The sequence below is a fragment of the Heloderma suspectum genome, chromosome 2 (assembly GCF_057233095.1).
Source record: "Heloderma suspectum isolate Gila_16-S chromosome 2, 16-S_ref, whole genome shotgun sequence".
Lineage (NCBI taxonomy): Eukaryota > Metazoa > Chordata > Lepidosauria > Squamata > Helodermatidae > Heloderma > Heloderma suspectum.
In genome coordinates this window covers 355,349,429-355,421,517 of record NC_139459.1, presented here as the reverse complement: position 1 = coordinate 355,421,517, position 72,089 = coordinate 355,349,429, and the positions used below count along the sequence as shown (strand labels likewise).

The following is a 72,089-nucleotide window of genomic DNA, read 5'->3' as shown; positions in this document are numbered from 1 at the left end:
CCTGGAAAACCAGCTGCCTGTAGGGATGTACGAAAGTCACTTACCTTTTCGCAGCTTTGATTCACGGTGGGGGGGAGGAGCTCCATCCCTCCCCCCAGAATCCTCCCTGGCTGGCTCTGCTAAGTATTTACGTAGCCTATCACAGCAAAGAGCAGGGACACAAACGGTCGCCACCTCCGCCCCAGTTAAGTTTCGTTCCGGGGGGATTCCGCGGGGTGGCGGGGGGTGGGAGGCCATGCCGCCACGGGTTTCGGGGGGCCGAATGCCAGTGCATTAAGCCTCACTGAAATCTGTGGCAGAATTCTCTGTCATCCGTAGCTGTCTGTGGGAAGGTCAAAAGACACTCTGCTCTCATGTTCCCAAGTAACACATATACAGAGGCATCCTGCCCCAAATGGCTACAGTGGCAGCCAGTCAGAAGACCAGCCGCTGCAGCCACCGCCGCCGCCACCCGGAACATCCGCCCCAGGTAAGTCTTGTCCTGGGGGGGATCTGCGGGGGGTGGGGGTGGGGGTTGGCAGGCTGTTCTGCCACAGATTTCAGGGGCCAAATGCACTGGTATTCGGCCTCACCAAGATCCGTGGCGGAATTCTCTGACATCCCTAGTAGGGATGGGGGAGAATTTCTCCCCGAATCTTCAGGGGGCCGAGCGCCAACGCATTCGGCCCCCCGAAATCGGCGGTGAAATTCTCCGCCTGCCCCCCGCCCCCCCCCCGGGATGGGACTTACCTTTGCCGAATGTCCCTCCAGGCGGCGGGTCCCGGCAGCGGTTTGTCTGTGGCGGGGGCATCAGCCGGTCTTTTGACCGGCTGCCTCCACCACCATTATAAGTAAAAAAAAAAAAACCCATGATAGGCTACGTAATGAACTACGCAGCCTATCACGGCTAGATTTTCAAAGTCAGCCATGATAGGCTACGTAAATCGTTACGTAGCCTATCACGGGTGACTTTGGGGAAAAAAAAAAAGCGCGTACGCAAATGGCGGTGCCCTATGGGCGCCGCCATTTGTGTTCCTCATTTGGTCCCGGTAGTCTACATAAAGATTTACATAGTCTATGGAGTAGTCTACGTAAATCTTTACGTAGACTACCGGGACCAAATAAGGAACGCAAATGGCGGCGCCAATTGGGTGCCGCCATTTGCGGATGCGCTTTTTTTTTTCCAAAGTCACCCGTGATATGCTACGTGATAATTAACATAGCCTATCACGGCTGACTTTGGAAATCTAGCCATGATAGGCTACGTTAATCGTTACGTAGCCTATCACGGGGGTTTTTTGTTTGTTTTTTTAAACTTTTTTTTCGCAGCCGGGGAGACGGGGCGCTTCTCCCTGGCCTGAATTTTGGCCGGGTGAGGCGGGAAGCTTCCCCCCTCGCCTTAACTTCGGGGGGAGAAGCGAAGCGCCTATCCCCCCACCACTAAGCCAAGCTGCGAAAAGGTAAGTGACTTTCGTACATCCCTACATTTGCGGTCTTGTCTTTTTTTTTTTTTTTACACAGACGTGATAGGCTATGTAAGTTTTTACAATTCTTCTCCCTATCCATTTCCTCCACATCATTCATAAACTTGTACACATCTGTCACCTCTGCCCAGAAACACCTTTTATTGTAGGCAAAGCAGTCCCAGATGTTATCTTTCCTTTCGGAGGAGTTAGTTCATCTCCTTTAGTTGTCCTTTTCTGCACATCTTCCAATACCACCACAAAATTTTCTAGGTACCATAGATTTGTAGTAGCACATTATGATATTGGCTGTTGTAGTAACAGTTATTTTTTGTTCTAGTTATGGCCAACAGAGGATTTTCCTTTTTCAAAGCAGATGATGTATGCTAGATCAACATTTTTATCGAGCTGTTCAGCACAACCCCAAGATCTTTTTCTCTGCCAAGCAATGCTTGCTCAAATCTCAACAGCATATGAAGGTGTGGTTTCCCTAGAGTGGAGTGGAGGGTGCAGAAGCTGGTGTCTTGCCTATGTATGTGTTTCTTTAAGCATCATCAACTTTATTTGTTTGCTTTTGGGGAGCAAATATGTGACTTGGTGTTAAGACTCCATCTGTGCCTTGTATGTTTGTAGGACAAGTTATTTTTTCTCTGAGCCAGCTCAGTTTACCTTCTATGAAAAGGGAAGGGATGGTAGAACCAGCAATTTTCGAGCTTGCTGAAATGTGCCCAAATCCACATTAAACCTTGTTCCATTTTCAACCTGTTTTTCAGCTTGCTGAAATGGGAAAATTGAATGTATCAGTGTGTATTTTGAACTTTGTCCAATAGGCTGAAGTGTGAAAATAAATATGATATATATAAACACCCATATATTTCACTCTTTTCTAGGTCAGTTATGGGTCTGTCAGTCAAGTTCTCAGGGATAGACATGAGTTCCCCTTTTTTTACCGGATGGTCCCCAAACCAGAACCTCCTTTCCTGGGGATTGTCCAACTGCTCCTGCATTTCAGGTGGACTTGGATTGGCCTCATGGCTCCAGACAACGATAATGGAGAAAGGTTCATGAGAAGCTTTCCACCTTTGCTCCTAAAAAACGGCATTTGCATTGCCTTCTCAGGAAGCATTCCAGTGCTGGATAGTGGAAAAAAAATGCTGAACATAATTTCCTATTTTATGGACACTCGTGTCAATGTAGTTGTTTTTCCAGTGGACCCTCAGATCATAATCACTCTAGTATTCTTCATTCATAGAGGTGAGCAGATCACAAAATCAACTGTGGGGAAAGTTTTGATTGCAACAGCTCTGCGGGACATCAGCATATAAGCTTGTTGTACAAAATGGCTGATCTCCAACACATTCATGTTTCCTTGTCTTTCATAATCAAGAAAAAACAGAAGGATACAATATGACAATTTTGACTCATTTTTCATTGCTATGAATTAGTTTGGGGACACAGTATTTCACGGTTTATATTCAAGGAATATGTTGTCTGTGAAAGCCTGGAAAAGATGTACAGAAAACAAGAACTGGGAGACATTGTCCCAGGATGTGATTGAAAAGGTCCTGAAGACTCCTACAGCATTTACAGTTCCATCCAAGCTGTGGCATGGACCTTACATGCTGCATACTCATCTTGACTGAACAGGATGAGGTTGGTGGGTGGAGAGAAGCCAGCCCTTCAAAGGTTACATTCGTGGCAGGTATTCCTTCTCCTTCACTGATACTGCCTTCATCTCCGTTTATCCCTCAACTCTCCTCCAGGGAACTCAAACCCATTTTTGTCCTCACACCAATCCTGTACATTAGGTTAAGGTATTGAGCTTCATAGTAAAACCACAGTGGGGATTTGAACCCACCTGGGGGAAGGGATGTGGCAGTGGACATACCGTGGTCTATTGGGTGCCTCAGTCAGAAATAGTTCCATTTTTTAGGTTTTCGTTTGGAAAGGTATCCAGGAGCAAATCGGGATTCCATGGCTTCACCACACAGTCCACTGCCCAGTAATCTGCCAACCTGGGCTATCTGGTGTCAGATGTCGTGTTGGGGTCTCTCAAGATAATTGTGTGGAATCACTTCAACATTCATGCAGAGGCTGCCCTGTTGGGAGTGGCTTAGGGCTTAATGGCTGTATCCAGTGGATGCTGGTGGCTAATCTGACCGGGGGGGGGGGACAAGTCAGCAGAGGTGGAACCAAACAGTCACAGGAGGTGGAACAATCTTTTTATCCCCTACAGGAAGCAACCCATACCACAGCAAGGAAGAACTGTACATGCAAAATAAGATTGTACATGCAAAACAAAGGCTAGGAAAATCACAGCCTCACAAAATCTCTCCTTTGGACCCACATTCTCTTGATCCAAGAACAACTCATGTTCCAAAGAGAATCATTAGTGAATACTGAATGGGGGGATACCCCACAATAACACAAAATCATGATGCTGCCTCTTCAAATGATGATATTCTCAGAGCTGCACAGCCACAGTTAGCTGAAGGCCATGATGGGACCCAGGTGGCCATCTCCAGGAAGCCTCCTATTCTGCCACAATACTGAACTCACACAATGCACACACACATGCATATGCGCACACACACATGCATAGAGTCAACGATGTACAGTAATAATGCAAAACCATTTTTCACTACATATTTTTCTGGAAATTATCTTCCATGCTGTCATGGAAACAAAAGTATTGTATCTCTTCCATGGTAGAAAACTCAGACACAGACACAAGCTCTTCCTTTTACAACATACAGCACACAGACACAGAACACATAAGCATACATCGATGCACTCTCTTGCACACACACGGACATGGACTGACTCTCTGCCTCATTCAGATGCAATGGCCAAACAGGACACACACATAAACAGCCACTGCTGGCCCGGGAGAATTTGCTGCCTGAAGATGACCAGAAAAGAAAAGGTCTCCCAGTTCTCATGTGATGTCCTGGGCCAATAACTATTTCTCAGCCTATCCTATCTGACAGTACTGTGATTGTAAAAATGGGGAGGAAAGGCAGAACATAAATGTAATCATATGAAGTAAATCATTCTATACCAGAAAAACACAATTGTCTTATACTATGTTCTTAGTAAGCCTCCTATAAGCCTTGTAAAATGGCCATCTGTGCATTGCATTACTGTGTGCACATATTTACATGCATATGCACTAGAGAGGAGAAGCATCCTGCACTCCACTTGGGTATTTATCTTATACAGACCCTGGGGAGGGAGCCTGAAGGTTGACTCCAACTTTTACAGCTCACATTAAACATTCAAAATCTGTGAAACCTCTTGCTTCTCCTATGCCCCACCCATCCTCACACAACAAGGCATTTACACAGAGAGACACATCTATCCTCTTTCCTTAAAGATTCACTTCCATGCAAACTTATATGGGAGTGTGAGTCCCACTGCATTCAGTGAGACTCCTTAGAAGACATATAGGATTGTTCTACTTATCCCATTAACCTCTTTTTGTTGTTGTTCAGTTGTTAAGTCATGTCAGACTCTTCATGACCCCATGGACCATAGCACGCCAGGCCTTCACACATAGACACACACACACACACACACACACACACACCAATTTTTCCAGAGTATATAGCAACAGACAGAAAGCAATTTATGGATGAGTCCAGATTTAAGAGAGCAATCATCATATCATCATCATTATCATCTTGAATTATATATTTCCCACCAACACCCTATATTAAAGAAATGATATGCCAGGATTGCACTGAGCTGGTGCCTCACCGTAAACAAAGAAAAAGCAAGTAAGCAAGCGAGCACAAGCACACGCCACACAAAAACACACTCACTCACTCACTCACTCACCTCTCTCATTTTTCCACCTTTTTTTAGCTTAATGATTGGCTGGCTTGGCTCAGCAAATGACGAAGCCAGTACTGCTCCAAAGGGAGACAACCCCATGAGCCAAAAGACCCCCTCCCTTGTTGATGGAAGGGGTCTCCTCCAGTTGGATAGTATGGGCACAGTGCTTGCACTAAGCAAATTTGATATTATTATAATTTTAGATGTACCTCAGGGCAGTGGGCTCACCTAGAGAAGCTGGGCAGCCTTAGAGCACATTTAGTCTCTGAGCAAGCATGAGCATTCTCAGTTGACGAAAGGAAGCCAGTAAGTAGGGAGAGGATGCTCTCAGCGCAGGGCAGGTACAACTGGTGCTGCTGCACCCATTGCCAAAAATAGCTGCAAATGAAAATGTTTCTTTCTAAATAAGGGCAGAAGATTTGGCGGGGCTGGAAGAAAGAGTCTTCCTTTGCTTTGCTTTTTTTGTCTGACCAAACACAGGTAAGAGCCCACTATCAAGCCTACTCTGTGGCAGTGAGGGTGGCAAAGAGACAGTTCTTTTCCACCAGCATTGCATCTTCTCAGTGTCATCCAGTGGAGATTTTCCGAGTGGTTCCTGGTCTGTTACATTCTGGGCCAGAGAGAGAGATGGTGGAACCCTCGGTGGCACGCTGTGATAAGTTTGCACGGCACTTTGAAGATAAAGTTGCTCAGATTCGCCATGAATTGGACACCACGATTAAAGCAGTTCCATTGGTAGAGGTGTTCACAGCACCGTCTGGTCCAGTTTTATTGGATGAGTTTCAGTTACTGAGGCCTGAGGATGCGGACAAGGTGCTTGGCCAAGTCCGATCGACCACTTGTGTGCTTGACCCTTGCCCTTCATGGCTTATTAAATCAAACAAGGAGGGGATGTCTGGCTGGGTCCAAGAGGTTGTAAATTCCTCCTTGAGAGAGGAAGTGGTGCCTGCCGCTTTAAAAGAGGTGGTAATTAGACCACTCCTGAAAAAGCCTAACCTGGACCCAGAGGATGTTAACAATTATAGGCCAGTGGCCAACATCCCCTTCCTGGGCAAGGTACTTGAGCGGGTGGTTACAGGACAGCTCCAGGCACTGTTGAATGAAACAGATTATCTAGATCCATTTCAATCGAGCTTCAGGCCTGGTTTTGGAATGGAAACTGCCTTGGTCACCCTGTGGGATGACCTTTGCCAGGAGAGGGACAGGGGGAGTGTGACCCTGTTGATTCTTCTGGACCTCTCAGCGGCTTTCGATACCATCGACCATGGTATCCTTCTGGATAGGTTGTCTGGGTTGGGAGTTGGAGGCACTGCACTGCAGTGGTTCTGCTCCTACTTGGATGGCCGATTCCAGAAGGTGGTGCAGGGGGATTATTGCTCCTTGTCATGGCAATTGTGTCATGGGGTTCCACAGGGCTCTATTTTATCCCCCATGCTGTTTAACATCTACATGAAACCCCTGGGGGAGGTTATCCAGAGGTGTGGGCTGAGGTGCCATCAATATGCGGATGACACCCAGCTCTACCTCTCTTTCTCATCAAACCCAGGTGAGGCAGAGGCTGTTCTGAATCAGTGCCTGGGCATGGTAATGGACTGGATGAGGGCCAATAAACTGAAACTCAATCCAGACAAGACGGAGGTACTGTTAGTGGGTGGTTCGTCTGCCCGGCTAGGTGATATTCAACCTGTTCTGGAGGGGGTTGCACTCCCCCTAAAGGATCAGGTTTGTAGTTTGGGGGTGCTCTTGGATCCAGAACTGTCACTTGAGGCACAGGTGAACTCAGTGGCATGAAGCATTTTTATCAGCTTAGGCTGGTATACCAACTACGCCCTTATCTGGACAGAGATAGCCTAGCTACAGTGATTCATGCTCTGATAACTTCTCATCTGGATTACTGCAATGCGTTATACATGGGGCTGCCTTTGAAAATGGTCCGGAAACTTCAGCTAGTCCAAAATAGAGCAGCAAGATTGTTGACAGGGACTGGCCTGCAGTTCATATTACGCTGCCAGTACTTTTCCAGCTGCAGTGGCTGCCAGTCCATTTCCGGGCCCGCTTCAAGGTGCTGGTATTAACATTTAAAGCCCTTAATGGCTTGGGGCCAAATTACCTGAAGGATCGCCTCCTCCCATATGTGACTGCCCAGACCTTAAGATCATCGTCAGCAGCCCTTCTCCATGAGCCCGTGCCAAAGAAAGTAAGGCGAGTGGCTACTAGGAGGAGGGCTTTTTCTGCTGTGGCACCCCGGCTCTGGAATGAGCTCCCTAGTGAGGTTCGCCTGGCGCCAACATTGTATTCCTTTCGGCGCCAAGTGAAGACCTTTTTATTTTCCCAGGCATTTTAGCATTTTAGCTTTCTAGACTTTTAGCTTTGCTGTTTTAAATCTGTATTTTAAACTCCTGCACTGCTGCTAGGTTTTACTGTGGTTGTATTGTTATATTGCGGTTTTAATGTTCTATATATTTTAAATTGTTTTATTGTGTGCTGTTTGGTTTTAATTTTTGTGAACCACCCAGAGAGCTTCGGCTATTGGGTGGTATAGAAATGAAATAAATGAAATAAACATTTTTTTTTCATTTTACATGACACCTCAGCAGCAGCCACTGCCAAAGATTCCTGCAAAGGGTACATTTGGCAGAGCTCGAAGGAAGAGCCTTCATTTTCTTTTTACATGACTCCTGGGTGGCCTCTGCCCTTCCCACCCTTAATGACACACCACCCCTGGCTGTATCAGATGATCTCACTCTGGTTTTCAGGTTTCTATAATGGGATGATGGTGATCTGGGTATGGAGGTAAAGATTGTGTATTTGACATGGAGATCTTACAACCTGTTTGGATTTATAGACTCACATGAATTGCCCCCACTTTGCCTTCAACTGCAAGACCTGGAAGCACAATGTATATGTATACACATTCACTGGAATAAAGGGAGAACTCTCCAGGCAACTGGAAATTCCACAGACAGATTAACATACTATGTTGAGGCATAATGCTTGAACAGGGCTCATCGGCCTGGGAGAGTCGTTGAACATTAGAGATTCACCTGTGAGAGCCAAGATGTACAACAGAAATTCCTCTTTACCAAATGGTTGCTTTTTCCTTATCATTCTAGCTTCACCCTTTCCTGAGACATTTCCAGCTTTACAATAGTTCCATGGATGGAGCTTATTTGGATGAGAACGGGGAACTGGCATCCGACTTTTATATCATGAACTGGGTGGTGTTTCCCAACAAGTCTGCTGCTAGAGTGGACATTGGGAGTATTGAGAGACAGACCTCCTTGGAGATCAAGTTCACCATTGATCAGAAGGCCATTGGCTGGCCCAAGTTTTTTAACCAGGTGGGAAAAACTATTAGTTTCCTTTGATGCCTTTTAATATGTCTTCCCATGCAATCCTATGCATATCTAATGCAAAAGTTCCAATTTTTGGAACTCTGAGCCAAAAATTCCTACATGGCTCCCAAAAGGGCAACTGGTAAGAAACCCACACTGCTTGAGGGAGGGTGGGAGGAAGCAGCGAGAGTGAGAGAGCTTTGATTGGGAGGGGGGCAGAGCTTAAGGAAAGTCTGCCTGCCCCTCCCTGCTTGGGGGTGCCACTGGGGCACCCAGAAATGGCTGTTCTGGTGAGTATGGCCATCACAAAACACACATTTCACAGAAGGTAGCAGAGAGAGCAGGGAAGCAGGGTAGTGAAGGGATCAATCCCCCTGCCTCCCAACATGTATGCCAATGTATGGCAATGTTTGGGTCTCCTGTGTAGGTGCAGGACCCAAAATTTGCTTTAAAGCATGGGTGTCCTGTGCGAATGTGGTGGCTCTGTGTGTGTGTGTGTGTGTGTGTGTGTGCGCGCGCGCGCGCGCACGCGCGTCTGAGAGAGGGGGGGAGTATAGAAAGGCAAGCTGACTGAATTCAGACCTCACGCCAGAAGAAGGTCTGTCTGTCTGTCTGTCTGTCTGTCTGTCTGTCTCTCTGTCTGTCTCTGTCTCTGTCTCTCTCATTTTGACAGTGTTGAATACCTTGTAAACTCTTTTTTGGATCCTATGCATGTTGGTCTTTTGTTTTTAACCCCCCTGTCTTTAGTGTATTTTGTAATTTTATTTCTTAAATCCACCCTATAATCCTTCATTATTTTACAACCCCATGAAACCACACTCTCAGCTTTGCAGGTATGCTTTCTCATACTTAATCCTGAGTAATCCAGTCCCTCATACTTGAGAGAAGAAATTTATAAGTGGATGTTTGTACTGTGCAAACTCTCATAGTTACTTTGAGTAGGTATGAAAGGGGGTCCACTGCATCTGATGAAGTGAACGGTGCCCAGAAAACCTAGGCCAGCATGAGTTCATTAGTCTTTAAGGTTCCACAAGGATCCTTATTGTCATTAAAAGAAGTGGAAACTGGATGCTGTCCCAATTTGTTGTTGGGCTGCAAAAACTGCTTTTCTGTGCGGCTCTGAGAATATCAACATCATCACCACCATTATTATCATGATGATGGCTTTGCGGGGCCGTCATTACAGTCACTTCATTCTCTGTGCGATAGGAGTTGCTGTTGGAAGAGGATAATCTGGGCCAAAGCAAAGTAATATTTTTGTGTCGATTGCTTTTGTTGTTTTACAACATACAAAAGGTGGATTAAGGATGCTCTGAGAACTTAATCCTCCTCATTTTCTGTGAGTGTGTAAATTCCCACCCACCCCTTTGTTCAACTTTGTATCTTAAAGTCACTTCAATATCTGTATAATGGCAGTTGTTGCTGAATCAAGAGAACACGAAGCCAGAGGTGTGCTTTTGTGTGGATGTGGGAATCCCCACCGCCCACTTTGCACTCCTGGTCTTAAAGGTCAGATATGCCTCAGATTCCCTTTTCTGTAGAACTGGGTTGCTGGCTTTAATGATTCAAAAGACTGCTCTATATCTCTGATAGTCCCCTGGCTTTGACTTTGGTTTCCCAGCTCCCCACATCTCCCCCAATGTTTGTGGGAGGCACTTGTGGGAAGTGTATTTCGGTGTGACAGATTTTTCCTTTCCTGCAATATGATGTCATAGGAGTTTGTTTGTTTGTTTCTATGTCTATTTATTTATTTGAAACATTTCTATCCCATCCTATATAGCTCTCAGGGCAGCATACAGATAAAATCAGTTTAAACAGTAGAAAACAATATATAATTTAAACACCTAAAACATATTAAGCCATTCAACAAGCTAATACCAGTTAAAATCTAAAACAATAAAACAGTTAAAACAATGAGTTGGGAATTTAGTGATGATTACAGATCAGCAGGTAACCATCCCAGGCATATCCCAGGTACAAAAGTGTCACCTAGAAACCATACGTTTATTGTAGTCCTGGTATTTAGACACAGATTTTAGAAATTCAAGACTCTGAGATCAGGCATTTTTTTTCATCTTTTATTTCAAAATCTCACACAGTTTCTACCTGATTTACATCTTATGATAGAAGGGTATGGATATGGAACAATTACAAAAATAAGTAGTAGCTGCAAACAGAAGACATTTTAAGCTGTTTAAGAATTATTAAGAAGCATTCCCTTTAAAGCAAAATATCTTGCCAACATGGCATTTCTGAGCTGGTAGCAAAATATTATAGAGAAGTCATCTAGGGCCATTGCCATTGTCCTTCTGAGGACAGATGTAGCATCCTATGAGAACTGATGTTGGCTTCTGTGAGGACAGCTGGAATGCCCTCTAGATCCTGTATTTCAACTGGTGACATATGTTTTTTCATGAAATAGGCATTTCTCTAACAATTATTTATTGTTTTTCCACAAGTTTTCAGCTATGCTTTTTGGAAGTAATCTATTTATTTAATTACTTGTCAGCTTTAGTGAGCTACATTGCCTTAAGTCTTCTAAATGTGTTTAATATAGGGATGGATGGATGCACCCCGCCCCCCCCATCTGGGTGCTCTGGGCACCTGCCTGTAATTTTTCATAGATTAAGACTTCACAGCTGCTATGTGCACGATATGAAATTAACGGAAGTTCCTGAGTTGCCTTTTCTTGTTTTGTCTTTTGCAACATGGTGACCACAGGACAGAGGGACAGTTGTGGACAGCTCAGGGTAGGTGAGAGTGACTAAGGGAGCAGTGTGTGTGTGGTGAGTGTGGTGGGGGGTGCGAGAAGGGGCTCTACTTCCATTACTACTACTACTCACCCTTATGGAGCACAAGCCCTTGCTTGCATTATACAGAGAGAAAATGAAAAGTTTCTTTCCCAGGTTCAAGAGAACTCCTTTTTTCTCCTCCACAGTGGAAGTGAGAGACAGCGGGATTTTAGCATTTCTGTGACTGGATGGTAAAGACCTGTGTTGCTGCACTTCTGAACTCAGATTTTATGGCTTTAGCCAGGGCTGAGTTCTTTCTTACTTGCAGGCCATTGGTGTTCCTGAGGTGCTGCATTGCTGATTTGCAATTCGAGGCATGAAACCTCTCATCTTCCCGCCTTTCAGCATTTTCAGAAGACTTTTATGCTTCTATCTTTTTTTCATTCCTTCTTGGCAAACAGGGTCAGCTGGCAAAGTGCCTTCTCTTGGATGCTCTCCTGTGTTGGTGGAGGGGACTGACAAGCTTATCTTATCTGGCAGCAGTGGAAGATGGAGTAGCAGATACCAGCAATACTCTGAATCACAAGGTTCCGTGACTTGGAGCTACAATCTCCCAGAATGCCTCCAGTGTAGCATTATTCTAGGAGTAGGGTTGCCAGGTCCGGAACATTCCAGGTCCTGAGATTTCAGTGCCCAAACCTGAGACCTAGGAATAGTCCCCTGGTGATGTCACAGTGGGTGGGCCCTGGTGATGTTATTAAGCATGATACATGAAGCATCAACCACAGTTGTTCAGAGCATGTATTTCAAGTAAAAAAACACAAAGTCTAACAAATGATAACCTATTTCTCTGGTTGGAAATTAAGATAGAAACTTTAGCTAAAAGGGGTATTCCCAGGTCCAGCTGTGGGGTGTCTCCATGAGCAATTTACTCTCAGCTAGCTGGCTTTTTTGGTGGTTGTTAAGGATATATGATGTCGTGGCTATCTAGGGATGTTAGAGAATTCCGCCATGGATCCCAGGGGGGGCGAATTCCACTGAATTCGGCCCCCTGGAATCTGTGGTGGAACGGAGCCCCCCGCCCCTCCACCCTGCGAAAGCCCCGTGAAATGGAGCCTACCTGGCTGCAGCTCTGGCTACGGGAGCGGCCGCAGTGGCTGCAAATTGCGGCCACCATAGTGGCTGCCATTTGTGTCCCTACGCCGGCCCAAGATAGGCTAGGTATATATTTACGTAGCCTATCACGGCTAAAGCAGGGACGCAAATGGCATCCCCTACACCAATTGTGTTCCTGCTTTAGCCGTGATAGGCTACGTAAATATTTATGTAGCCTATCACGGGCTTGCGTAGGGACGCAGGGCGCCATTTGCATCCACACCAGCCCAGCAGTGGCTGGAGGCCCCGCTGTGGGTTGGCCTGGCCAGCGGCTCTGTGGCCTGGATGTGGAGCGGAGCTAGCTGGGCAGGATTCCGGGGGGGGGGAGGAACGGATAGCCTCCCCCCTGTTGAGGATTCTAGGGGGAGGAATGAATTGCCTCCCCACACCTGTGGAACCTGGCAGAGCCAGGTAAGTGGGGTTTCGTACGCCCCTATGGCCATCCAGCAGCCACCCCAGAGCTTATCAGGGAAAAAAATGGATTTCCTGTGACTGCTTAAAATCCAATTCTGTTCCTTAAGTTGAGTTCTCCGCAGTATATTTGTTGTGTGCCCCCATCACCTACATTTATATTGGGTATACTAGCCCTGCCCAGGGGTGTGCCTTTTACTGTGACCCTGGTCAAGGGGTGTTTCCTGTTGAAGGATGTACGAAAGGTACTTACCTTTCCGCGGATTATGCTGATGCTGGGGGGGAGGCATTCCGTCCCTCCACCTGGAATCCTGGCCGGGGGGGGAGGTGCTCTGTTCCTCCCCCCTGGAATCCTGGCCAGCCAGCTCTGCTCCTCAGGGATTCTGCGGAGCCGCCAGCCGGCTCCGCCAGCAGCAAGACATCCAGCTACTGGCTAGCAGGGACACAAATGGCGGCGGCTGTAGCTGCTGCAGTTTGCGTCCCTGCAGTCAGCCGTGATAGGCTACGTAAATGTTTACGTAGCTTATCACGGCTGATTTAAAAAAAAACACACACGCGCGCGCATACGCAAATGGCGGCGCCCATGGGCACTGCCATTTGCGTTCCTTATTTTGGCACGTCTTAGTCTACATAAACACTTACGTAGACTAAGACGGCGAAAATAAGGGGAACGCAAATAGCGTAGACGCTATGCTATTTGCGTTCCCCTTATTTTCGCCGTCTTAGTCTACGTAAATGTTTACGTAGACTAAGACGTGCCAAAATAAGGAACGCAAATGGCGGCGCCCATGGGCACCGTCATTTGCTTACGCGCGTTGTTGTTGTTGTTTTAAATCAGCCATGATAGGCTTAGGGATGGGTGAAAGTCCCTTACCTGTCCTCGAAGCTTGCTTCTCCCCCCGAAGTTCATGCGAGGGGGGGGAGGTGCCCCGCCTCGCTCGGCCGAAATTCAGGCCAGGGGGGAGGCGCCCCATCCCTCGCCGGCAAAATTCAGGCCGGGTAGAAGCGCCCTGTCTACCTGGCCATGAAAAAAAAGTAAAAAAAAAAAAAACACCCCCGTGATAGGCTACATAATGATTTACGTAGCCTATCACAGCTAGATTTCCAAAGTCAGTAGCCTATCACGGGTGACTTTGAAAAAAAAAAAAATCGCGTACGTCACGTAGACTATCACGGGTGACTTTGAAAAAAAAAAAAAGCACGTATGCAAATGGCGGCGCTTTTTTATTTTTTATTTGCGTTGCCTTTATTTTTGCCGTAGTCTATGTAAATCTTTACGTAGACTATAAGGACCAAATAAGGAACGCAAATGGCGGCGCCCCATGGGTGCCGCCATTTGCGTATGCGCTTTTTTTATTTCAAAGTCACCCGTGATAGGCTACATAATGACTAACGTAGCCTATCATGGCTGACTTTGAAGATCTAGCCGTGATAGGCTACTTTAATCATTACGTAGCCTATCACGGGTTGTTTTTTTTTTTTTTACTTCACTTGTAATGGCGGCGGCAGCAGTCGGTCAAAAGACTGGCTGGCAACCCCGTCCCTGACGAAAAACCGCCAAACCGCCGCCGGGACCCACCGCCAGGAGGGACATTCATCAAAGGTAAGTCCCATCCTGGGGGGGGGCGGGGGTGTGGAGAATTTCACTGCTGATTTCGGGGTGCCGTCTAGTCTACTAGACACGTCTAGTCTACGTAAAGATTTACATAGACTACGGCGAAAATAAGGGCAATGCAGTGTTGCCAAATAAGGAACGCTAATGGCGGCGCCCATGGGCTGCTGCCATTTCCATACGCGCTTTTTTTTTTTTTTTGAAAGTCACCCGTGATAGGCTACGTGACGATTTACGTAGCCTGTCATGGCTGACTTTGCAGATCTAGCCGTGATAGGCTACGTTAATCGTTACGTAGCCTATCACGGTTTTTTTTTTTTAATTCAGCTGTAATGGCGGCGGCGGCAGCTGGTCGAAAGACCGGCTGCCGCCCCTGCCCCTGGACGAAAGCCCGCCAATCCGCCACCGGGAGCCACTACTGGGAGGGACATTCGGAGGAGGTAAGTCCCATCCCGGGGGGGGTGGCGGAGAATTTCACCGCTGATTTCGGGGTGCCGAAGCGTTGGCACTCGGCCCCCCGAAGTTTCGGGGAGAAATTCTCCCCCATCCCTAGATAGGCTACGTAAACATTTACATAGACTATCACGGTGTTTTTTTTAAATCTAGCCATGATAGGCTTGGTAAATCACGTAGCCTATCATGTTTTTGGGGTTTTTTTTACCTGGAAATGGCGGCTGTGGCAGCCATTCGTAGGGATGGGGGAGAATTTTCTCCCCGAAACTTTGGGGGGCTGAGTGCCAACGCATTCGGCACCCCGAAATCAGCGGTGAAATTCTCCGCCACCCCCCCCCCCGGGATGGGACTTACCTCCTCCGAATGTCCCTCCCAGTGGTGGCTCCCAGTGGCGGTTCGGCGGGCTTTCGTCCGGGGGCGGGGGAGGCAGCCGGTCTTTCGACCAGCTGCCGCCGCCGCCATTACAGCTGAATTAAAAAAAAAAAAACGTGATAGGCTACGTAACGATTAACGTAGCCTATCACAGCTAGATCTGCAAAGTCAGCCGTGACAGGCTACGTAAATCGTCACGTAGCCTATCACGGGTGACTTTGAAAAAAAATAAATAAAGCGCGTACGGAAATGGCAGCAGCCCATGGGCGCCGCCATTAGCGTTCCTTATTTGGCAACACTGCATTGCCCTTATTTTCTCCGTAGTCTACGTAAATCTTTACGTAGACTAGACATGTCAAAATAAGGAACGCTAATGGCGGCCCCCATGGGCCGCCGCCATTTGCATACATGCTTTTTTTTTTTCAAAGTCACCCGTGATAGGCTACGTGACGATTTACGTAGCCTATCATGGCTGCCTTTGAAAATCTAGCCGTGATAGGCTGCGTAAATCATTACGTAGCCTATCATGGGCCTTTTTTTTTTCTTTTTTATTCTTTTGATGTTCGCGGCCGGGGAGGCAGGGCGCTTCTCCCCGGCCTGAATTTCGGCTAGGCGAGGCGGGGCGTCTCCCCCCCCAGCCTGAATTTCAGGGGGAGAAGCAAAGCACCTCCCCCCCACCGCGAAGCAAGCTGCAAGACCAGGTAAGTGACTTTCGTACATCCCTAGCCATTCGGAAGACTGGCCGCCTCAGCCATCGCCACCAAACCGCCGCTGGAGCCACCAGCGGAGCCGCCGCCACCAGGAAGATCCGCCTAAGGTAAGTCCCATCCTGGGGGGGGCGGGGGGCCATTCCGCCACCAATTTCGGGGGGGCGAATGCACTGGCATCCGGCCTCCCCGAGATCCGTGGCAGAACTTTCGTACATCCCTATTCCTGTCCCTGTGTTTCCCAGCAGAAACCAATTAGTATTCACTCAGAAGTAACTCCCATTGTGGTTGATGAGGCTTGTCCCCTGAATATGCACTCCAGAGGTCCCACTGAGGCAATAGAAATAACGCATTTTAAAGCACTAATTCCCTAAAGGGTGTAAAGCGTTTTCCCCAAGCGGTGATTCTCCCTTGTTTGGTTTATTGCCTTTGGAAGTAACTAATGCAGACCTTTGTTCCAGTGCAGTATCAGGTTAGATAAGGGACTGGTTTCCCCTCCCTTTTTTTCCCCTTCCCGGTCTTTCCCAGCAAAAACATATGAGTGTCTACTCAGTAGTAACTCCCATTGTAGTCAGTGAGGCTTGTTTCTGATCTCCATGGATTGAAATAATGTGTAACCCTCTGGTATATTATTCTTGAAGAATTCTGAGTGGAAATATTCCTGTACATGCTCAGTGAAAGAGTGAGATAGGGAGTGGCCACCATTTTAGGCAGTTATCAAAATGCAGTGTGGAAGAAGCTGGCTTTTTCCCCTCTGTAAGACCTTGAACCCTTGAGACAAGTTAGTTTCCTCTTGAATTTCTTTTTAAAGAGTCATGATTTTTTTTTACAAACACTTTGATTTCCTTGTCTGTTTATGTTCTTTTATATTAAATAAAGGGCTGTTTAACAAGTTGTTCCTGTGTTGCTGGATCCTGATCCATTGTGAGAAGATTGCCATGGACCATGAGTGAACAGAGTAGGGACTGCTTTCTTTCTTCAGCCAGCAGAAAATTCAAGCTTTGGAGAGTAGTTTTATTGATATTTTTGTTGTGGACTCAAGCTGAAAGACAGAAATTTGGGAGGGCTGTACTTTGTTTTATTGTTTTGGTGACAATGTTATGGTGACAAGTGTTATGGATGTAAAATTATTGCATGTGCATTGCTACTGTTTATAATTAAGAAATTAAAATGATATATGTTAATTATCCCTGTACAAGGTTTTTGCTGAGTCCCTTTAGAGACCCTGAAGAAAAAGTTTTACAAAATTGGTGCCTGAACAGCAGGTACTTGAACACTGTGCAGAGGCATGTATGTATGTGTGTGTGTGTGTGTGTGTATATGTATATATATATATATATATATATATATATATATATATGTCATGGATGCCTGTATAAAATATGGTTTGGATCCTGTTAGAACTATGTTGGTTAGTGGAGTTTCCTCTGTAGAAACTACAAGAGAAATCAGAAGAGCCAGTGGGGACTATGGTCAAATAACTGATCTGCAGAGGGTGAAGGGGCAACCAGAATATATAGTTCTGTGTGAGTCTGAGGGTTTTCCTTCTCTCATAAGTATAGGGGAAGACTGTGCCCTGCACACACTGCTGCAGGAATAGGATGTTATACCAGTTCATGTTGGTGTTTTACAGCAAATTATGGTTAGGAGTGTGGAATTAGAAGCCCCAAGCACACATTATGAGGATTTTCACAAATGTCGATGGAGTTCATTTTACTGACCCTAGAACTCCAGCTGTGGAAAACCCTGAAAAAAAGAGACAGATTATGCAAACAGTGGCTGGCACTCCTTTTACAGGTACAGGCCTAGTGGAAACCTCCACTCCTGTTGCAGGCCTCTCTTTGGAGATGCAAAAACTTTAGTGGAGCTAGGGATGTACGAAAGTGACTTACCTTTCACGGATTACATTGGTGGGGGGGGAGGCGTTCTGTTCCTCCCCCCCGGAATCCTCGATGGCCGGCTGTGCTCCGCGGCAGCTCCGCGGAGCAGCCGGCCAGGCCCAGCCAGGCCAGAGCCATCCGCAGCCGGATTTCCGGCCGCGGAGGGCTCTGGGTAAAAAAACAAACAAAACAAAAGGCGTACGCAAAACAAAACAAAACGCGTACGCAAATGGCGGCGGCTACGGCTGCTGCCATTTGCATTCCTTCTTTTTACTGTCTTAATCTACGTAAATATTTATGTAGACTATGACGGCAAAAATCAAGGGGAATGCAAATAGCATAGCGGGCGCCATTTGCGTCCCCTTTTGATTCCTTGTTTTAGCCTACGTAAAGATTTACGTAGGCTAAAACAGTGAATGAAAAAGGGATGCAAATAGCGCCCGCTCCGCTATTTACGTTCCCCTTGATTTTCGTCATCATAGTCTACGTGAATATTTACGTAGATTAGGATGGCCAAAAAGAAGGAATGCAAATGGCAGCGGCCGTAGCCGCCTCCATTTGCATATGCACTTTTTTGTAAACCCACCCCCAACCATGATAGGCTAGGTAAAGATTTACATAGCCTATCACGTCTTTTTTGTCTTATTTTAAAACCTAGCCATGATAGGCTACGTAAATCTTTATGTAGCCTATCACGTCTTTTTTTTTTTTCCCACAAGCCTGGAAATGGCGGTGGCAGCAGCTGGTCGGAAGACCGGCCGCTGCCACCGCCGCCTTCGCCAGAACCGCCGCCGGAGCCGCTGCCGCCCGGAAGATCTGTCCCAGGTAAGTCTCGTCCCAGGGGAGGATCTGCGGGGGGCGGGGGGGTGGCAGGCCGTTCTGCCACAGAATTCTGGGGGCCGAATGCACTGGCATTCGGCCTCACTGAGATCCGTGGCGGAATCTCTGACATCCCTAAGTGGAGCACGTACTTGAAGTAGCAAGTGGAACTGAATCTGCAAAAGAGATAAAGCAATAAATTAGAACGCTTTTCAGACAATGTTCCTAAACCTACTGGGGAAGTTGATTTTTCCATCTGGCGAGTACAGGTTAGAGAATTGCTGGAAGATGATGCAATATCAGACAGGGCTAAAAGACAAAAGATTATAGAAAGTATGTATGTAGCTCATGGGGTAGGTAGCAAGGCAAGTGCTGAGGTTGTTGTTGTTGTTGTTCAGTCGTTCAGTCGTGACCGACTCTTCGTGACCCCATGGACCATAGCACGGCAGGCCTTCCTGTCTGCGCTCTCTCCGGGAGCATGCTCAAGTCCATATTCATTGCATCGGTGATGCTATCTAGCCATCTCATCCTCTGCCGTCCCCTTCTCCTTTTGCCTTCAGTCTTTCCCAGCATCAGGGTCTTTTCCAGAGAGTTTTCTCTTCGCAGTAGGTGGCCAAAATATTTGAGCTTCAGCTTCAGTATCTGTCCTTCCAATGAGCACTCAGGGTTGATTTCCTTTAGGATGGACTGATTTGACCTCCTTGCAGTCCAGGGGACTCGTAAGCGTCTTCTCCAGCACCACAGTTCGAAAGCATCAATTCTTCGGTGCTCAGCCTTCCTTATAGTCCAGCTCTCACAGCCATAAATTACTACTGGGAAAACCATAGCTTTGATTAGACAGAACTTTGTCAGCAAGGTGATGTCTCTGGCGAGCCAGTCCAGTATTCTTTCCAAGAAAACCCCATGGAACGTATCACAAGTGCTGAGGAATGCTCTATAATTCTTAGGGATGTACGAATCCCTTACCTTGCCATCTGCGGGGGGTCCGCCGGGGGGGGAGGCGATCCATTCCTCCCCCCCCAGAATCCTCGCCAGCCGGCTCCACTCCATGTTGACTCTGCACAGCCACTGGCCAGCTCCGAAGCCCCAGCGATATGGCCGCCATTGCCATATTGCTGGCTGGAATGACATACAGCAGATGCAAATGGCGTCCGATGTAGTGGACACCTTTCGCGTCCCTGCTCTTTGACTTGATGGGCTCCGTAAATCTTTACGTTGCCTATTGCACGAGGGAACAGGGATGCAAATACACCATTTGCATCCCTGTTCCTTCCCGCGATAGGCTATGTAAAGATTTACGTAAACATGCCATTTGTGTCCCTGTTTTTTCACGCAATATGCTACATAAATATTTACGTAGCCTATCAGTAGGGGTGTACGAAACCCCGCTTACCTGGCTCCGCCAGGCTCCGCAGGTAGGGGAGGTGCTCCGTCCCTCCCCCCGGAATCCTCGCCTGGGGGGAGGCGCTCTGTGCCTCCCCCCAGAATCCTGGCCGGCCGGCTCCGCTCTGCGGCCAAGCCATGGAGCTGCCAGCTGGCTCCGGCCACCCGCAGCTGGACATCCGGCCGCTGGTCAGCACTGCAGGGATGCAAATGGTGGCTGTTGTTATCACCATCATTTGCGTCCCTGTAGTGAGCCGTGATAGGCTATGTAAATATTTATGTAGCCTATCACGGCAGGGGGAAAACCCCAGCATACTCAAATGGAGGTAGCCGCTGCCATTTGCGTAGGCTGTTTCCCCCCCCCCTTGCCATGATAGGCTACGTAAATACTTACATAGCCTATCATGGCGGGGGGGGGGGAACCCAGCGTACGCAAATGGTGTTAGCCGCCACCATTTGCTTATGCTGGGTTTCCCCCCCCCCCCGCCATGATAGGCTACGTAAATACTTACTTAGCCTATCACGGCCTCCGCTGGGACGCAAATGGCGTCCCTGCATTAGCTGTGATAGGCTACATAAGTATTTACGTAGCCTATCACGGCTGAAAAAGGAGGAAGCGAATGGCGGCCGCAGGACAGCCGCCATTCTCACAGCAGCATGGATGGGAGCATGCTCTGCTTCGTGTGCCTTTTGTGGGGTGGGGGCGGCAGGCACTTTGTCCTGCGCACCTTTTGTGGGTTGGAGGGGCGGGGGCTTCATTCTGAGACGGTTTTCAGGGTTCCGAATGCACTGGCATTGGGCCTCACCAAGGTCCGTCGTGGAATTCTCTGACATCCCTACCTATCAGATCAAATAGCAGGGACGCAAGTAGCATAGCAGGCACCATTTGCATCTGCAATCTGTCAGTCCAGACAGTGATACGGCAATGGCGGCCATATCTCTGGTAGGGGTGTATGGATCCTAGGGATGGACGAAAGCTTCACGGTTGGGGGGGAGGCGCTTCAGTTCTCCCCTGAAGTTCAGGCGAGGGGGGGGAGGCACCTTGCCTCGCCCAGCTGAAATTCAGGCCGGGGGGGGAGGCGCCCCATCCCTCGCTGGCGAAATTCAGGCCGGGTACAAGCGCCCCGTCTACCCAGCCGCGAAAAAAAAGTAAAACACACACATGCACACACACCCATGATAGGCTACGTAATGATTTACATAGCCTATCACAGCTAGATTTCCAAAGTCAGCCGAGATAGGCTATGTAAATCGTCATGCAGCCTATCACGGGTGACTTTGAAAAAAAAAAAGCGCGTACACAAATGGCGGTGGCCCATGGGTGCCGCCATTTGCGTTCCTTATTTGGTCCCTGTAGTCTACGTAAAGATTTACGTAGACTACGGAGAAAATAAGGGCAACGCAAATAGCGTTCCCTTATTTTCGCCGTAGTCTACGTAAATCTTTACGTAGACTAGACATGCCAAAATAAGGAACGCAAATGGCAGCGCCCATGGGCCACCGCCATTTGCGTACACACTTTTTTTTTTTCAAAGTCACCCGTGATAGGCTACGTGACGATTTACGTAGCCTATCACGGGTGACTTTGGAAATCTAGCCGTGATAGGCTACATAAATTGTTACGTAGCCTATCACGGGGGTGTTTTTATTTTGTTTTACTTTACTTTTTTTTTTTGCAGTGGTGGCGGTGGCAGCCGGTCGGGAGACCGGCCGCCGCCCCCGCCCCTGACGATCCACCGTCGAACCACCGCCGGGACCCGCCGCCGAGAGGGACATTCAGCCACGGTAAGTCCCATCCGGGGGGGGGCGGGGGGCCGGCGGAGGATTTCCCCACTAATTTTGGGGGGCCGAATGCATTGGCACTCACCCCCCTGAAGTTTCGGGGAGAAATTCTCAGCCATCCCTAATGGATTCCCCACCATCCATTCCAGCGGGGAATCCACAGGGGGTGAGGAGGCGATCTGTTCCTCCCCTCTTGGAATCCCCACGGAGTGGCTCCACTCCGCAAGGATGCTGCAGAGCTGAGGGTCGCCCTGTTCCCCCATCCATCTGCACCGGATTCCCCCCCCCATTTTTTTTTCTGGCTCTGGAACTTACATAAATACTTTCATAATTCCTGCCAACAAATCCTTTCCACGCGTCCTCGGTCTCCAGCAGGGTAGGGATGTACGAAAGTCACTTACCTGATCCCGAAGCTTGATTCGTGGGGGGGGAGGTGCTCTGTCCCTCCCCCCAAAATTCTGGCCAGGGGGGAGACGCCCCGTCCCTCCCCACCGAAATTCTGGCCAGGGGGGAGGCGTCCCGTCCCTCCCCGCCAAAATTGTCAAGGGCTCCTTGGAGGACTCTCTCAGTCTAATCCAGTAGCCAAGTCCAGACACAGACAAAGGGATTCTTTTCAAAGCTTTATTCTTCTTTTACAACTTAACAAATCTACAGGTAGCAACTAGATCTGAGCAGCAGCATCCCTATGCCCTAAGTTGGAATAGTTGGTCCCCGTTTGAAAGGCAATTACTGGCAGACCCCTGAATATAAGGACTAGGGAGAATCCCTCCCCTTTTCCCTTGGATCCTCTGGGAGCAACCGTTCTCTGAGCGCCAACCGGGCGCTACGCCTCCTTTCCGCGCCCTCCATTTGGCGCCGCTGTCTGCATCTGCGCTGCGCATCCACCCAGTCTGCTATCTGTGCTGGGTCACTCCCTGGATTGCTTTCTAATCTAGGAATGTTGGTGGGAGGAATCTCTGTCAGCTGCGGGCCCTGGGAAAAAGGGGCGCGCTCCTCTCCCAGGAACGACTGCTCTTCCTCCGAATCAGAACTACTCTGGGATTCTATGGGCTCAGTGTCCACCCTGAGAGAAATTCTGGCTGGGGGGAGGCGCCCCGTCCCTCTGGCCGCGAATCCTTCTGTCCTGTCGAGACGCAAAGGGCGGCGGCCGTAGCCGCCACCGTTTGCATCCCTGCAGTCAGCCGTGATAAGCTATGTAAATGTTTACATAGCCTATCACGGCTGAGTGAAAAAAAAAACACGCGCATACGCAAATGGCGGCGCCCATGGGTGCCGCCATTTGCATTCCTTATTTTGGCAAGTGTAGTCTATGTAAACATTTATGTAGACTATGGTGAAAATAAGGGCAACGCTATTCGCGTTCCCCTTATTTTCGCCGTAGTCTACGTAAATGTTACATAGAGTGCACTTGCCAACATAAAAAATGCAAATGGCGGCACCCATGGGCGCCGCCATTTGCGTTTGCGTGGTTTTTGTTTTGTTTTTTTCACTCAGCCATGATAGGCTACGTAAGCATTTACGTAGCCTATCATGATGTTTTTTAAAAATCTAGCTGTGATAGGCTACATAAATCTTTACATAGCCTATCATGTTTTGTTTTGTTTTTTTAACTTGGAAATGGCAGCGGCAGCATTTGCACAAGGTAAGTCCCGTCCCTGGGGGGGGGGGGGGGGCAGACCGTTTCTCCACCAATTTCAGGGGCCCGAATGCGCTGGCATTCAGCCTCTCCGAGATACGTCGAGAAATTCTCTGTCATCCCTACAGAAGGGTAAAGCCCTTCGCAGGGATTCCCCATGTAACTTCCGGTCACCTGACCTCACCAAAGCTGTCCGGACCTCACTTCACCTGACCTCACCAGACCTCCACAGACAATAAACAGAAAATATGGAGGATTTCCATGGACGACTCAGCTTCAGTAAAAGAAAGCCTCCGGAAAATGCCTCGTAAAAAGGGTAAAGCCTTTTGTGGTCTTTCTTCCTCCATTTCTGATTTACGTTTTTATTTTTGTAATTATTTTAAATTATTTTTTAAAAAAATATGCCTTTTGGCGTACAAAGAAAAAAAAGTGTCCACGTGAGCTCCAGTCAGGGTCAACCTGGCCACCCCATTCCAAGGAGGATTCCACGGACCAGATTTGTCAGAATCCCATCCCATTTAAAATCTGGGTGTAATTTAAGGATGTACGAAACCCCCCTTACCTGGCTCCGCCGGATTCCACTGGGGGGGGAGGGACTCCGTGAGTCCCTCCCCCCAGAATCCTCGCCAGGGGGGAGGTGCTCCGCATCTCCCCCCGGAATCCTGGCTGGCCGGCTCCGCTCCATGGGGATTCTGCGGAGCCACCGGCCGGCTCCGCCAGCAGCCGGACATCCGGCTGCTGGCTAGCAGGGATGCAAATGGCGGCGGCCGTAGCCACCGCCGTTTGCGTCCGTGTATTCAGCCACGATAGGCTACATAAAGACTTACGTAGCCTATCACGTCTGGGTTAAAAAAACAACAACAACGCGTACGCAAATGGCGGCAGCTACGGCCGCCACCATTTGCGTTCCTTATTTTTTGTCGTCTTAGTCTACGTCAACTTAAATAGCATAGCGGACGCCATTTGCGTTCCCCTGTATTTTCACCGTCTTAATGTACATAAATATTTACGTAGACTAAGATGGCAAAAATAAGGGGGAATGCAAATAACGTCCGCTATGCTATTTGCGTTCCCCCTTAGTTTTGCCATCTTTGTCTCCGTAAATATTTACGTAGACTAAGACAACCAAAAACAGGGAACGCAAATGGTGGCAGCCGTAGCCGCTGCCATTTGCGTACGTGTTTGTTTGTTTGTTTAACCCAGACGTGATAGGCTATATAAGTCTTTACGTAGCCTATCATGAATGGGGGGGAGGAAAGACTGCAAATGGCGGCGGAGGTGGTGGCAGCCGGTCGGAAGACCGGCCACCTCCGCCGAAGCCGCAACTGGACCTGCCGCCGTCCGGAACATCTGCCCCAGGTCAGTCTCATCCCGGGGGGGATCCGCGGGGGGTGGGGTGGTGGCAGGCCATTCCGCCATGGAGTTTGGGGGGCCGAATGCACTGGCATTTGGCCTCACCGAGATCCGTGGCGGAATTCTCTGACATCCCTTGTGGAATTCTCTGACATCCGTATTCGCTGGGCTTTGGAGCTGGTGGCAGGTGGGATCCGGCCTGCAAAGATTTCGTGGGGAGGTGGAGGTAAGCGATCCGATCCATGGAGGATTTCTCTGCCATCCCTGATAATTCCGGGAAAAGCTTATGGGAGTGTTGTAACTATTTCAGAGCTTAGAGCTCAGTTCTCAGAGACTTATCAGTATATGAAAGAGCGAGGTTCATCATCTCTGAGCAGATTACACGCACAAGCTCAAGAAACTGTAGAAGCTGGCGCGATAAAGAGTACTGCACTGGACTGCTATATGAAATTCCAAATGTTGGCATGAATCCACCGGTGTAGTAGTGGCGGGTCATGCAGGGGCATCGCTCCGGCACTTTTTTTGAAGCCAGCCCGCAGCCGGGTCGCAGTCTGCTAGGGAAGGAGGAGGGCACAGAGGGAGTGCGGGCGGCTTCCTCTTGGCTGCTGGCCAGACAAAGGGAGTGAGCGAGCGAGAGAGGGAGCCTGAGGGAGCTCTGCAGCCTCCTCTCGCTCCCCCGCTTCTCCTCCTCATCGCTTGGCTTCTCCGCCAGCCCCTGCTCCATGCCTGCATGCCTGGTGCTGCCCTCGTCTCCTGCAACACTGGACACCTGTTCAGGGCTGCTGCTGCTGGCTATGGCAGGAGCGGGGGGGGGGGGGCGAGGCACAGCCACCATGATTTACTTATGGGGCAGGGCAGGTGGCTGGTTTGCACCAGGTTTTATGATTTATCACACAACCCTATGCATGTTTACTCAGAAGCCAGTCTCACTATGTTCAAATGCCAATTGGGCTTTCTCCCAGGTAAGTGTGTGTAGGACTGCAGCCTTAGCTGCCTTCCCAAGACCTCTGTGAATTTAATTCAAAATAAACACCCACTGGATTGCACTGTTAATTCTTGAACATTAATATCTACAGTAAGCAGGACTGCCAAATGCGACCTGCTCTGTCAGCTACAATATTTGGAACAAGATTGGCATGTACCTGGGTATACACTAGGGATGGCGGAGAATTTCTCCCCGAAACTTCGGGGGGCTGAGCGCCAACGTGTTCGGCCCCCCGAACAAGTTTCGGGGAGAAATCCTCCGCCCCCCCGCCCCCCGCCCCCCCCCCCGGGACGGGACTTACCTTCCCTGAATGTCCCTTCCGGCGGCGGGTCCGGCTGGCGGTTCGTCCGGTGTTCGAGCGGGGCGGGAGCGGCAGCCGGTCTTTCGACCGGCTGCCGCCCCCGCCATTGCAATGAAAGAAAAAAAAAAACACGTCCCCTGATAGGCTACGTGACGATTCACGTAGCCTATCACGGCAAGATTTGCAAAGTCAGCCGTGATAGGCTACGTGAATCGTCACGTAGCCTATCACGGGTGACTTTAAAAAAAAAAAAAAAGTGTGTACGGATAATGGCGGCCCCCATAGGGAGCCGCCATTCCCGTTCCTTATTTGGTCGCTGTAGTCTACGTCAATGTTTACATAGACTACGGCGAAAATAAGGGCAACGCTATTTGCGTTGCCCTTATTTTCGCCGTTGTCTACGTAAACATTGACGTAGACTACAGCAACTAAATAAGGAATGCGAATGGCGGCTCCCTATGGGGGCCTCCATTCGCGTACGCGCTTTTTTTTTTTAAAGTCACCCGTGATAGGCTACGTGACGATTCACGTAGCCTATCAGGGCTGACTTTCCAGATCTAGCCGTGATAGGCTACGTGAATCGTCACGTAGCCTATCAGGGGACTTTTTTTTTTTTTTTTTTTACTTTCGTGTTCGTGGCCGGGCGAGGCGGGAAGCCTCCTCCCCGGCCTGAATTTCGGCCGGGCGAGGCGGGAAGCCTCCCCCCCCCGGCCTGAATTTCGGCCGGGCGAGGCGGGAAGCCTCCCCCCCCCGGCCTGAACTTCGCGGGGGGAGCAGCGAAGCGCTCCCCCCCACCGCGAAAAAGCTGCGAGAAAAGGTAAGTGACTTTCGTTCACCCCTAGTATACACAAACCCTGGTGGAGGGGAGGGAAACAAACAAAATAACATCAGTTGCGGGGAGAGGAGAAAGAGGGTAGAGGTGTGTGTGTGTGTGTGTGTGTGGTTCAATCCAGCTGGGTGTGTGGACGTTTCTGTTGTGGGATGGGAGAGATATAATGAAGGAGCTTAGGGAAGGATAATGGGTAATGTTGGTGCACTCAGACAGTGTGCAAGGGGGCTGTATAAATGAGAAGAGATCTGTCCATAAGGGCTGAGTTCAGAGGGTGAAGCTTCCACAGAGGATCTTACTTTGAAAACGTAAAATGTTTGTGTTCGAGGTGAAAAAAGATTAATACCCCTGCACTTTTTTCTCAGACATCCAGTTGAAATACCCCTGCCTTACTCTCAGCTGCACTGTTTTTGGATCCCAGTTGAAGGCTGTATAACTTACCAGGTTGTACAATCTTAGAAGGGGTGTGGCTGTGAGGGGGCGTGGCTGTGACTGCCACTTCTGAAATTGCCACTACACTACTGCATGGGTCTCTGCTGAAGGAAATTAAGCTCAAAGGAACTCTTCAGGTCCCATATGCAGAATTCCATTTTCAATTGAGATCCATAGAAAAAGAAAAATTTAATAAGCAAAAGTGGAAGCTTAGACAGGAGTCTGAGAGAGGAGGGCCTGTGAGTAAGAGCAGCTTGCAATTTGAGAAAGAGCCAGAAATGGCTCAGAAGCAACAGGAAGAGGACAGAGAAATACACTGGAGAGAGAGATGTCTGCAGATTGAGCAGGAACTGGCATAACTAAAGATTACCCAGCAAAGACTGGATATGGCATTAAAAGATAAATCTGCCAGATTCAAGGAGAAAAACTGTACAGAATCATAGCATTGTAGAACAGTAGGGATGGATGGGGACTATAAGACCATCGAGTCCAAAACCCTGCTCAGTGCAGGAATCTAAGTCCGAGCATCCCTGACAGATGGCTGTCCAGCTTCATCTTGAATGCCTCCAGTATGGGAGAGCCCACCACCTCCCTAGGGAATTGGTTCCATTGTCATATTGCTCTGACAGTGAGGACGTTTTTCCTGATGTTCAACCGGAATCTGGCTTCCTGTCACTTGAGGCCATTATTCCGTGTCCTGCACTCTGGGATGACCAAGAAGAGATCCTGGCCTTCCTCTCCGTGACAACCTTTCAAGGACCTGAAAAGCGCTATGATGTCTCCCCTCAGTCTTCTCTTCTCAAGGCTAAACATGCCCAGTTCTTTCAGTCTCTCTTCATAGGGCTTTGTTTCCAGTCCCCTGATCATCTTTGTTGCCCTCCTCTGAACCCTCTCCAGTTTGTCTGCATCCTTCTTAAAGTGTGGCGCCCAGAACTGGAGACAGTACTCCAGATGAGACCTAACCAGTGCTGAGTAGAGGGGAACTTGTACTTCCTGGGATTTGGAAGCTATGCTTCTATTAATGCAGCCCAAAGTAGCATTTGCCTTTTTTGCAGCCACATCACATTGTTGGCTCATATTCAGCTTGTGATCGACAACAATTCCAAGATCCTTCTCGCTTGTAGTGTTGTTGAGGGAAGTATCCCTCATTTTGTAACTGTGCCTTTGGTTTCTTTTTCCTGGGTACAGAACTTAGCATTGATCCCTATTAAATGTCATTCTGTTGTTTTCTGCCCAGAGCTCCAGTCTATCAAGATCACTTTGAATTTTGTTTCTGTCTTCCAGGGTATTAGCTATCCCACCCAATTTTGTGTCATCTGCAAATCTGATAAGCATTCCCTGCACCTCCTCCTCCAAGTCATTAATAAAAATGTTGAAGAGCACTGGTCCCACAACCGAGACCTGCAGTACCACACTCGTTACTTCTCCCCAGTTTGAGAAGGTCCCATTGATAAGCACTCTTTGAGTCCGATATTGTAGCCAACTGTGGATCCACCTGACCGTTGTTTCATCTAGCCCACATTGAGCTAGTTTGCTCATCAGGAGATCATGGGGCACTTTGTCGAAAGCGTTGCTGAAGTTGAGGTATATTATGTCCACAGCTCTCCCAAAGTCCACAAAGATAAAAAATGAGATCAGATTTGTCTCGCACCATTTGTTCTTGACAAATCCATGTTGGCTTTGAGTAACCACTGCATTGTTTTCAAGGTGCTTACAGATGGATTGCTTTATCATCTGCTCCAGAATTTTCCCACGGATTGATATCAGACTGACTGGTCTGTAGTTCCCAGGTTCCTCCTTTTTACCCCTTTTGAAGATAGGGACAACATTAGCCCTCCTCCAGTCATCTGGCACTTCACCCATCCTCCAATAGACTGCGGTTCTGATAGTTTTTCTGCCAGTTCCTTTATTACTCTAGGATGCAGTGCATCTGGCCCTGGAGATCTGAACTCATTCAAAGTAATTAGGTGTTCCTTGACCATATGCCTATCGATCTCAAGCTGCAATCCTCCCTCTTCAGCCTGTTCTTCACCTTTGCCAAGGGGGTTATAGACCCTCTTTCAGGAGAAGACTGATCCAAAATAGGAATTGAGCACCTCTGCCTTTTCTTTGTCATCTGTTATCATATGGGATGTTATGTTGTCATCTTGGGTCCACCACAGAGCTTGCCTGGGCAGTTCTGTCTCTTTGGGCTGGACCCATCATCATTCCGTGGGGAAGGGTCATCTGAGGCCTCATCCACGTCTGTGTCTATGGACGCTGATGCAGCCGCTGTGCGACATAAAGGCGGCAGAAGTCCTGGCGTGTGTGTGGCATTGCCACAGGGCACCTGTCGCACTTGAAGGTCAATGCTTCCCAGCGCTGCAGGGTGTGCCTGCACAGGCAGGGGGCATCCACTCACCCCATGGCTGATCAGGCCGGGTCTCCCTTCCTAAGGGGCTGCGATTCCTGCAAGCAGGCCAAGACCGAAGTGAGCTGCGCCAGGCTTTCAGAGAGGGCACTGCAGTGGTGTGAGGGCAGGAGAAATGGTGGATGGGATCATGGGATCATAGAACAGTAGGGTTGGAAGGGGCCTACAAGGTCATCGAGTCCAGCCCCCTACTCAGTGCAGGAATCCCAGTCAGAGCATCCCCGACAGACAGCAGCCCAGCCTCCTCATGAGTACCTCCAGGGTGGATTGGAGGAGTCTCCCCTATTTTTCTCAAGTGGCGCCATGCACTCCTCCACATTCACTGTCTGGAGGTCTGATCCTTCCTGGACAGGTAGAGGTGCTGGTGGAGCGGCAGGAACCGATTGTGCCTGGCGAGTGGCGATGTTCCTGCTCCAGTGCTTGGGCTGTATTGCTGTCGTGCCCCTTGTAGGAGGGGCAGGTTGCTGCCTCTACGGATGTACGAAAGTCACTTACCTTTCCGCGGATGTGATTCGCGGTGGCAGGGGAGGCAGTCCGTCCCTCCCCCTGGAATCCTCGACTGCAGGGGGAGGTGATCCGTTCCTCCCCCCTGGAATCCTGCCCAGCCGGATCCACTCCGCAGCAGCTCCGTGGAGCAGCTGGCCAGGGCCGTCCACAGCTGGAGTTCCAGCTGCGGACGGGCTGCTGCGGATGCAAATGGATTACCGCCATTGTGGCCGTCATTTGCGTCCAGCCAGGCTGCCATGACAGGCTATGTAAGTATTTACAAAAATATGTAGCCATGATAGGTTACGTAAGTAAGTACAAAAGGTGCGCGAAACAGAGCACTTAACTGCTGCCGTCCACGCTGACTTGCAAATGGTGGCCGCCCTGCGGCCGCCATTGACTTCTCCATCATAGCCGTGATAGGCTACGTAAGTATTTACGTAGCCTATCACGGCAAGCAAAAGAACAAGAATCCGTGTACGCAAATGGTGGCAGCTACGGCGGCCGCCATTTGCGTTCCCTATTTTTTGCCGTTTTATCCTACGTAAATATTTACATAGTCTATTAAGGTGAAAAGAAAAAGGAATGCAAATAGTGCCCACTACGCTATTTGCATTCCCCTTTTTTTCACCGTGATAGCCCACGTAAATATATACGTAGGCTTAAACGGCGAAAAACACGGAACGCAAATGGCAGCCGCCATAGCCGCCACCATTTGCGTATGCAGTTTTTTGGGGGGGGGTTTGCTTGCTGTGATAGGCTATGTAAATACTTACGTAGCCTATCATGGCTATGATGGAGAAGCGAATGGCGGCCGCAGGGCGGCCACCATTCGCAAGTCAGTGCGGACGGCAGCAGGGAAGTGCTCTGTTTTGCTCACCTTTTATGGGTTGGGGGCTCGGTTCCGCACACCTTTCGTGGGTTGGGGGGATGGGGGCTTTGTTCCGCCACAGATTTCGGGGGGCTGAATGCACTGGCATTCAGCCTCACCGAGATCCATGGTGGAATTCTCTGACATCCCTAGCTGCCTCATTTCCAGGGTAGGAGTTGTGTGTCACCCCTTCTGTACTTCGGCCGCAGAGCTTCTGTTTTTGTCCTGCACTCAACTACACTGTGTTTGTGCCCCTGGAGAGTCATTTGGGAGGCAATTTGCTGAAAGGAATCTATGCTTCTGTGGCTGAAGGGAAGGTGCTCCTGGACCTTCTGCTCTCCCATACGTTGAGAAGATCCATCACTTCCTCGTGCTTCCATGATACCCCATGCCCCTTTCGGGCACTCTGCCGAAGCCATGAAACCGTGGGTCACTTACACAAGCCTGGGGGGGGGGGCAGGCAGCAGCACTGTTAGACTCAATAACTGCAGGTCCATGTAGTCTTTGGGCAGGCACTATTAATGCGAGAAATTCCTTCTAGAGAGGGATTCCCCTTCTCCTGCTTGCTAATGCAGTAGGGAATTTGGGCGGTGCTAAGCCCAACTTTACACCCCTGCCATTGTGACTGTGAAATTCCAAAGGCTCATGCACTTGAACTTTCCAGCCCCTCTGCACACAGCAATCCAAGTGCTAATTTGGGATCACGTGAATGCACAAATGCGATATCCCAACAAAGTGATTTAGCACATAAATGAGAGATAGGATTAAACTAATGGAAGCCTCGCTTTCATGGTCCCATGGCTGCATTTAAGTGCCATAGCAATTCAGACATGGGCAATATCACCCGCGGATTGCAGGCACCCAGTTCCAGGGCAAGGGATTGCTTACCTGAGCTTCAGGATGGAGTGGGAGTAGTTGCTTCGTGTTTGCGATAGGGTGCTAAAGCGCTGTCTCGGTTTTGCACCGTAGAACAAATGAGTTTTAAAAGTAGGTTGCTCCATGGCTAGCTGCAAAATGGGGAAACTTTGGGAAAAGAGGGAGGAAAAACTTTGGCGAAACACCCCTTGAGTGGGGTTAGTGAGGTCAGGGCCGGGTTAGAGACCCACACCCACCGGCAGGGCGATCATACCTAACCAAGTGCAGGGGATGGAATATACCCCAAGCGGAGCGCAGCCAAGGTGAAGTAAGAAGAAAAGTTGGGCTACAACAAGTCTCAGAAAATCCAGTTTTTCCACAATAAGCTACAGGGTGGCTGCGGGATGGCCACACTGTTGTGTATCCCTAACAACCTCCACACACAGCCACCTTGGTGTTAATGGATCGTGGAGACGACCCCGGGAGAAAGGTGAGGAGAGGAAAACTAACAGGGCTTTAGGATCCTGGGGACTTCTTTCCTACAGCTCACAGCTCAGCTCACAGCTCTGCAGAGAAGACAGGAAAAGGGAACAGGAGTCGGAAGCGGGGGGGGGCATTACACACTGCCTCTGAGTCCCTCTTCCCTCCTGGAGGAGCAGTTAGCAGTGCCACAGCCCCAAGCAGTGTCACAAGCACAGTGCAAAGGTGGTGCTTGGGGCAGGAGGGCGGTGGAGCGATGGCGAGCCAGAGAACATGTGAGAAAGGAAAAAAAGGACGGAGAGAACAATCAGCAGGTGGCACCGAGCTCTGGTCCGGAGAATCCCCCCCCCCTTTGTTCCTGGCTGGAAACAATGCCCCAGAGGCAGAGATCTGGCAACCCTATCTAGGGAACTGTGGGAAATTTCAGAGGTGACTCTGAGTTCCAGGTCTCTTTTTTAAAGGGAGAGGCAGCAGTGCTGGAGAGCCATTAGGGCAGAGGGGCCTCTGTGTTACCTCAAACCCTCCACTACCTTCATGGGGCAGAAAGGCATACTGTCCACTAATATAGGAGGGCAGTTGTATGTTGCCACAGACAGGCATGTGGGAATAGGTCTAGCTGCCAGCCCAGCCATACACCAATTATGCTAACCTTTGCTGCCTCAAACTTCTCCTTTCCAGAAGATGGGAGAAGATCCTGGGGCAGGTTCCTCCATGATTTAACAAGATCAGATATGGCCTCCATGATGTTGGCACTCCCTATACTGCATCTCTATACAGTTTAAGTATGTATATGAAAGAGACAGCAATCATAATAAAGACAATAACATTATCACGAACATTTTATACATTAAAAACATTCTGCCCTGGTGCTGGCACTCTGCAGCATCAGCCCTGAGCTTAGGAGGATGAAGGCCTCATGCACACCAAAAGCGCAGGGTGTGGAGGAATCACCACAGAGTCCCCAGGAGCTACTTTTGAACTTTTCCATTGTACTGGGATATTGTAACCACCACTACATTGAAGCTGTTTCTTCACCAATGGTCAGTCGAAATGTGCCACCAAACACATGATTAATACCTCCTTGATCCTAGATGTGGAGTTATGGCTTCTATTACAAGAAAAGGATGCCCCCCTTTCCCCCAGATACACTTCAAACTCCTTAAAATGTATGTTAGTGCATGCTAAGTGGTCCAGGCATAAATAGGACCAACCTCAGGTGAGGCCAAAGAACTAAATAAACCCCATTTCCCAATTGAGCATATTTATTCAAGAACCAAGCAGATAAATTCAGATATGGTTGGCTGGTTTAACATAAAACTATACATAACATTAAAAGCCTAAGGAAATTCAAACTTTGTTGAACTACTCCATGCTCACCAATGAAATACAGCTACTGAGTTGTGCAAGCATAATTTTCTCCGGATGCAAATCTGCCCACACAGCCACACAGAGAGTCAAGAAAGGTGCAGGACTGATTTTTGCTCCCTTACAATAATGCTAATTTTCTCAACATATTGTAATGCTCAATATATCAAGAGTTTATTTCTTCCCTGAAGGTCAGTTGAATTTTGCCACCACCCATGTTGCTAGTAACTCCTGGACAAATGGGAATCCAGACTTAAGGGTGTATTTATGGAGAAGGATATGCCCCTTTCCCCAATTACTCCTTTGAATTTCTTCAAAACCAGGTTAGTGCCTGCAAACTGGTCCAGGTGTGAGTAAAACCACCCTCCAGCTAGGCCAAGGAACTAAATCAACTCCAGTGTCCAACTGAGTATATTTAATCATGAACTGAGCAGAACAAAGATCAGAAATGGTCAGATGCTTTAAAATGGAAATGAAATTTAAAGTTAATTTGTTAATGTCAGTCAAAGTTTGCTGAACTGTAGGGATGGCGGAGAATTTCTCCCCGAAACTTCGGGGGGCCGAGCGCCAACGTGTTTGGCCCCCCAAACAAGTTTCGGGGAGAAATCCTCCGCCCCCCCCGCCCCCCCCCGGGACGGGACTTACCTTCCCTGAATGTCCCTCCCGGCGGCGGGTCCGGCTGGTGGTTCATCCGGTGTTCGAGCGGGGCGGGAGCGGCAGCCGGTCTTTCGACCGGCTGCCGCCCCCGCCATTGCAATGAAAGAAAAAAAAAAAAAGTCCCCTGATAGGCTACGTGACGATTCACGTAGCCTATCATGGCTAGATCTGCAAAGTCAGCCGTGATAGGCTACGTGAATCGTCACGTAGCCTATCACGGGTGACTTTAAAAAAAAAAAAAAAAGTGTGTACGGATAATGGCGGCCCCCATAGAGAGCTGCCATTCCCGTTCCTTATTTGGTCGCTGTAGTCTACGTCAATGTTTACATAGACTACAGCAAAAATAAGGGCAACGCTATTTGCGTTGCCCTTATTTTCGCCGTAGTCTACGTAAACATTGACGTAGACTACAGCAACTAAATAAGGAACGTGAATAGCGGCTCCCTATGGGGGCCGCCATTCGCGTACGCGCTTTTTTTTTTTAAAGTCACCCGTGATAGGCTACGTGACGATTCACGTAGCCTATCACGGCTGACTTTCCAGATCTAGCCATGATAGGCTACGTGAATCGTCACGTAGCCTATCAGGGGACGTTTTTTTTTTTTTTTTTTTACTTTCGTGTTCGCGGCCGGGAGAGGCGGGAAGCCTCCTCCCCGGCCTGAATTTCGGCCGGGCGAGGCGGGAAGCCTCCCCCCCCGGCCTGAATTTCGGCCGGGCGAGGCGGGAAGCCTCTCCCCCCGGCCTGAACTTTGCGGGGGGAGCAGCGAAGCGCTCCCCCCCACCGCGAACAAGCTGCGAGAAAAGGTAAGTGACTTTCGTTCACCCCTACTGAACTGTTCCCTCACTGTCTCACGAAAGAGACTTGCACTGGTGAATTGTGCAAACATGTTTTCTCCAGATGGACACCTGCCCATGGAGCCAGAGAGAGAATAAACAAATTTGCAGCAGTGATTTTTGCTCTCATAATTATCCAAATCATGGCTATTTATTCTCACCAAAGCTTGAGGGATTTTGATTTCCAATGATCACTTTTGAAAATGATGCAAGAAACCTCAAATCAAGAGCAGTACTCAGTGACTCTTCATATTTGCACCCTGAAACACTGGTGGATACATAGATCCTGAGCCTCTGAGAGCCTGAGGGGAGATGTAGGGAAGGCAGGGATTGTGCCGGTGTGAGGTTTGATCATCCCCTTCTAAGGTGTCTGAGTGTCTTCCACTACAGAGGACAATCCTATATTTTGGAGATCTAGCAGAAGGCAGTCCTGCGTTGGAAGGTGCTCTCTCAGGTGGGCTGTCCAGACCAAGTCCACTGCAGCTGGGAGAAAGGCTAGCTTCCAATTAGTTGTTCCTGAGACCAGTCACAGGCACGTTTATGTATGCATGAGCACATGAGAAACAGAAGGAGACTAGACATATTTTCCAGCATGCCTCTGCTGCTGTTCCTTATTCTGTTGCTGTGCATTCCCCATGGGATGCCGAAGACAAAATGCCTGTTTGATGTGATAAGTAATCAGAATGACCCGTTTAATTATTATCGGTCAGGAGAGTACGTGATCAGTGGGATCACATCTACAGCAAATACTGTATTTCAGCCATACCGTTTCTTGGAGCCTCCCACTACCAGATTTAAATTGTAAGTGATGAGGGGCCAAACTCTCAATTCATATTCTCTAGATTTTCCTTTTTAGTAGTGGAGATAGTGAATCTCTCTTTTCTGGTAGCTCCCCTTTCAAGCATGGTCCATGAGTCCAGTAGTTCTCATTCCTATTTCATCCTTCTTTCCTTAGAGGGAAAGGATTCTTGGGGAGGGTACACAAATGCTCAGGCACCATCTAGTGAGCATACAGCCTGCCATTTCAAATGCTGCCCCTTGTTCTTTTTGGACTCTTCAGTCAGGACTGGTGTCAGCACCTGAGATCACTGGGCAGCTGCCAGCAGTGGTCCAATTCCTGCAGGATCTCAGGGAGAGGGTCCAGTCCCCTGCAGGATAGGGCCCCCCAAATGATTTCCCAGAGATCAGCAGGTGATGGGAACGGCAGCACACAGGCGTCCTGGGGTTGAAAGTATTCACCGCAGCATCTTTTGTTCCTTATTATTTTAAAAACACATTTTATATGAAGGGGACTATAAACAGGTAGGTATAGATTTTGTTCTAGATCCTTATTTTATTATTTTTCAGCAGATATGATCTTTAATTTTCTTTTTTTACAACCGTATGATGTCTATTCTCAAGTAAATGTGCTCAGCATCAGGGGAGCAGAAACAATCTTGGTTTTTATCCTATCGTCACGACAGTACTATGATTAAATTAAGTGAGCTCAGCATGTGGAACTGCACATGCTGAGAGCATGAACTTTCTAAACAGGGTTGGCAAACATTTTTTGCGGAGGGAGGGAGGAGGTTGTCCAGCATCTCAAGTATGTAGAAGCAATTGTAAAGCAGGGAGCGGTGGTGGTGTACAGGGAGAAGAGAATTGTTCGCTGTGTGCTTCAGAAGAACTGAAGTAAGACACCAGGCCATCAACATTGTGTGGGCCAATAACACCATTATGTTCAAGGTCTAACATTCGCCAGCTGCCACACAGGTTGTGATCCCAGATGACGAAAATGAGTTAAGCATGGCAGGGCACGTTGAGAGAGAATTAGAACTAGAGTAATTTGTGATTACTTCCCAGAGACAAGGAAGGGAGGAAGAACTTTATTTATTTACATTAATTTAAGCCAAAAGCAGCAGTGCCTCCCCCGCAACTCTCAATGTGTTTGACAATACATTTGGTGCATTGGGCGTGGGGCTGAGGGCTAACCCTGTCTATTGTTCAAAAGCCCTGAAACTGTTTTCACCTTTTAGCAATGTGAAAGAAAATGCCCTCCCAGCATTTCCCTCTGTCTCGAGTCCTGTCTTCCCTTCCTTTGGGGGGTTCTCTGTGGGCATGGAGAGTTTCAGTTCGGGATGTCTATTCCTGCCCATGCTGACTCTTGAGTCCCTCTTAATTCTGAGATCTGAGGCCATGGTTCAGTTGTGGAGAGTATGCTTTGTGTTCAGAAGGTCTGGTTCAATCCCCAGCATCTCCAGGCAGGGCTGGAAAAACTCTGGCCTGGAACATTGGAGAGTCACTGCTGCCAGTCACTGTTGATAAAACAGGGCAAGATGGGCCAATCATCCCACGTAATGTATGACAGCTTCCTATGTCTGTATGATTTTCATATTGTGCTGCTTCTCAATGTTACTTCTGCAAAGACACGCAGAGGGATTTTCGGGAAATGCTTTATGGTGGAAAGTGCAAAGTTCAAAGGAGAAGTTGTGTTCTTGATGTTTAGTGGTTGTGGTTGTTGTTATTATCATTGTGTGTGTGGGTCCAAAGGACTGCTTTTGTGTGACTGTGTGAATCCCCCCTCCCCGCTGCTTTCTATTCATGATACTAAACTTAGTGTGCTGCAGTTTTCATGTGGTGAGGTGCTGGCTACTGGGAATTTAAGGGACTGCTCCATCTCTGGTGACCCTGTTCCCTGCACCCTGGTTCCAGTGAGCAACAGGTGCCACTCGGGAGTGGCTTCATGTTACTGGAAGTGCCAGGAAAGAAAAAGAAGTGATTCACCCCGTATTTCGTATAGCTATTGTGCAATGTTCTGCTAAGTTTGATGAGAAGGAATGTGTTGCACTCTGTTTATGGATGCACCTTCTTCAGAAGCATGTAGAGGAAGGTTATTGGGAACTAAATGAATATGATATAGCATATCATGGAAGAGCAGCGCCTTCCAAATTGCATTGATAGTTGGAGTAGAGGAGGGTCCATGTTCAGGCAGTGATCTCTGTTCAAGAAATACTGGTGTTTTATGTATTTCGCTGTGTGACGAAGTGCCTGTGAGCTGGTTGGGGAGTTGAGGGGTTTCTGGTTCCAATGCCTCCTTGCCATGAATTTCACTAGTTAACCTTTATTTTTTTATTTCATTTGCATACCGCCCAATAGCTGGGGTTCTCTGGGTGGTTCACAAAAGTTAAAGCCTTTTGCCAGTCACCCTCTCCCAGTTTAATCATCTCCAATCTCCATAGGGTTGTTGTGTGGATAAAATGGGGGAGAAGGACCATGGGCACCACCTTGAACTCCTATGAAATAAAATAGATACATGGTTGTCGAGATAATCCAATTTTATTGTTTTTATTTTATTTGTACCTTGCCTTCCTGCCAAGGAAATGGCACTTACATTCGTTGACAAGCATGGTTAAATGCAAACTTGTTTAAAAGATTAATACAACAAATACATTCAAGCACAATTTTAAACACAACCATAATAGAATAACAACAGCAATGAACCCAAGAGACCCACAGACATGCCAAAGGCCTGCTTGGATTAACGTGTCTTTGCCTGCCAGGATAAGGACAGCAAAGAGGGAACCCACCTGGGGTCCCTTGGCAGGGAGTTTCATAACCTGATTCTGGAAGTAGCTTCCCAGTGGCAATGTGTCTGGGAAGAACAGAGTTTGCTCATGGAGCGAAACAACTTGCCTGGCTACTCTTCTTCAAGTTTTGAAGCTAATTGCTCCCTTTCATATATGTTCCCACCAAAACCCACTAAAAACAACACCAGTTCGTAGAGCACCACCTCATAAACTACTTCAACAAATTTCATTGAATCTGAAGTGCAATTATGTTATGTATGCTTACTCAGATGTTCATCCCACTGAGCCCAATGGGCCTCATTCCCATTAACCTTTGGGTTTGCAGTTGTAGAACTTTGATGCTTCTGCACAGCCTTCTCCAGCACTTGACTGGACATCTGCCCTGGCTTTGCTATTAAGGGACTTTTGTTTGCAAACAGTTATGTGCCTTGTCTGTAGGAGAACTCATTTCTACAAACCAAATAATGCTGGGATCATCAGCTATGTTGCATGAGGCTTTAGATCGGATGTAGCATGAGGGCTAAACTAATGTAAAATGAAATGGGATTTTTTGCATCCTACATCCACATTTTTAGAAATACCAATAAATGCCAGGCAGGGTGGACTATTAGATACGTGACTACAAAGGTAAAGAGAGGGGGAGTGCAAACCTTTCCCTCTCTGTCATGGTCCTAAAAACAACAACAAATCCCCCTCCCCCATATGGCCCTCTGCATTGGGAGGAAAGTTCCCGTTGGTGTTATTGGGAATCTAGTTCCAATAGTAAAAAGTAGAAATTTCTATTGCCTAAATCACATACAAATTGCTAAATGTTTTCATGGAATAAAGGATAAAAATCTGATGAAATCTGTATTTCTTATAGTTTGAGAGAAATGAGGTACTGGTCAATCCTGCCCTTCTTGTTTACAATTCATGAGATCAACCAGAATCTGAGGCTCTTGCCCAATATCTCCCTGGGCTACAACATCTATGAGAACTATTTCAGTGGAGGAATGACGTATGAGGCCATGGTAGACCTGATGTCTGTCGGGCAGCAGCATGTTCCAAACTTCAGCTGTGGAAGGCAGAATAACTTGTTGGCAGTTCTTGAAGGGGCCGACTCTGAAATCTCCACCAAGATTTCAGCCATGCTGGACATCTACAAGATCCCACAGGTATATGAATGGGGCTGAGGGATGTAGGCTGAGTATGGTTCAGCTTTGCCAGAGGAGCCAAGAAGGTGGCATTGGGCCGGGCATCACCAAGTAAGGCTGGTGACAGGCAGTACTTTGAAAAGAACTGAAGATGGTTTGAAAAGGTTATACTTTCCTTATTCCTTTGTCCCCCTGTCACCTCTGCACAGGGTGTTTGAAACAGTACAAGGGGTGCAATGAGTTTTCAGTGTTTGATAATGAATTGAATCTAGACTAGGGGTGCTTCCAGATGGAGGGCTCCCAGCACTAGCACTCCAAAGTCATTCTGCAGGTATTTAGACTGCTTTTACTTAACATATATTCATATAGTATGAAAAACAACAACAACAACAAGAGTTGGGGAAACATGGGAGGGTTAAGACATCATCACTGCAGAATCTGGCTCCATTCTGCTTGGACTGATTTGGAGCCAGCCTGCTTTGAGTCATTACCAAACCTGAGTTGAGGTTTGGGCATCTGAGGCTTCAAGCTCCCATTGACTCTCATGGATGATATTTGTAGGCATAATAGTCCCTTAGGAGATGTTTACGCTCTTCAAGAGCCATAAAAATTGGTCCAGGATTTTCTGTAGTGTGTGTGTGTGTGTGTGTTGGTCTTTCTTTTTATCTAATGGGAACTGCCAGGAACATGTTTATTCCTTGGCAGGTGTGAATGAAATTTGCTGGAAGAGTTGCTGCTCCAGAGGGGATTGAACATGTTTGGGCTTTGTTCAAGAGTAGCCTTGACATTTTGAGGGTATCCCTATGATACCCACCTATGAAAGGAACGTAAGAGCCCCGCTGGATCACACCAAACACCTATCCAGTCCAGTAAAGGCCTTTCCAGTCCAGGACAACCAGCTGCCTGTGGGAAGCTCTCAAGAAGGATGTGAACACAACACTCTGCACTCATGTTCCCAAGCAACACATATACACAGGCATCCTGGCTCACCACTGGAGGTCATAAGTAGCCATCATGATCAGTAGCCATTGATAGCTTATCTGCCATGAATTTTTTTAATCCCCTTTTAAAGCAACTGACATCACTACATTTTGTGGTAGTGATGTCCATATTATGACTATATACTGTGTGAAAAAGTAGTTCTTTTAATCTGACCTGAATCTCCCAGCACTCAGCTTGATGGGATGACCCTGGGTTCCAGTGATATGGGACAATGTTTCTCCCTATCCATTTCCTCCACATCAGTGCATAATTTTGTACACCTCTCTCATCTCTCTCCATAAACACCTTTTATTCTTGGCAAAACTGTCCCAGATGTTGGAACTTTTCCTCCCAGAGGAGTTACTCCAGCTGCTTTACTTGCCCTTTTCTTCAACTTTTCCAAAATTGCAGTATCAAATTTTAGGCTTGGCATCCAGCGGAAGTTACATGGGGGATTCCTGCCATCGGAAAACACAGAAACATTTATAAAAATGTTTTCATAAACCGGAAATGTTTCCATAAATCAGAGCCATCTGTCTCCAAATTATGGAGACGGACGGCGGCCATGCGAGAAGGATTTTGCAAGGGTCGCTATGGAATTATTTATGTACGTTCCGGAGTGGAAAAAGGAGAATTCTGGGGACTTGCGGAGAGCGGAATGGGGCAGAGGACTCAAACTGCAGGCGTACAAATGAACAGTAGAAGCGCAGTTCATACATCCCTAATTATGGCCAACAGAGGTTATTCCTTTTTTACAGCAGACACTCACTGGATCAACATTTTCATCGAGCTGTACACCACAGCCCCAAGATCTCTTTCTCTGTCAAGCAATTCTAGCACAAATCTCAACAGCATATGTAGGTGTGGTTTGCCTAGACTGGTGGGGAGGGTGCAGAGGCTGGTGTCTTACCTGTGTATGTGTTTCTCTAAGCATCACCACTTTTATTTGCTTGTTTCTGGGAGTGAATAGGTGGCTTTGGCTTCAGATCCCATCTGCGCCTTGTATGCGTGTAGACCAAGATAGTTTTCTCTGAGCCTGATCAGTTTTCCTTCTGTGAAATGGGAAAGGATGGTCGGACCAGCAATTTTTGAAACTGCTGAAATTCTCCAATATCCACTTGTGACCTTCTTCTATTTTCAACCTGTTTTTCAGCTGGTTGAAATGGGGAAATTGAATGTATCAGTATGTATTTTCCCAACATTTGCACTTTAGCCTGATAGACTGATGTGTGAAAATGCCTGTTGTTGTTGTTGTTGTTGTTGTTGTTGTTGTTGTTGTTAAAAAACACACAAATCTCTCTCTCTTTCCTAGGTCAGTTATGGGTTTGTAAGTCAAGTTCCCAAGGATAGACACACATTCCCCTTTTTATACCGGATGGTCCCCAAACCAGAACCCCCATACCTGGGGATAGCAAAACTGCTCCTGCATTTCAGATGGACTTGGATCAGTCTCCTGGCTCCAGACAATGACAATGGGGAAAGGTTCATGAGAAGCTTTCCACCTGTCCTCATAAAAAATGGCATTTGCATTGCCTTCTCAGCAAGCATCTCACTGCTGGGTGGGACTAAAAGCATGTTCAACATAGTTTCCTATTTTATGGACACTCGGGTCAATGTAGTTGTTTTTCCAGGGGACTCTCAGATCATATTGACTCTAGTATTGATCATTCATAGAGTTGAACAGATCACAAAATCAATTGTGGGGAAAGTTTTGATTGCAACAGCACTGCAGGACCTCAGTGTAAGCTTGTTCTACAAAATGGTTGATCTCCAGCACACCCATGTTTCCTTGTCCTTCGTAATCAAGAAAAACAGAAGGACACAATATGGCAATTTTGAATCATTTTTAATTGCTATCGAGCAGTTTGGGGAGACAGTATTTCATTGTTTATATTCAAGGAAGATGTTGTCTGTGAAAGCCTGGAAAAGATGTGGAGAAAATGAGTACTGGGAGAAATTGCCCCAGGATGTGATTGAAAAGGTCCTGTCTCAAGATTCTTACAGTATTTACAGTTCCATCCAGGCTGTGGCACAGACCTTACATGCTGCATACTCATCTCGATTGAATGGGATGAGGATGGTGGGTGGAAATAAGCAGGAAATTCAAATGGTGCATTCATGGCAGGTATTCCTTTTCCTTCACAGATTGTATTTATTCATTCCATTTATACCTAAACTTTCCTCCAAGGAACTCAGACCCAATTTTTGTCCTCACAACAGTCCTGTATGTTAGCTTAAGCTAGTGAGCTTCACAGTAAACCCTAGTGGGGATTTGAACCCAACTGGGAACAGGGATGTGGCAGTGGACATCTTGTCATCTATGGGTACCTCAGTCAGAAATCCTTCAATTTTCGAGTTTTTATTTTGAAGTGGTGTCTAGGAGCAAACGGGGATTCCATGGCTGTACCACACAGCACTGTACTCAGCAATCTGACAACCTGGGCTCACTGGGGTTGTGGTAGATGTGGTGTTGGGGTCTCTTAAGATAATTGTGGTGAGTCAGTTCAACATTCATGCAGAGGCTGCCCTGTTGGCACTGGCTTGGGGCTTCATGACTGCTTCCAGTCAAGGCTGGCAGTTAATCTAATGGTGAGCAGAGGGGGGGGGGATTATCAGCAGAGGTGGATCCAATGGATCACAGGAGGTGGATTAACCTTGGTATCCCCAACAGCCGGCAACCTATAACTAGGGATGTATGGAAGTGACTTACCTTTCCACGGATTATGCGGATGCTGGGGGGGAGGCGCTCTGTTCCTCCCCCCCGGAATCCTAGCTGGCCGGCTGTGCTCCACAGCGATTCTGCGGAGCCACCGGCCAGCTCTGCCAGCAGCCGGACATCCAGCCGCTGGCTAGCAGGGACACAAATGGCAGCGGCCATAGCCACCGCCATTTGCGTCCCTGCAGTCAGCCATGATAGGCTATGTAAATGTTTACGTAGCCTATTATGGCTGATTTAAAAACAAAGAAACGCACGTACGCAAATGGCGGCGGCCATGGCCGCCACCATTTGCGTTCTTTATTTTGGTATGTCTTAGTCTACGTAAACATTTACTTAGACTAAGACGGCGAAAATAAGGGGAACACAAATAGCGTAGCATCTATGCTATTTGTGTTCCCCTTATTTTCACCGTCTTAGTCTACATAAATGTTTACGTAGACTAAGACGTGCCAAAATAAGGAATGCAAATGGCGGTGCCCATGGCCGCCACCATTTGTGTATGCGCGTATTTTTTTTTTTTAAGTCAGCCATGATAGGCTACGTAAACATTTACGTAGCCTATCACGGTGTTTTTTTTAAATCTAGCCGTGATAGGCTACGTAAATCTTTATGTAGCCTATCACATTTTTTTGTTGTTGTTTTTTAACTGGAAATGGCGGCGGCGGCAGCCGGTCAGAAGACCGGCCACCGCAGCCGCTGCAGCCGAACCGCCGCTGCAGCCGCCGCCAGAGCCACTGCCGCCGCCAGGAAGATCCGCCCAAGGTAAGTCCCATCCCAGGGGGTGGCGGGGGGGTGCTGGGCCGTTCTGCCACTGATTTCGGGGCCCCGAATGCGCTGGCATTCGGCCTTTCCGAGATCCATGGCAGAACTTTTTTACATCCCTACCTATAACATAGTTAGGAGGAACTAAGTGACATAAACTTTAAGATTGTACATGCAAAAGAAGCAGTGGAGAAATCATTCAGTAGCTATTCAAAAGCACTCCTTTTTGACCCACGTTCTCTTCCTTTAGAAAAAAAATGTGCATTCCACATGGAATTGTTAGTGACCGGGGGGCAGAGTGTCACACTATCACACAAAATCATGATGCTGCCACTTGAAATGATGATATTCTCAGGGCCACACAGACATGTCCAGCTCGAGGCTATGATGGGTCTCATGGTGGCTAGGGATGGCGGAGAATTTCTCCCCGAAACTTCGGGGGGCCGAGCGCCAACGTGTTCGGCCCCCTGAACAAGTTTTGGGGAGAAATCCTCCGCACCCCCCCGCCCCCCGCACCCCCCCGGGACGGGACTTACCTTCCCTGAATGTCCCTCCCGGCGGCGGGTCCGGCTGGCGGTTCGTCCGGTGTTCGAGCGGGGCGGGAGCGGCAGCCGGTCTTTCGACCGGCTGCCGCCCCCGCCATTGCAATCAAAGAAAAAAAAAAAACAACGTCCCCTGATAGGCTACGTGACGATTCACGTAGCCTATCACGGCTAGATTTGCAAAGTCAGCCGTGATAGGCTACGTGAATCGTCACGTAGCCTATCACGGGTGACTTAAAAAAAAAAAAGTGTGTACGGATAATGGCGGCCCCCATAGGGAGCCGCCATTCCCGTTCCTTATTTGGTGGCTGTAGTCTACGTAAATGTTTACGTAGACTACGGCGAAAATAAGGGCAACGCAAATAGCGTTGCCCTTATTTTCGCCGTAGTCTACGTAAACATTGACGTAGACTACAGCAACTAAATAAGGAACGCGAATGGCAGCTCCCTATGGGGGCCGCCATTCACGTACACGCTTTTTTTTTTTTTTTAAGTCACCCGTGATAGGCTACGTGACGATTCACGTAGCCTATCACGGCTGACTTTCCAGATCTAGCCATGATAGGCTACGTGAATCGTCACGTAGCCTATCAGGGGACTTTTTTTTTTTTTTTAACCTTCGTGTTCGCGGCCGGGCGAGGCGGGAAGCCTCCTCCCCGGCCTGAATTTCGGCCGGGCGAGAAGGGAAGCCTCCCCCCCGGCCTGAATTTCGGCCAGGCGAGAAGGGAAGCCTCCCCCCCCCCCGGCCTGAACTTCGCGGGGGGAGCAGCGAAGCGCTCCCCCCCACCGCGAACAAGCTGCGAGAAAAGGTAAGTGACTTTCGTCCATCCCTAATGGTGGCCATCTCCAGTGAGCCTCCTACTCTGCCCCAATACTAAACTCACACACCCAAGAGAGAGACAGCGAGAGAACAATGTACAATAATAATGCAAAAATATTTTTCAATGCAAAGTTTTATGGAAATCATATTCCTTTCTTTCCTGGAAGCAAAATACATATATCTCTCCTATGGTAAAAATGAAATACAAATAAAAACTCTTCCTTTTACAACATACAGCACAGAGACACAGAACACATAAAAACACATCAATGCACTCTCTCGTACACACACACACACAATCAAGGAAGAGACATAACTTGGCTCTCTGCCTTGTTCAGATGCAGCAGCAAAACAGGACACACGCAAACGCAGCCACTGCTAGGGATGTCAGAGAATTCCATGATGGATCTCGGTGAGGCCAAATGCCAGTGCATTTTGCCCCCCAAAATCCATAGCAGAATGACTCCCCTGCCCCCCCAATCCACAAAAAGGTGTGCAGAATGAAAGTCCCTGCTGCCCCCAACCCACAAAAGGAGCGTGAAATGGAGCACTTACCTGCTCCCTTCTGCGCTGCTTTGCAAATGGCGGCTGTCCTGCGGCCGCCATTCGCTTTGTCTTCATAGCCGTGATAGGCTACGTAAATACTTACGTAGCCTATCACAGCGGGGGGGGGGAATCCAGCATACGCAAATGGCGGCGGCTACCGCCATTTGCGTATGCTGGGTTTTTCCCCCCTGCCGTGATAGGCCACATAAATACTTACGTAACCTATCATGGCTCAATACAGGAACGCAAATTGGCGGCGGCTACAACAGCTGCCATTTGCATCCCTGCAGGGCTGCCCAGTGGCTGGATGTCTGGCTGCGGGCGGCTGGAGCTAGCCAGCGGCTCCGCGGCTTGGCCACGAAGCGGAGCCAGCCGGGCAGGATTCCGGGGGGGAGGACCAGATCTCCTCCCCCACCATCGAGGATTCTGGGGGGAGGGACAGAGCGCCTCCCCCCCACAGCGGATTGCTCGGCGTGGAGCCTGGTAGGTGTTTCGTACATCCCTAGCCACTGCTGGCCTAGGACATTTTGCTGCGTGAGGTGGACTAGTGAATGCTTCCCATTTCTCCAGGGCTCCTCTGGGCCAGACACTATTTCCCAGCCTAACCTTTCTTACAGTAAGGTGAGGGTAAGAATGGGGAGGAAGGTCAGAATATAAATGTAATAAAATGAAGTAAATAATTTTATACTAGAAAAACATAATGGACTTTTTATTATTTTCATAATAAGCCATGGAAAATGTCCATCTCTGCATTACATTGCTGCGTGCATATATTTATATGCGTCTGCACTACAAAGGAGAAGCATCTAGGGATGTACGAAAGTCACTTACCTTTCGTGGATTATGTTGATGGTGGGGGTCGGAGGCATTCCGTCCCTCCCCCCAGAATCCTTATTGGGGGGGGAGGCACTCCGTTCCTCTCCCCCGGAATCCTCCGCGGATTTCCGGCCGTGGAGGGCTCTGGGTAAAAACCAAACAAAAACAAAACCGCATACGCTACAGCCGCCGCCATTTGCATTCCTTATTTTTGCCATCTTAATCTACGTAAATATTTACGTAGACTATGACAGCGAAAATAATGGGGAACGCAAATAGCATAGCGGGTGCTATTTGTGTCCCTTTTTGATTCCCCGTTTTAGCCTACGTAAATCTTTACATAGGCTAAAACGGCAAATCAAAAAGGGATGCAAATAGCACCTGCTATGCTATTTGCGTTCCCCTTTATTTTCGCCATCATAGTCTACGTAAATATTTATGTAGATTAAGATGGCAAAAAATAAGGAACGGAAATGGCAGCGGCCGTAGCCGCTGCCATTTGCGTACGCGTTTTTTTTGTTTTTTAACCCAGCCTTGATAGGCTACGTAAATCTTTACGTAGCCTATCATGTCATTGTTGTTGTTTTTTAACCCAGCCATGATATGCTATGTAAATCTTTATGTAGCCTATCACATCGTTGTGTGTGTGGTTTTTTTTTACAAGACAAATGGCGGCGGCGGCAGCTGGTCAGAAGACCAGCCGCCACAGCCGCCGCCGCTGCAGCCACCGCCGTAACTGCCACTGCCTGGAAGATCTGCCCCAGGTAAGTCTCGTCCCGGGGGGGATCCACGGGGGGGCAGGGGGGCAGGCCGTTCCACTACAGATTTCGGGGGGAACCGAGATCCTCAGCGTCACCGAGATCCATGACGGAATTCTCTGACATCCCTAGGAGAAATCCCTGCAATGGGAAGAAATACATAAACAATCTCAGTAGTCGCGCATCCAGCGGAAGTTATGTGGAGGATTCCCACCATCAGAAAACACGGAAACGTTTACAAAAATGTTTTCATAAACCGGAAACTTTTCCATAAATCGGAGCCGTCTGTCCCCGAATTACGGAGACAGGTTGCGGCCGCGCAAGAAGGATTTTTTGACGGCCGCTATGAAATTATTTACTTAACTTCTGGAGCAGGGGAAAAAAGGGAGAATTCTGGGGGCTTGCGGATGGCAGAACAGGGCAGACAACTCAAACCGCGGAACTAAAAACGAATGGTAAGCAAGTAAGCAAGCCAGCACGGGCACACACCACACTGACTCACTCATCTGTCTCCTTTCCTCGCCTCTTCTTTAGCTTAATGATTGGCTGGCTTGGCTCAGCCAATGTCCCAGCCAGAGATAACCTTGTTGACGAAAAGACTCCCTCCCTTGTGGAGGGAAGAGGTCTTCTCCAATTGGATAGTATAAGCTCACCACTTACACTGAGCAAATTTGGTGTTATTATTTTTAAAAAAATGTGCTTCAAGGCAGCGGGCTCACCCAGAGAAGCTGGACAGCCTTAGAGCATTTCAGGGCTCTGCACGTGAGTGAGCAGTTGCAGGTGAAGTAAGGAAGCTACTGCACTGGGAAAGGCCACTCTCAGGGCAGGGCAGGCACTAGGGATGATGGAGAAATCCACCATGGACTCAAGTGAGGCCAGATTCTTTAGAATGTGCCCCCCAGAGTCCGTGGCAGAACGGACTACCCCTCTGCCCCCCGAAATCCCCCTAGGATGGACCTACCTGGTGGTGGCGGCGACTCCAGGTTGTCTTCCTTCTGCTGCCATCTTCAGATGCAAATGGTGTCCAGCTTAGGGGACACCATTTGCATCCACTGCCATTGCTGTGATAGGTTACGCAAGTATTTACGTAGCCTATCATGGCAAAAGGCAGGGATGCAAATGGCAGCTGCTACGCCATTTGCATCCCTTCCTTTTGCCATGACAGGCTACATAAATACTTACGTAGCCTATCACAGCAAAGAGCAGGGGCGCAAATGGTGGCCTCTGTGCCATTTGCGTCCCTGCTCTTTTCGTGATTGGCCACATAAATATTTACGTAGCCAATCACGGCCAACAGCAGGGACGCAAATGGCATCACCTATGCTGGACGCCATTTGCGTCTGCAGACCGGCTGCGCCCGGAAGTCTGGCAGTGGCCAGAGCCGGCCGGTGGCTCCACGGACTCCCCATGAAGTGGACCCGGCCAGGGATGATTCCGGGGGAGGACCAGATCACCTCCCCCTGCCTGTGGATGCCCCGGACCAGAACGGGGTAAGTAACACCCCTAGCTGGCACAGCTGCTGTTGTTATAGGTCCTGACGAAGATCACTGCAAAGGGAAGTGCCTCAGCAAATGTTTATTCTTAAATAAAGGCAGGTGCTTTGGCGGGGCTGGAGGGAAGAGAGTCTCTTCTCTTCTCTTCTCTTCTCTTCTCTTCTCTTCTCTTCTCTTCTCTTCTCTTCTCTTCTCTTCTCTTTTTTTATTTTACACAGCTCCTGGGTGTGCTCTGACCCTCCTGCCCTTAAAGAACCACCACCCATGGCTATATCAGATCATCTCCCTCTAGTTTTCAGTTTTGTATGATGGGATGATGGTGATCTGGGTATGGAGGTAAGGAAATTGTCTATTTGTCAGGGAGAAATCACAACCTAGTTGGATTTAGAGACTTACCAGAAATGCCTCACTTTGCCTTGAGCTGCAAGGCCTGGAAGGACCATATATGCACATTTGCTTGAATGAGTAGAACTCTCGAGGCAAGTCCGAATTCTGCAGACAGGCTAACATACCATATTGAGGCACCGCAGGGCTCATCGGCCTGGAAGACTTGCTGCAGATTAGAGGTCCACATGTGGAGAGCCAAGAAGTACAACAGAATTCCCTCTTTACCAAATTGGTTTTTTCTTTTTCCCATATCATTCTAGCTTCACCCTTTCCTGAGAAATTTCCAACTTTACAATAGTTCCATGGATGGAGCTTATTTGGATGAGAATGGGGAAATTGTATCTGACTTTTATATCGTGAACTGGGTGGTGTTTCCCAATGAGTCCACTGCCAGAGTGGAAGTTGGGAGTCTAGAGAGAGAGGCCTCCTCAGAGATCAAGTTCACCATTGATCAGAAGGCCATTGGCTGGCCCAAGTCATTCAACCAGGTGGGAAAAGCTATTTGTTTCCATTGATGCCTTTTAATATCTCTTCCCAGGGAATCTCATACATGTCTAATGCAAAGAATGACCCTTTGAGTTCCATTAGGCTTGGTCATTAAGTTCAGCGGGGCTTAGTCCCGTGTAGATTGCCATAGGATTGCAGCCTTAAGGTCTATCAGTCCATTAGCTATTGTAGCATTGTATTATGTAACCATTGTACATAATGGCTAAGGAATGTGGTCCCCAATCCATTACTTTATACTGAAATAATGCAGTGACTATGAATAGAAAAGGTTTAGCCTGAGTAGGTGGAACCCTTGGAGTCCTGATGTGAGGTATGCTAAGCCAGCGTTCCTCTAACTTTTTCAGGGCATATTTGAAATGCCCCAAACTGTTGTGGGTGCTGTAAAAACATGACACCCATGAGAGGTGTGCCCCTTCACAAAATGGCTGTGCTGATGAGCATGACCACCACAAAACACAAATGTCACAAAGGTAGCAGAGAGAGCAGGGAAGCAGGATAGTGCAGGGATTGATCCCCCTGCTTCACATCACGTATGGCATTGTATGATAATGTTTGGGTGTCCTCTGTCAGTCAGGACCCAAAATTGGCTTTAAGTCATGTAGTGCGGTCACTGAACTTGAGCCGGACATCCTCAAGAGTGAAGTCAAGTGGGCCTTAGGAAGCATTAGTAACAATAAAGCTAGCGGAGATGACAGTATTCCAGCTGAGCTATTTAAAATCCTAAAAGATGATGCTGTTAAAGTGCTGCATTCAATATGCCAGCAAATTTGGAACACTCAACAGTGGCTGCAAGACTGGAAAAGGTCAGTTTACATTCCAGTTCCAAAGAAGGGCAATGCCAAAGAGTGTTCAAACTACCGCACAATTGCGCTCATTTCACATGCCAGCAAGGTGATGCTCAAAATCCTACAAGCTAGCTTCAGCAGTATGTGAACCGAGAACTACCAGAAGTACAAGCTGGGTTTCGAAGAGGCAGACGAACTAGAGATCAAATCGCCAACATTCGCTGGATCATGGAGAAAGCAAGAGAATTCCAGAAAAACGTCTCTTTCTGCTTCATTGACTACGCTAAAGCCTTTGATTGTGTGGATCACAACAAACTGTGGCAAATTCTTAAAGTGATGGGAGTACCAGACAACCTTACCTGTCTCCTGAGAAACCTGTACGAGGGTCAAGAAGCAACAGTAAGAACCAGACATGGAACAACCGATTGGTTCAAAATTGGGAAAGGAGTATGACAAGGCTACATATTGTCACCCTGCTTATTTAACTTATATGCAGAGTACATCATGAGAAACGCCGGGTTCGATGAATCACAGGTCAGAATTAAGATTGCTGGGAGAATTATCAACAACCTCCGATATGCAGACGATACCACCCTAATGGCAGAAAGCGAAGAGGATCTCAAGAGCCTCTTGTTGAAGGTGAAAGAGGAGAGTGCAAAAGCTGGTTTGAAACTCAACATTAAAAAAACGAAGATCATGGCATCCGGCCCCATCACTTCCTGGCATATAGAAGGGGAAGAAATGGAAGCAGTGACAGATTTTACTTTCTTGGGCTCCAAGATCACCGCAGATGGTGACTGTAGCCATGAAATTAAAAGATGCTTGCTCCTTGGGAGGAAAGCTATGGCCAACCTAGACAGCATAGTAAGAAGCAGAGACATCACCTTGCCGACAAAGGTCTGTCTAATCAAAGCTATGGTTTTCCCAGTAGTAACGTATGGCTGTGAGAGCTGGACTATAAGGAAGCCTGAGCGCTGAAGAATTGATGCTTTCGAACTGTGGTGCTGGAGAAGACTCTGACGAGTCCCCTGGACTGCAAGGAGGTCAAATCAGTCAATCCTAAAGGAAATCAACCTGAAGTGCTCATTGGAAGGACAGATACTGAAGCTGAAGCTCAAATATTTTGGCCACCTAATGCAAAGAAAAAACTCTCTGGAAAAGACCCTGATGCAGGGAAAGACTGAAGGCAAAAGGAGAAGGGGACGGCAGAGGATGAGATGGCTAGATAGCATCACCAATGCAATGAACATGAACTAGAGCACACTCCGGGAGAGAGCGCAGGACAGGAAGGCCTGGCGTGCTATGGTCCATGGGGTCACGAAGAGTCGGACACAACTTTACGACTGAACAACAACAACAACAACACGGGTGTCCTGTGTGAATGCAGTGGCACTCTGTGTGTGTGTGTGTGTGTGTGTGTGAGTGAGAGAGAGAGAGAGAGAGAGAGGGAGAGAAAGGTGTACAGAGGAAAGCTGACTGAATTCAGACCACACACCAGAGGAAGGTAAGTCTCTGTCTCTCCCTCCCTCCCTCTCTCCCTCTCTCCCTCTCTCTCTCTCACTGCTGTCTCTCTATAATTTTGAAGGTGTTAAATGTCTTTGTAAATTCTTTTGTGGATCCTATGCATTTTGACTCTTGTTTTTATCCCCCCCCCCCCCGGCTTTAGTATCTTTTGCAATTTTATTTCTTAAATCCACCCTATAATCCTTCATTATTTTACAACCCCACAAGACCACACTCCAAGCTTTGCAGGTATGCTTTCTCATACTTGATGGTGAGTAATCCAGTCCTCTTCACTGGAAAGTAGAATTTTAGAAATAGATATTTGTACTGTGCAAATTCTCAGTTACTTCTGAATAGGTATGAAAGGGGTAGGGATGTACGAAAAGTACTTACCTTTCCGCGGATTATGCTGATGCTGGGGGGGAGTCGTTCCGTCCCTCCCCCTGGAATCCTTGCTGGGGGGGGAGGCGCTCCGTTCCTCCCTCCCGGAATCCTGGCCGGCTGGCTGTGCTCTGCAGCGACTCTGCGGAGCCGCCGGCCAGCTCCGCCAGCAGCCGGACATCTGGCCGCTGGCTAGCAGGCATGCAAATGGCGGAGGCCATAGCTGCCACCGTTTGCGTTCCTGCAGTCAGCCATGATAGGCTACATAAATATTTACGTAGCCTATCATGGCTGATTTAAAAAAAAAAAAGCAATGCACATACGCAAATGGCGGCGCCCATGGGCGCCACCATTTGCGTTCCTTATTTTGGCACGTCTAATCTATGTAAACATTTACATAGACTAAGACGGCGAAAATAAGGGGAACGCAAATAGCGTAGATGCTACTCTATTTGCGTTCCCCTTATTTCCGCTGTCATAGTCTACGTAAATGTTTACATAGACTAAGATGTGCCAAAATAAGGAACGCAAATGGCGGCGGCCATGGGCGCCGCCATTTGCGTACGCATGTGTGTGTATTTTTTTTTTTTAATCAGCCATGATAGGCTACGTAAAGATTTATGTAGCCTATCATGGTTTTTTTAAAAAAAATCTAGCCATGATAGGCTACGTAAATTTTTACGTAGCCTATCACGTTTTGTTTTGGTTTTTTATCTGGAAATGGCAGCGGTGGCAGCCGGTCGGAAGGCCAGCCACCGCAGCCGCCACCGCCGCCACCGCTGCACTGTTGCCGCAGCCGCCGCCGGAGCCGCCACCGCCAGGAAGATCCGCCTAAGGTATGTCCCGTCCCAGGGGGGCGGGGGGCCGTTCCGACACCGATTTCGGGGGGCCAAATGCACTGGCATTCGGCCTCCCCGAGATCCATGGCGGAACCTTCGTACATCCCTAGAAAGGGGGCCCATTGCATCTGATGAAGTGAACAGTGCCCAGAAAACTTAGGCCAGCATGAATTCATTAATAGTTAAGGTGCCACCTAGAAGACACTTTTTTGTCATTAAAAGAAGTGGAATTTGCTTGCTGTCACCATTAGTTGTCAGGTTGCATAAACTGCTTTTCTGTGTGGCTCTATGGATATCATCATCATCATCATCATCCTTTTGTGTTGCTGTTCCCACTGTTCTGTCCTTATAATCAGTTGATTCTCTGTGCAATGGGAATCACTGTTAGAACAGGAGAATCTGGGTTAAACCAAAGTAATATTTTTGTGTGGATTGTTCTTGTTGTTGCAACATACAAAAAGGTGGATTATGGATGCTCTGTGAACTTAATCCTCCTCCTCCTCATTTTCTGTGACTGTGTAAATTCCCACCCCATCCCACTGTTTTGCACCTTTGATCTTAAAGTCTCTTCAATCTCTGTGCAATGGCAGTTGTTGCTGAATCAAGAGAACACGAATCCGAATGCGTATTTTTTTGTGGATATGAGAATGCCAACCACCCCCTTTGCACTTATGATCTTAAAGATCATATGCTTCATATGTTTCCCATTTCTATAGAATTTGGTTGCTGGCTTTAATTACTCAAATGACTGTGCAATCTCTGATAGTCCCCAGGTTTTGACTTTGGTGTCACAGCTCCCCACATCTCCCCCAATGGTCGTGGGAGGCATCAGACACAAATGACTGAAACCAAATTAGTTCTGGCTCCTTTTCAGCATTTGGTTTTTCACTGGACCATATCAAGCTGCCATACTCTTGGTCAATCCATCCTATTATTGTCTGTTCTGACTGGCAGTGACCTTCTCAGACTTTAGGGAAAGATTATTCACATCATCTGCTACCTGATATGTTTGACTGGAGATGCCAGGTCTTGAATATGAGACCTTCTGCATGGCAAGTATGGGCTCTTCCACTAAGATAAAATCCATCCCCAAGATCTCTCTCCTCTCTCTTTCTTTACCGCCTCAGGTGGAAGTATGGGATTATGCCCCAGTTTTCAGTTTTCTGAATCTAATCACCCACTCAACCTCCTTAATTCTGGTCTTTATTCTGGTATAATGTTTAACTAACAAACCAAATTTTCCTGCTATGTTGTTTCCAACTGTATAACTTATTTACACCAACTTAAATATAACTTCCAGACTAAGTAATTTTTTGGGATGTTTCTTATATTTTTGGATAGACTGTGGCTTTTTCTAGATGTACTGAGAATTGTCGTCCTGGATTTGCCAAGGTGATTAAGGAAGGAGAGCCCATCTGTTGCTATGCTTGTGCCCCATGCGCAGAAGGGACAATTTCCACTCAGGAAGGTAGGAGACCCCAAAGCAAAGAGCTGCTCTTTCAGAATAGGGCACACATTCACTGACATGTTTTAGGCTAGGTTGTTTTAGGCACTGGTTCCTTTGTGGCTTTTTGTATAGTTAATTATTAATGTGTTCACTAACTAATTTCACAAGGGGAGTTGAAAGAAATATACTGGAGTACAGGGGGGAAAGCAGCCTGCTTCCAAAGAAACCTTAAGTGCAGCCCCACATAAAGCTCACTGCAGTAATCCAGATGTCTTGGTATCAAAGCATGGAACACTATGGTTAAGCTACCCCTTTCCAGGAGTTGCCATAACTATTTTATCTGCCAGAACTGGTTTTAGGCACACCTAGCCACTGAAGAAAACTGTGCCTTCATTGACAGTGTTGGTTCAATGCACACCTTCAGACTACACAGCTGCTCCTTCAGGGGGAGAGTAACCCCATCCAGAGCAGGCAACTTGCCACATTACTGCACCCAGGAGCCACTCATCCACAGAGTGACTTTGATAGGTAGAGAATCCAACATCTCTCAGGCAAGGGCCTTTCTTGGACCTTCTTATCTGGGATCTTTTTTGGTTGGTGATGCACTGGGCTGACCTTGTAGCCATCTCCATTCAAATTTTCCCAGTCACTGAACAAAAGCAGAGCCACACTGGTTGACATCAGTGGACCATCAAGTCCAGCATCCTGTTCCCAAAGGGGCCAACCAGAGCCAGCCTGCCTTTGTATCTGTAGGATATATCTATGAATTTATTTTTTGTGTATTCAAAGTATTTGTAACTTCCTTATCAGCAGAAAAAAAGGCTCCCAGGGCAGCTTACAATGAATCAGGAAAATGAGGAAGCCACCATGTAGCCATCATGATAACAAGATATGAATAGATCAAACCTCCATGAATATATCTAATCCTTATTGAAAGCTACAGGCCACCACCAAATATTGTGGCATGGAATTCTGAAATCTGTCCTGTTCTCATCCCTAATTCATGTGGTTAATTTTTGCTCTCCCCTCATCCTCATTTCATCTTCCTCTCATGGCATATATGCTTTCACCCCCTAACATATCTTTTAAAGCACGGGTTGGCAGGAAGTAGATCTCCAGATCTTTGGGACTTCAATATACAGAAGCCCCAGCCAGCATGGCCAATAGTCACAAATGCCGGGAATTGTGGTCTAAAACATTTTCAGGGCACTTCTCTTTGTATAAGGCTGGATTAGTGATGCTGCAGCTGCTCTCCTTTTTTTTCAGATCCAGACCATTGCAACAAGTGTCCAGATGATCAGCACCCAAATGAAGACCGAGATCAATGTGTCCCTAAAATTACAAACTTCCTCTCCTACGAAGGAACTTTGGGGATTATCCTAGCTGCCTGTTCACTTTTCTTCTCCCTAACCGCTGGTGTAATTTTAGGAATCTTCATTAAATATCGAGTAACTCCAGTGGTCAAAGCCAACAACCGTGACCTCACCTACATGCTCCTCATCTCTCTCCTGCTTTCCTTCTTGTCCTCCTTTCTATTCATTGGTCAGCCCCAGAAGGTGACCTGCCTTCTCCGTCAAACTGCCTTTTGCATCATCTTCTCAGTTGCCATCTCTTGTTTGTTGGCAAAAACTATCATGGTGGTGGTGGCATTTCTATCCACAAAGCCAGGAAACAGGATGAGGAAATGGCTGGGGAAGAGTTTGGCAAACTCCATTGTGATTTCTTGCACCAGTGTCCAACTGGGCATCTGCATTATCTGGTTGGGAATGTCTCCTCCATTTCCAGACCTCAACATGCATTCCCAGGATGGACAGGTCATCCTGCAGTGTAATGAAGGGTCTGCCATCATGTTTTATAGTGCTCTTGGCTACATGGGCTTTCTGGCTGCCATCTGTTTTATTGTGGCTTTCCTAGCCAGGAAGCTGCCTGGGGCATTCAATGAAGCCAAGTTGATCACCTTCAGCATGCTGGTCTTTTGCAGTGTTTGGGTGTCCTTTGTGCCCACCTACCTGAGCACCAAAGGGAAATACATGGTGGCTGTGCAGGTTTTCTCTATTTTGGCCTCCAGTTTGGGGTTACTGGGTTGCATCTTCCTCCCCAAATGCTACATTATTGTATTGAGGCCGGATCTGAATAAAAAGGAGCATCTAATGATGAAACCAAAAGACTGCATATGATGTAAGTCCACTGATATTGTACAGCTTGGTGGAAAGAAAAAAACACCATACCTGCCTTGGGAGTGAAATGCATTTGTATGCTTTTCTAACAACGCTCTCTTCTTTCCAATTGCATTGCAAACACACACACACACACACACACACACACAGAGAACTATCTATATTGACAAATACCTGGCTGTGCGATGCTGAAAGTTGTCCAGTACATCTGGAGTGTGTCAGGATGTGGAAGGCCAATATAGTGTGTGTGTTAGAGGACGTGGCCCTCTTCAGCATTAAGGAAACATTTGAAAACCTGGGGGCCAATCTATGTGAAATGAGAAGTGCTTTCATGTTATTTCTGGATTTTCATGAAATCAATTTTGCTCCGTCAGCAGCACACAAAGCAAGAAAACTGGAGTATCCATTACCTAAAGACCCAGGTTCACATGTCACACACTTGAAACCACCATACTTCAGGGCTGGGTGGATTGAGTCCAACCAGTAGAACTGAACATCATCAACATGTAGGTGCTGCTCCGCGAATGAGAAAAGCTTGTTCACCACACCTGTCCATGCTCCCCTGCCAGGGAAGTTGAAGTCCCTGTAATTTGACCCTCTTATTCACCATTGGATACTGTGAAAGATTCAGAGATACTGCTCTATTATGAATGGGGAAAACAGGCTGCATACCATAAATGGGTAAAGCACCTACTGTGCTATTCTGAATGACTGAAACACTGCTACTGCGGTATCATGAATGGGGGAAAAAAGGGCTGTATACTGTAAATGTGTAAAGCAGACCCTGTGCTAGGCTCCATATTGTGAATGGGGAAACAGCAATAGGGTGATATAGTGAAAGTATGAAACAGCGCAAAATAATGCTAAGTTCGAAAGGCAGCCTGTGTCCAAATGCACCCTACTGCAAATGGGGAAAAAAAGGTAACAGGGGGAGGGGCAGGGAAAGGGGCAGACCTTGACCATGTCACTGCCATGTCACAGTGGCATACCAAGGACCAAGGATTTCATTCAAGGGGACAAGGCATACTACAGCTGAACCGCACAGGAGCTGATTTTAAGGTATAAAGATTCACTAAAAAGACTTTCCAAAAATGCACCTTTTCCAGAGGGAAGCTGTGGGGTTGCTGCAGTTTGGCAACAGTGTCATGTTTCATCGCCAATCATTAAATAAAGCAATAAAGCCGATAAATTCCTAGCTTATATGTTAGAGAAGAAACAACATAGCACAATGGTTATGCAAATAAAGAAAGGAAGTACACTTTATACTAAACCTAAAGATATAGCAAATGAGTTCAAAACCTTTTATGGAAGTCTACATACTTCAGAACAATCTTCTTGAGAGAATATTGAATCGTATCTGAATAAAATGAAACTACCAAGCATAAAACCAGATGATAGAGATACTGGAAATTACAGGGGCCTATTGCCTTAACAGATTTATGTAACACAAGTGAGGATTTACAAAACAATAGAGCCCTAGGTATGGATGGTTTTACCCCAGAATATTATAAGGTATCCTTAACGGAAATAGAACAACCATTACTGGGTGTACTGAATGAGATCATGACAACTCACTCTCTTTTGAAAACCTGGGAGAAAGCTCGTATAGTAGTGATTCCAAAAAAAGATCAAGGTATTACAGAAGTTGAGTCTTACAAACCTATTGCTCTTCTGAATCAAGGCATTAAAATATGGACATCCATCCTTGTCAAAAGATTAAATGGAATAACTGCTAATCATTTATCAGAGGATCAAACACACTTTATTAAAAATGGTAAATTGGCTACGAATATAAGAGAATTAGTAAATATAATACATCTTGTTAATAAATCTAAACAACCATAAGGACTAAATTTTTTAGATGCTGAAAAGGCATTTGACCACCTAGAATGGAAGTTCTTGTTACAGATTTTGGCTACAATTGTTTAGGCAGCCCATTTGCTGAATGGGTTAAAATGATCTATACAAACCCCAGTGCTTGTGTCTCTGTGAATGGTGTCGATTCAGACAAAATCTATCCGAGGAGGGGTACTAGACAAGGTTGCCCTTTATCTCCTTTGTTATTTGCATTATCTATAGAGCCTCTTGCTCAAGCTATTAGGATGGGAAATATAATAATGGGGGTAAAGATTGGTAGAGAAGAGTTCAAAATTAGTCTCTATGCTGACAATATAGTTATTTATTTATATGATCCTATGAATACTTATGATAAATTTTTATTTTTGTTCCAGGATTATGGTCAAGTATCAGGATACAAAATTAATATTAAAAAATCAGAGTGGATTGGATTCAATATGGATCATTCTACAAAAACTAAGATTACCAAAGAATATAAAATCCCTTGGACAGATGCTCCAGATAGAAATTTGCGGGTGTGGATTACACAAATTCTTGATATCTTAACAGAATATAATCATCATGCTTGAAGTAAAAGATGACTTGGCTTGATGGAACCAGCTTCATATTTCATGGATGGGTAGGGTATCTGTCTTAAAGATGGTGGAAACAAAGATGGAACAAAAAAAAATTTTTGTTCTGAAACATACCATTAAAGGTCCCACAAAAGATGCTTGGAGACTGGCAAACAATGTTCTTAGATTTCGTTTGGAATAGGGAAAAACCAAGAGTAGCAAAAAAAAAACTTTAATAAAACCAGCAAACAGTGGTGAATTAGCCTTCCCATCCATAAAAAAATTATTATGCCACGGCTATGCTTATGCATTTGAAGACATGGTTTAATCCAGATAGAGCAACTGAATTGGGTTGGTTGGGTGATGCTAGGATTTATCTAGTGCATTTGGTACAGCACCATTGTAGGGAAGGCTGATTTAGAGTGTGTATATTAGTGTGACGGATTTGTCCTTGACCTGCGATATCACGCTAGAGGGGTTGGGTATTTAGTGATTACAGATCAGCAGGTAACCATCCCAGGTGTATTCCAGGTACAACGGTGACACCAGTAACTGTACATTTATTGTATTCCTGTTAACTAGATACAGATTTTAGAAATTCAGGACTCTGAGCTCAGGGATATCTTTTCATCTTTTACTTCAAAATCTCAAATACTTTCTACCTGATTTACATCTTAATGATATATGGGCATGGAACACATACAAAAATACATAGTAGTTGCAAAGAAAACACTGTTTAAGCTCTTTAAGAATTATTAAGGAGCATTCCCTTCTAAGCAAAATATCTTACCCACATGGCATTTCTGAGTTGGTAGCAAAATCATTATAGAAAAGTCATCTAGGGCTGCTGCCATTGTCCTGAGTACTGATGTATCCGGTGAGAACTGATGTTGGGTTCTTTGAGGACAGCTGGAATGACCTCTACTTCCCCCATTTTGGCTTTCATATTAAGATGTTTTCTTATGAACTGGTGATGTATGTTTCTCAAGAAACAGTAGTTTCTCTAACAATTCTCCATTGTTTTTCCTCAAGATCTCAGCTATACTTTTGGGAAGTACTCTATTTCATTACTTGTCAGCTTTGCTGAACTACCTTTCCTTAAGTCTTAAATGTTTTTATTATAGGGATGGATGGATGCCCTATCCCCGTCTGGGACCTCTTGGGCGTCCACCTGTTATATTGTGTAGATGAGGCCTTTATGGCTGCTATGTGTGCAATATTAAATTTTGGAAGTTCTTGAGTCACTTTTTTTCTCTCTCCAAAGTGAGGGGCACTTGTGGATGGCTCAGGGTAGGTGAGGGCGGCTTGGTGAGCGTGAAGGGTATGGGCGTGAGCAGTGGCAGTGGCTCAGTGGGTGTGGCCTGAAGGCACAATCAATGGGGACAATGTTGGACTCTCAGACTCAGCCAGACGCTGGCGCCATCCCTTTTTTAATATACAGAAAACATCCTGTCAGAATATTTGATAATTTCTCCTCCTCCTCCTCCCCCCCCCCATGGGACACAAGCCCTTGCTTGGGTTGTACAGAGAGAGAATAGCAGTTTTCATTTCCAGTTTCAAGAGCCCTCTTTCTTTCTCCTCCAAAGTGGAAGTGAGAGACAGCAGGATTTTAGTACCCCTCTGAGTGGACAGTAGGTGTCCCTTCAAAAGCAAGAGGGAGCAGGTGCAGCGAAGACATGTGTTGCTGCATCCATTCCTAACATTTTGCTTCCTGAGGCAAGAGAGCAAATGGCGCCCCCTTCCCTAGGCCCATGGGTGGCTAACTTGCTTTGGCAACTGAGAGAGAATCTCCAACAAGCAATTCTCCCTGGGAGTAAAAGTGCATTAATACATAAATAGCCATTTGTTGTCCTTTCATGACACCCTAAATCAGCTGCCAAAACAGACATCTCACTCACCTATTTGCTATTTGCGTTGCCCTTATTTTTGCTGTAGTCTACGTAAATCTTTACGTAGACTACTGGGACCAAATAAGCAACGCAAATGCCAGTGCCCATGGGCGCCGCCATTTGCGTATGTGCTTTTTTTTTTTTCAAAGTCACCCGTGATAGGCTACGTAACGATTTACGTAGCCTATCACGGCTGACTTTGGGAATCTAGCCGTGATAGGCTACATAAATTGTTACATAGCCTATCACGGGTGGTTTTTTTTTTTTTAACTTTATTTTGAAATGGCGGCGGCGGCAGCCAGTTGGAAGACCGGCCGCCGCCCCCACCCCCGACGAACCGCCGCCGAACTCCCTCCGGGACCCACCGCCGAGAGGGACATTCGAGGGAGGTAAGTCCCATCCTGGGGGGGCGGGGGGGCAGAGAATTTCACCAACAATTTCGGGGGGCCAAATCCGTTGGCATTCAGCCTCCCCGAGATTCGTGGAGAAATTCTCTGACATCCCTAGCACAGACTGACTATTTCTCCTGCTATTATAACTTCAGTTTGGTACTACAGACTTTGGTACATGCCAGTCACATACCAAGAATTGTAGCTGGAAAAGCAGGTTGCATTTGGCTCTTCCGCTTACTGTCGAAATTAATGTCCAAGAAATAACAGCACAATCCAACATGATGTATCTCTTTCGAAGTAACAGTTCTACTACACTCAATAGGGCTTACTCCAGGATTGCAAAGCCACTGGATAACTGAATGAAATGTATCTGCAAATGTTATGGAATGATTTTATTGTATGAATATTTAACTAAAATATACTGGTATCTAATGTATGTCCCCATCTTTAAAATAAAATAACTTTAAATCTATTGGGTGAGTTGTATCTAGGGATGTATGAAAGTCACTTACCTTTTTGCAGAATTGATTTGCAGTGTGGTGGGGTGCTCCGTCCCTCCCCCTGGAATTCTCAATGGGGGGGGAGGTGATCTGGTCCTCCCCCCTGGAATCCTGCCAAGCTGGCTCCACTCCGCAGCGGCTCTGCGGAACAGCTGGCCAGGGCCGTCCGCAGCCAGAGTTGCAGCCGTGGACTAGCTGCTGCGGACGCAAATGGCAGCTGCCATAGTGGCCGCCATTTGCGTCTAGCCAGGCTGCCATGATAGGCTACGTAAGTATTTACGTAGCCTATCACAGCTGGGCAAAAAAAAAAACAACAGTGTACGCAAATGGCAGCGGCTATGGCAGCCGCCATTTGTGTTCCCTATTTTTCACCGTTTTAGCTTACGTAAATATTTACATAGGCTATTATGGCGGGAAAAAAAGGGAGAATGCAAATAATGTAGTGGGCGGTGTTTATTTTTTTTTTTGTCTGCCATGATAGGCTATGTAAATACTTACGTAGCCTATCACGGCAAACAGCAGATGCAAATGGTGGCCGCGGCAGCTAGTCGATAGACCAGCCACCGCCACCGGAGCCGCCGCCTGCGGAACATCCACCCCAGGTAAGCTTCATCCTGGGGGGAATCCGCGGGGGGGTGGGGGGTGGGAGGCTGTTCCGCCATGGATTTCAGGGGGCTGAATGCCAGTGCATTTGGCCTCACTGCAATCTGTGGCGGAATTCTCCAACATCCCTACCTCAGCCTCTTTGCAAAGTTTGCACAAGTTTCCTGGTCACCAGTGAGGAGGGGAAGATTCCTTAGCATAAGCCGAAATGGCCCCTGTGTAGCATATGCAGAACACAACTTCAAGGAGAAGTTGTAGGGGTGTGTCCTATTTGCTAGTTGAACTGAGAAGGGAAAGCAAACAGCTGTATAGGGCCCCGGGCATTTCCTCCCTACCCTTTGCTCTCCAAACTGCTTGCAGGGATGTGCCAGGGAACTAGAAAGTAAGACAAAAAGGAGCAAGAAACTCCTTCGTTAGACTCTTTGCAAAAAAGAGCAGAGAACAAGAGCAAGCTTGCCTGTGTGGCGTCTGCTTCTCCTGGAGCTGTGTGCAAATGGCCTCTTGAGATTCTCCACCTTACTTTTGGGCAGAGAAATTTGGGAGACAAGTTCACTGAATATCTCCAGGGGGAGGAGAATTCCAGGTAAGGCTCCTCATTGACAGGGCTTGTAGATCAGCTTCTTTCTTTTTTGGTAAGGGTTTTGTGGGTTTTCATGCTTCAACATCATTAACTGTCTTGGCAGCCTGGCCCCCAATTTGCATCCACCACAGTGCAAGTGTATGTGTCTCAGGGGGAAAGGCAGTGTTGTGTCTTGCTCCAAGGATGAGGTGGAGTAAGTGCTCTGCCAAAATCTGTCCTCCAATTTCCTGAAAGTTTTCTCCCGCCATAAAAGAGGGTTCTGTTTAGGGATATCAGAGAATTCCACCACGGATCTCAGTGAGGCCGAATGCCAGTGCATTCGGCCCCCTGAACTCCATGGAGGAATGGCCTGCCACACCCCCCATGGATCCCCCCATGGATCCCCCCCAGGGACGAGACTTACCTGGGGCGGATGTTCCGAGCGGCAGTGGCTCCGGCGGTGACTCCGGCGGCGGCTCCGGCGGTGGCTCTGGTGGCGGCTCCAGTGGTGGCTCAGGCGGTGGCTCAGGTGGCAGCGGCAGCTTGTCTTCCAACTGGCTGCCGCCACCGCCATTTGCAGTCTTGTGGGGGGGGGTGGGTTTTTTTTAGGGATGTACGAAAGTCACTTACCTTTTCGCAGCTTGGCTTCGCGGTGGGGGGGAGGACCTTCGCTTCTCCCCCTGAAGTTCAGGTGAGGGGGGGGAGGCGTCTCGCCTCACCCGGCTGAAATTCAGGCCGGGAGGGAGGTCCCCGCCTCGCCCGGCCAAAATTCAGGCCTGGGAGAAGCGCCCCGTCTCCCCGGCCGCGAAACAAACAAACAAACAAAAGACCCCGTGATAGGCTATGTGACGATTTACATAGCCTATCATGGCTAGATTTCCAAAGTCAGCCGTGATAGGTACGTAAATCGTCACGTAGCCTATCACGGGTGACTTTGGAAAAAAAAAAAAAAAAGCACGTACGCAAATGGCGGTGCCCATGGGGCACTGCCATTTGCGTTCCTTATTTTGGCACGTCTAGTCTATGTAAAGATTTACATAGACTACGGCGAAAATAAGGGCAACGCAAATAGCATTGCCCTTATTTTCGCCGTAGTCTACGTAAATCTTTACGTAGGCTACAGGGACCAAATAAGGAAAGCGAATGGCAGCTCCCTATGGGGGCCGCCATTTGCGTACGCGCTTTTTTTTTTTTAAAGTCACCCGTGATAGGCTACGTGACAATTAACGTAGCCTGTCATGGCTGACTTTGCAGATCTAGCCGTGATAGGCTACGTAAATCGTTACATAGCCTATCAAGGCACTTTTTTTTTCTTTTGAAGTTCGTGGCCGGGGAGACGGGGCACTTCTCCCCGGCCTGAATTTCGGCCGGGCGAGGCAGGAAGCCTCCCCCCCAGCCTGAACTTCGGGGGGAGGAGCGAAGCGCCTCTCCCTCACCGTGAAGCAAGCTGTGAGACCAGGTAAGTGACTTTCATACATCCCTAAATAAGTCCTGGTATCCCTCCATTCACTTCTCCTTCTGTTGTCATGGAACACTTCCTCCCCCTAGAGAAGGGTACTTGGTCACCCCAATGCATAGCCAAACAAAAAGTATCCAAGTTAGAAGGTCCAGGAAAGGCCCTCACCTGAGATGCTGGATTCTCTACCTGTCAAAGTCACTCTGTGGGTGAGTGGGTCCTGTGTCCAGGAATGTGGCCAGTTGCTTCCTCGGGATGGGGTTACTGTCCCCCTGAAGGAACAGCTGTGTAGTCTGACAGTATGCATCGAACCAGCACTGCCAGTGGAGGCACAGCTGTTTTCAGTGGCTAGATATGCCAAAAAATAGCTCTGGCAGGTAAGAGAGTTATGGCACCTCCTGGACAGGGGTAGCTTGACCACAGTGTTCCATGCTTTGGTCACCACAAAACTGGATAACTGCGATGAGCTTTCTGTGGGGCTGCACTTTAGGTTTCTTTGGAAGCAGGCTGCTTTCCCCCCTGTCCTCCATTACTTCCAGATGTTTGTTTCAACTCCCTTTGTGAAATGAGGTAGTGAACACATTAATAATTAACTACACAAAAAGCCACCAAGGAACCAGTGCCTACAACATCCCATCCTAAAATATGTTAGTGCATGTGTGTGTTCTGGAAAATCTCAGTCCAGAATTTACACATTATGACAAATTCCCACCACGTGTGGTAGAATATGCCCAGGAAATTAGACCACCTCCAAAATTAGGGTCGGTATCATTATAAATTCTGCTCCATGTTACAACACATAGATGACAATATACACCACTTTTAGTGAGTTGTCCATAATTTTCTGTAACAGTGATTTGAAGGGGTGTTTGTGCAAAATGGTATTCCAGATTTTGTTATCTGGTTTTCTTTCAGGTCTTTTCCCCATGCCTCCTTTAGGTCTCAAGTAGTTAGTTCCCGGTCGCTAGAGCTGGGGGGCTGCTCAGTATAGTGTATATACAGAAACCCCACCCCAGTATTTGGCTGAACACGGTACTGACACTTTAGGAAATGCAGCCTAATGCCCAACAGCCAGTAGCCCTGGATGAATGGATCAAGTACTCAGCAAGCAAGCATGTCATGACGTCATTAGCTTTTGGTCACAGACCTAGGACAGAAATTCAGCAGTTATAATTCCATCAACCACACTAGACTGAGAATAAGGATATACGAAAGTCACTTACCTTGAACGAAATTTCATTCGCGGTGGGGGGGAGGCGCTCTGTCCCTCCCCCCGAAATTCTGGCCGGAGGGGAGGCGCTCCGTCCCTCCACCCCCGAATCCTGGCCGGCCGGGCCGCAAATGGCGGCAGCCATAGCCGCTGCCGTTTGGTTACCTGCAGTCAGCCGTGATAGCCTATGTAAATGTTTACGTAGCCTATCACGGCTGAGTAAAAAAACAAAACCACGCGTACACAAATAGCGGGGCACATGTGTTCCTTATTTTGGCACGTCTAGTCTACGTAAACATTTACATAGACTATGGCGAAAATAAGGGGAACGCAAATAGCGTAGACGCTACGTTATTTGCGTTCCCCTTATTTTCACCGTAGTCTACGTAAATGGTTATGTAGACTAGACGTGCCAAAATAAAGAACACATGTGCCCCACTATTTGTGTACGCGTGGGTTTTTTTTTTACTCAGCCGTGATAGGCCACGTAAACATTTACGTGGCCTATCACGGTATTTTTTAAAAAATCTAGCCGTGATAGGCTACATAAATCTTTACGTAGCCTATCACGTTTTTTTGTTTTTTTGTTTTTTTTACTGGAAATGGTGGCGGCGGCAGCCGGTCGGAAGACCAGCCGCCACAGCCGCCGCTGCCAAACTGCCACCGAACTGCCGCCTAAGCCACCGCCACCAGGAGGATTTGCCCAAGGTAAGTCCCATCCCGGGGGGCGGGGGGGGGCAGACCATTTTGCCACCAATTTCGGGGGGCCGAATGCGCTGGCATTCAGCCTCCCTGAGATTTGTGGCGAAATTCTCTGACATCCCTAGCTGAAAGGGTGCCTCATAATTGGATTAGACACTCTAGTCAGGAAGTAGAAAATGAATGCACCCCAGGTATAGATTGCCTTTCCTCCAGATGTTACATAACTATGGATAAGCATGGTAGGACAGAGCTTTCCCCAACCTGAAACATCTTAATCCTCAGGATGATGTGAATAAATAATAATCAATGTGTTTCAACTTAACAAGATACAAAAAAGAATGTTTTTCAGACTGTATGCACCTCTTCTCTTCAATTAGATGTTATGTCTGTCATTGACTTATTGAAGCTAAAGAAGGAACAGAATTTAGGCAGAATTTCAGTCCAGCAGGGAAACAACAACAACAACAACTTCTGCACTAAAGAGATAGATTCAAAAGTCCCTATTTGGAGGAATGATTTGGTGGTGTGGCTATATACTAGACAAACATCTTATGAATAATTATATATAATGGATGTAATGTTATGAAATAAAAATGTAGTTATTTTTATAATGTTGGAAGTTTTGTCTTATGCTAAAGGATTGAGTACTTCATGTGTGTTTTTAAAATGCCTCATATAGAAGTTGAGGAAATGCTTGTAACTGTAGAAAGAGTTATAAACAGTCTGAATGGTTCTGAAACATCAAGAATGTCCAAAATCTCTAAATAAAGATGATCAAGATGTAGAAAACCAAGGAGAGGGTGTGGCAAATATCCGCCCTAGAACTTTTTGCAAGAGTCCTGTACCAGCCTGCATAAGTGCCCTCACCCCATGCCTGGCTTGCCTGGCTGCAGGGGGGGGGGTGCTGTTGTGGGAGGGAGGATGGGACAAGGGCGAAGGCCATTGGCCTTCGCCCCGGCGTCATCAGGGGGTGGGTTGAACCGGCTGCTATTTAGGCTGCGCCGCCCCAGCCGCCTCTTCATTCCAGCCATCCGAGCTGGAATTTTCGCGCCTCCTTATTCGGCAGCAGCAGAGGCAGAGGCAGCGTCCTCGGTCCTTGACCTACTCACCGGACCAACTTGCGGCGGTGGCGGTGGCAGCACGTGGCGGCGACGGAATCCAAGGTACAAGGCAGCTCCTCCTCTCAGAGGCAGCGTCCTCAGCGGTGTGGTTTGCTCCCCTCTCCCCCGCGGCACAAGCATGAGGCTTCTCTAGGGGTGGACGAAAGTCACTTACCTTTTCTCGAAGCTTGTTCGCGGTGGGGGGGAGGCGCTTCGCTGCTCCCCCCGTGAAGTTCAGGCCGGGGGGGGAGGCTTCCCGCCTCGCCCGGCCGCGAACGCGAAAGTTAAAAAAAAAACACAACGCCCCCTGATAGGCTACGTGACGATTCACGTAGCCTCTCACGGCTAGATCTGCAAAGTCAGCCGTGATAGGCTACGTCAATCGTCAGGTAGCCTATCATGGGTGACTTTAAAAAAAAAAAAAAAGCGCCTACGCTAATGTCGGTCCCCATAGGGAGCCGCCATTCGCGTTCCTTACTTAGTTGCTGTAGTCTACGTAAATGTTTACGTAGACTACGGCGAAAATAAGGGCAACGCATAGCATTGCCCTTATTTTCGCCGTAGTCTACGTAAACATTTACGTAGACTACAGTGACTAAATAAGGAACGGGAATGGCGACTCCCTATGGGGGCTGCCATTATCCGTACACACTTTTTTTTTTTTTAAAGTCACCCGTGATAGGCTACGTGACGATTGACATAGCCTATCATGGCTGACTTTGCAAATCTAGCCGTGAGAGGCTACGTGAATCGTCACGTAGCCTATCAGGGGACGCTTTTTTTTTTCTTTTATTGCAATGGCGGCGGCAGCAGCTGGTCGAAAGACCGGCTGCCGCTCCTGCCCCGCTCGAACACCCGCCGAACCACCGGCCGGACCCGCCGCCGGGAGGGACATTCGGCGAAGGTACGTCCCGTCCCGGGGGGGGATGCGGGGTGCGGGGGGGGGTCCGGAGGATTTCTCCGCGAAACTTGTTTGGGGGGCCGAACACGTTGGCGCTCGGCCCCCCGAAGTTTCGGGGAGAAATTCTCCGCCAACCCTAGGCTTCTCGCACTTGACACAACATTGAGCAGGATAGCTAATACTTTGGAAGACAGAAACAAAATTCAAAGTGATCTGGGTGACCAGCCAGATGGGCGATTAATAAATTAAATAATAAATAAAAAATAAAAAATCTTGATAGACTGGAGCACTGGGCAGAAAATAACAGAATGACATTTAATAGGGATAAATGCCACGTTCTGCACCTAGGAAAAAGAAACCAAATGCATAGTTACAAGATGGGGGATACGTGGCTCAACAACACGACAAGCAAGAAGGATCTTGGAATTGTTGTCGATCACAAGCTGAATATGAGCCAACAATGTGATGTGGCTGCAAAAAAGGCAAATGCTCTTTTGGGCTGCATTCATAGAAGCATCGCTTCCAAATCCCGGGAAGTACTAGTTCCCCTCTACGCAGCACTAGTTAGGCCTCATCTGGAGTACTGTGTCCAGTTCTGGGTACCACACTTGAAGAAGGATGCAGACAAACTGGAGAGGTTCAGAGGAGGGCAACAAAGATGATCAGGGGACTGGAAATAAAGCCCTATGAAGAGAGACTGAAAGAACTGGGCATGTTTAGCCTTGAGAAGAGAAGACTGAGGGGAGATGTGATAGCGCTCTTCAAGTACTTGAAAGGTTGTCACAGAGAGGAAGGCCAGAATTTCTTCTTGATCATCCCAGAATACAGGACACGGAATAATGGGTTCACGTTACAGGAAGCCAGATTCCGGCTGAACATCAGGAAAAACATCCTGACTGTTAGAGCAGTATGACAATGAACCAATTGCCTAGGGAGGTGATGGGCTCTCCCACACTGGAGGCGTTCAAGAAGAGGCTGGACAGCCATCTGTCAGGGATGCTCTGACTTGGATTCCTGCATTGAGCAGGGGGTTGGACTCGATGGCCTTGTAGGCCCCTTCCAGCCCTCCTATTCTATGATTCTATGATTCTCCCTTGCCTCCTGCCCTTTCTCTCAACCGGCTGGTTTCCGCAGTGCTCCAGGCCCCTTGGCTGATTCGGGGGGGGAAGTCTTTTGTTCCCTGCCTGCCCCCTTTGCGCTTCCCTTTCTTCCGAGAGGAGATTTACCCTGCCAGCACTGAGCATCCCGAGGAGCTGCATTTGCTGCATTTGCTGGCAGCATAGCTGGGCCAATTTTGTGTGTGTGTGGGTCTCCATGTGGCTTCCTGGTGCTTCCGGGTAGCCATTAGTCTGTTAAAATCATCAATATTTTTTCATAGAAAAGTAACAAAGTTTTGTCAAAGACGTTTTGATAAACCATGGCTGATCACTCAAGGAAGGTCTCCTGAAATAATAATGTCTTCAGGAGGTGCTGGAAGCAACACAATGTTGTTGCCTGCCTGACCTCCAAAGAAAGGGAATTTCACATGAAGGGGGCCACCACACTGAAGGCTCTCTTCCTGGTGGAGCCTAGTCAGACCATGGTTCCATGTGGAACCACCAGGAACATGCCCTTTGATGACCTCAGTGATCAAGTAGGTTGGTTAGGGAGAAAGCACTGTCTCAGGTATCCTGGTCCCAAATTGTTCAGGGCTTTGTACACTAGTACCAAAACTGTAAACCTGGCCCGATGGCAAATAGGTACCAAGTGCAGTTTGCTCAGCAAAGGAGTTGAAGGCAGAAAAGATCAGCCCCTGACAACAGCCCAGCTGCTGAATTTTGAACAAGCGCCAGCTTCTGGATGAGCCATAAGCACAGCCCCACTTAGAGGTGCATTGCAGTAATCCAGTCTTGAGGTTACTAATGCTGGTACCACCATGGCCAAGCTATCCCTGTCCAGGAAAGGCCATAGCTGCTGAACTAGCCAAAGCTGGTGAAAGGCATCCCAAGCTGCTGTGGCCACTTGGGCCTCAAGTAACAGTGATGAGTCTAGTAGTACCCCCAGACTACAAACCTGATCTTTCAGAGGGAGCACAACCACATTCAGAACAGGCAGTGAGGCTAACTCCTGGACTCAGAAACCACTCACCCACAGGACTTCTGTCTTGCCAGGATTCAGCTTCAGTTTATTAGCCCTCATCCAGCCCATGACTGAGTCTAGGCACTGATCCAGGACTTGCACAGAGGCTTGGTCTAATATCTCCAGAACGTAGAAGGAGATCTAAAGCATGGGTGTTTGGAGTGGGGAGAACAGAAATGGTATCCTTATACTTCACAACTGAAGCAATACACAAGGTCATCTGAAGGGTGGAAGGCCCCTAAGACCATTCGTTCCATGGTCTGCAACCACCCAGCAGCATCACTGTCTAATGAGCCCCATGGCCCTGGGGGTCCCACTGCTGATGCCCCCATAACTTTTCTTCTGGGCAAGGATTCAGGGCAGTGCCAGGCAGCTGGATGTAGCCACCATTTCAGTTTCTGACCGTGCCCCTGAACTATCGCCATTCTGGGGGATTGTGGGGAATTAGAAGGGCGGCCAGACACAGAGTGTTGCTCAGAGTGCTGCCAGTGCAGCCAGTTCAAATATATGGAGAGTTCATGTATTGTAGTGGAGAGTGCTGAGGACTGGGAATTCCCAGGTTCAAATGTTCCCACTTTTAAGTAGGACCCACCCAAAATTATCCCTCTCCCTGAAGCAACAGCTCACAATGTCAGGATTGTCTTCAGCATATATTTTGGCTGGATCTATGGT

At 47.7% G+C, this 72,089-nt stretch overlaps 1 protein-coding gene across 1 annotated transcript; it reads left to right on the top strand.

Moving 5' to 3' along the window:
- The first annotated feature begins 33,463 nt into the window (after nt 1–33,463).
- On the top strand, nt 33,464–57,576 carry LOC146355518 (vomeronasal type-2 receptor 26-like). The gene is made up of 3 exons (XM_084829919.1): nt 33,464–33,598; nt 35,805–35,868; nt 56,666–57,576. Exons 1-3 carry the CDS (start codon nt 33,464–33,466, stop codon nt 57,574–57,576), a joined length of 1,110 nt encoding a protein of 369 aa, XP_084686045.1.
- The last annotated feature ends 14,513 nt before the right edge of the window (nt 57,577–72,089 follow it).

What these genes read in the sequence shown, in the direction of transcription:
- LOC146355518 (XM_084829919.1), top strand. Translation starts at nt 33,464, where the DNA reads ATGAAGGCCTCATGCACACCAAAAGCGCAGGGTGTGGAGGAATCACCA. An exon ending in AAGCTGTTTCTTCACCAATG is followed by an intron (nt 33,599 to 35,804) that starts GTCAGTCGAAAT and finishes CTTCCACTACAG; the next exon opens with AGGACAATCCTATATTTTGG. An exon ending in GTTGGAAGGTGCTCTCTCAG is followed by an intron (nt 35,869 to 56,665) that starts GTGGGCTGTCCA and finishes CTTTTTTTTCAG; the next exon opens with ATCCAGACCATTGCAACAAG.